We start from the raw sequence: 72,089 nt of genomic DNA on the forward strand, positions 1-72,089 counted from the left end.
ATCGTCTGTCACAGAATCGCTGGTGTTGTGATATATCGTTATCGTGGGCAAAATATCGTGACAGTATCGTATCGTGCATTAATCTGTGATTCCCACCCCTAATAGAAGTATGCCATTTGGGATTCAGCCTAAGATTAGCCCTGTCCAAATACCCATGCACTTGCGGTCTTGGCCACTTGAGAGCGTGTGCACGCGACAGGAAGTAAGTGCGCAAGACTGTCCCATGTCTTAAAAATGCCTAAGTGCAGTGCCCTTAATGCACACTAAACCCACACTATCTTGAATACCGCTTCTGAGCGGTATTCTAGGCTAAGCGTATCCCATCATGCATTATGTTCGGGAACTCACATGCCCCGAAATCGCGAAATGTCAAGGAAAACATTCGACTGTAAGTTAAATTAATTATATATTACATATAATTTGGTAGTAAAATATAAAGTGTTGCACATTTTATTGATGCAAAGATGGGTAGGCTGTGTGTATTTTGTACGTCATTTGCAACTGCATTTTATCAATTAAAGAAGCACCACAATTTTAATATTGTGTCTTCTGTTAGTTGCGACCACTGAACAGATATTTAGAAGTGTATTTTAAAATGCAAAGCACTGAAAATAATAAAAAAAAAAAGAAAAAAAAGAAAAAAAAAAGCTCTATAAACATTTGCATTTTTTGCAAGACTATAAGTGTGTCCTATCGGGTAATCAAAAGTTCTACATACACTTGCAGTCTTCACGCCTACTTCAGCACTTGAGGCAAATACAGGAAATACATCATATAAGTAGGCAAGTGGTCAAGAGCAAAGACCGCAAGTGTGGGTATTTGGACAGGGCTTTTGTTTTGGCCATGTGCTCCTTTCGTCACGCCTCCTTGTTTCCCTGTTACCACGCCCCCTTGTTTAGTCCTTGTTATCTTGATTGTGTTCACCTGATCCTCATGTTCTGCTTCCTTTATATTGTGCTTCTTTCCCGGTCAACATGTGCTTATTGAATGTAGAGGATATGTGGTGGAGAGAAAGAAATTAGCAGAAATTGTAGATAAAGCTAAGCTAAGCTCAAGTTCAAAGTAGAGAATCTCCTTGGGGATAAAGCATGGGAAATATCCCAACATCTTATGAAATATCTGAAAGAGACAGGACTAATAGAGAGAATATAGGTTTGTTTTTTTTGTTGTTTTTTATTTATTATTTTGGTAACGCTTTAGATTACGGCCCGGAAAGTACTGCATAATTACAACGAATTTACAGTGTAACTTTCGATAATTATAGTGTACTTATACAGTAAGTATGTGTAAGTATAGGGGAACAATATGTAAAGTCTTGGGAATAAAGGAGTAACAACCAGGAAAATAACAAATTATTTATACTGTAAGTATTTTAGAACTAAGTGGTACTTATACTGTTATGATAGACAACAATCTTACATTTGGGAGCAATTTTGTCGAGAAAGTGCACTGATTAAGTTGTTCCAAGGCAAGTAGAAAGAACTATAGCAATCTTTTTTAATACATGGGGAAATATGCTTTTGTTTCATTAAGTTACAGGGTAAGTATGACATTACGGGCCGTAAATTAAAGTGGAGCTTGTTACCCTCTTATTTCATGTAGTTACAGGATAATTAAAAAAATAATATAAAAATAAAAAAAACCCACAAACAATCTGATATGACTTGGAAACCTTTATTTGAAAAACAACTTATTTCAAAACAGATTTAAAGTTACAACACTTCTTATTCGTTTCTCTTGCTCGGCTTCCTCCTCCTCTTGTTCCTCTTCTTCTTTTTCTTTCTTTCCACTGATGAATTTTAAGAGGGAATCCCCTTTGCTATTCTGTATTAAAAGAAAATACAGTACACCCGGAAATGTGCTCACCGTTTACTCATCTCTTACCCTCATGCCATTTGAGATGTATACGACTTTACTTCTTAAGATGAACACAAAAAGGTTTTTTCATCTGGGAACGCTTTATAATGCAAGCTCACGTGTTCCTAAAAGCATCAACAGCACATACAGTGATAACTAGAGTAATCCATACGACCCCAATGGATAAATCAATGTCTTCTGAAGTGAAACGATACGTATTTGTCAGAAAAATATCAAATATTTTAACATTTTAAACTTTCGACCAACTGTCTCCTGCGCGTGCATGCGAGGGTTGAGATTTCATGCTTGACGTAAGCGTGCCGAGACCCACTGAGCAAATTACGTCCAGAAGACGTCTTTTTGAGGTCTTGTCTCAGGTTGAAAAGACGTCCACTGAGGGGCCAGAATGAAAGTTTTTATGACGTCTTTTTTTGACGTCTTCTGGACATCCGATATAGACGAACACGTAGAATCACCAAAGGAGAAAAATCACAATTTTTAAGCCACCATCGTGGAGATGAGTGTTTGCTTTAGTTGGGCTCTTGACCCTTGCCTTATTAATATTAGAGTTTGTTTGGGCTGTTTTAACTGAGTCAAAACAGCCAGACAAGCAAAGAGAAATGATCAGGTGTTGGTTATGGTCTCACATAACCATTATTTGACCTGAATCACTGAACTCATGAAGAGCCCAATCTCTGAGTTAGATTTACATTATTGATTACAGCATCACTGTGATTCTACAGCACAAGATCAGCTTTTACAATATGATTCAAATAATTTCAGAAAAGGTGTGTTGAACAAAAAAAAAAAAGTATTCATTTTAGGCACACACAGACATCAAGAATCAGCCCGTGAATCTCAACAGTGGTGACCATCATAAAGCATGTTGCAGTGCATTCTGGGAGCCACCAATCAAAATTCATCCATGGCTCCCATCATGCATTGCTGCATAATTAAATTATGAGCTTAATTGTCTTAGTAATTTCCTTTATTCTCATATTTTATTTTGTTCTGTTTATGTGACTTTTTAGTAGCTTGTTTTCTAATGTTCAGAGTTGATCTGTTGATCAGAATATGTTGCTTGTCACCGTCGTTGAGATTCACAGGCTGATTCTTGATGTCTGTGTGTGCCTAGAGAAAAAAAATTTTATCATGTGAAATCCTTTATATTATATTGATAAAGCTGATCGTGTGCTGTAGAATCACAGTTCTGCTGTAATCAATAATGTAAATCTAACTCAGAGATTGGGCTTTAAATGAGTTCAGTGATTCAGGTCAAATAATGATCATGCGAAAACATAATCAACACCTGATCATTTCTCTTTATTTGTTTGGCTGTTATGACTCAGTTAACAGCCTAAACAAACTCTAATATTAATAAGGCAAGGGTCAAGAGCCCAACTAAAGCAAACACTCATCTCCACGATGGTGGCTTAAAAATTGTGATTTTTCTCCTTTGGTGATTCTACGTGTTCGTCTATATCGGATGTCCAGAAGACGTCAAAAAAAGACGTCATAAAAACTTTCATTCTGGCCCCTCAGTGGACGTCTTTTCAACCTGAGACAAGACCTCAAAAAGACGTCTTCTGGACGTAATTTGCTCAGTGGGTCATTATTACACCGGGTAGATCACAACAGGATTAAAAGAGGTTGAACTTTTTTTTTTTTTCTTTTTTTTTTCAAAGAGCCAGAAACAACAAATAATGTTAGCGTTTGCATGTCGGGCAGGACAGTAGCCTAGATGTCACCACTCACCAGACTGTCGTGTGTGGGTGAAATATCGTCCTCAAGTAGGCCTAGATGATTTTTGGAATATAATATAACAATACACAATCAAAGTGACGCCGATTGTGTTAAGCATTTAGGCTACCGTATCTGAGAGAAATGTAGCAGCGCGTTGATCTGACTGTCTCTTCATAGGAAGATTACAAACGGCGAAAGCCAACTGATGACACATGACGAATCTCTGCTGTTATTTTGGTGGTTTGCTTCACAACGTGAGTACAGAACTCTTTTACTTATGCCCCTTGTTAGTAGACATTATTTTTACTATTTGCCCTAACTTATATGTTTCATATCCTGCTTCTTTAATCTCGCGCCGCCGGAGCTGACTGGAATGCTTTTGGTTGTCATGGCAATGACGTAGTTTAGGGCGGCTATATTCCGCGTTCATTTACACTGAACCAGAACAGTATCAGAGTCGCCTTTGATACTAGGGGCTGAGGTGGGTCAGACCCGGCGTATTTTAGGTCTTCTTTAATGCGGCATTGCGTCTTTACACTGAATTCTGAGCAGATACAGACCCGCTTCAGAGCAGTCATAAATCGGCTTTGTAAAGATGCCTTAATTTCTGTATTCTTATTTCTTATGATAAAACATGTTTTTACATTTTTAATTATATAAATCATTATTTTCATGTGTATTTCATATTAGGGCTGTAAATTAATTTATTGTATTTGACAGATGTGATGATCATTGGAGTTGAGTTTTTACCTTTATTATTAAAGCACGGACTAAAAATCGGATTGAGTTTCCCAGTGAAAGACTGACCAGTGAAAGAGTAGATATGAGAGCTGGACTCCACATCATAAAAGGAGACCAGACCCTCCTCATAATCCACAAACACACCGACCCGCTGCGGCTTCATGCTCAGACAGAGAGAGACGGGAGGATCATCACAGGCCAAATATTCATTCCCATTCCTCAGCCACACAGTCCAGAATCCATTACTGGGACTCAGTGCGATCTGTCCCTTTCTGTTAATGAATTCAATGGCCACTCCTAAAGTCCATTCAGTCTTTCCCTTCACCTGCACCTCAAAATAAAATCTCCCTGAGGAGAATCCCTCCTTTCCCAGGACAAATACACAGTGATCAAATCTCTCTGGGTTGTCTGGGAGTTTCTGACTAATGTCTCCATGTCTCACTTGTTTTCCATCATCAGACAGGATGAGTTGAGGATGAGCCATATCAGGATCCAGAGTCACATCCACTGAGAAAACAGAATATGAATCACAACTTAATACAGACATTTTGTGATGATGTTTTTAATATTTAATCAGTGTTTAATCATCCTGTAGGTCAGTAATGAAGCTGTGAGTATATGAATGTAATCTAGTGTAGTTCAGACACACACTGTACCTTCATACTGCTGCATCCTCTTCAGATCTGTAGAGACACAAGACAATAAAACATCATCAGATCTTTGAGTTGATTTATAAGTGGATTATAGACAAGATTTAAGGTTATATTTAAAGAATTGTACAACATCATGTTTTATCTGATCAATGTGTGTTTATATGCTGATATTTGGAGAATCAAGCAGATTTGAGCTTAAGATCTTAATATTCCTCTTTTTTTAAAACAACTTTGTGAATGTTTTGTACAAATTGCTCTTTGTGTACAAATTATTTTTGTCTAATGTTACTCATCTCAATTTTGGAGTGTATTATTGCTGTGTTTATTCAGCAAATATTAAACTTTAATAAAAAAAATGAAATGAAAGCCCAGCACTGCAATGCTATTTAGTGTCTGAAATTCTTCTAGAAGAACAAATTTGCATCCTTAATTTATGATGTATGTAATTTTCACTTTCTTCTCTTTAATCTACTAATCTAACTAATAATCTAATTTTATCTGATACATATTCACACAGTTTAGATGGGACAGTTGAAAAGGCCAATGCAAATTTATAGGAAATTATTGTTTCTCTCTGTTGTATCTTGTATCTCATCTAAACATTTTCACAGATGTACTAAAGCCTCATGGTTGTGGTTACAGAGATGAAGCTTCTAGTACAAGATGAATTTACTGCATGTTTTCTGAAATTATGAAAATGACCTGCTCTCTTCAAGAAGGACTGTGAGCTGATGATAATGAGACACAAACACATGATCTCACAGGGGTGGCATGAACAGTTTTGAGGTTTTTTGTTTTTTTTTGACCTTTCATAAGAAATTTATATATTTATATATTATTTGAGAAATTAGATTAGTACAGTTAAACTAAATAGAAATGAGAAATGTTACTTTTTAAACTAGTTCAGTTAAAGTTTTATTTTGTTTCAACTAAAGAAAATGTTTTTATAATTTTAACTATAGTTTCAGTTTTACTTTTTTAGTTAACTGTAATTGCCCTGCTTTCAAATGCACAAGCTGACGTCTCACTTTCTATTGACAGATTTTAATGATATTTTACTACAGTGCTTTTAGTTAACAGGTCTGGACTGAGGATAAAACAAATCCAGACCATCCGGCCCATGAATGTTTTGCTGGTGTTAAAGCATTAAATTTGAGTAAATAATTGAATAAATAAAGTAGGACAGAAACAAATAATTACAGATATTATTGAATTTACTGCAAATACAGTTAACAAAATTACTATTGCATTTATAGAAATGCACTTGACAGTAAAGCACTGATTTTGAGCAAGGATGCATTAAAGTAAATTTACTGCTATTAAATTTTTGTCATCATTTAACAGTTTATGTAAAACACTGATATTTATATTTCACCACACTCTCATTGAATTAACATTTTATTTCAATTAAAATTTAAACAATTATAAAGTTCAACTTTTAGTAAGGTCAAGGTAGTCACAAGTAAAAGCATGCTCCTCATTACTATGGTTTCTGAAATAAATAAATAATCATAAACTATGGAATTTGTAATAAAAAAAAAGTGTAAACACATGTAGAAACTACTATGAAAGTGTTACGATTATCGCCTGTCCCTATCACGCCCCGGACTACATTTCCCACGATCCTCTCTGCCAGTCACTTGTTCTCTCTTCGTTAATCACCACACCCAGCTGCAGCTCATTACACGGACTATAAAAGACTCATACACTAGGGGTGTGACGAGACGGGTATCTCACGAGACGAGACGAGACTCGAGATTGAGTTCACGAGACGAGACGAGACAAGATTTTTACACACTATTTTTACGAAATCCTCAATGGCGAAATACATGACTAGAAAAAATATTCTGCAGGTGTATTTGAAATGTTTTAACTAATCATCTTATAATGAATGTCATTCAGTTCTACTTTCTGAGTATGAATTACCATATGCAGTAAAAGACAACAATACTCAAGTACTGTAAAAGGTTTTGCCACTAACTTAACTGACTGACTTCTCTTCTGTAAGATTTCAATCTCTTCAGACATTACTGTACATGATTAATGAGCTTCTACAACCTTTGACCTCCTAACTGAACTCCTTTCCACAAACTGATCATAGAAATAAAAACAGTATAAATAAAAATGGTAACACTTTACAATAAGGTCTCATTTATTAACATTAATGTATTAACCAACATCAACTAACAAGGAGCAATATATTTGCTACAGTATTTATTAATCTTTGTTTATGTTAGTTAATAAAAATAGTCATTCATTGTTAGTTGATGACAGTTCACAGTGCATTAACTAATGTTAACAAATGAAACCTTATTGTTTGTGCTTAATAAGATTAAGAGAAAACTGTTATTCATTTTTATGGTAACACTTTACAAGTTGAAACCATAATCACACTCTCTCAATATTCAAAGTGCAAATAAGACCAACTTTTTCTTTGATACAGAGCTAAGAGATGGTTACAGCTACACTTCCCAGCCTAAAATAGCTTTCATATTGAGAGATATTTGCATTAATCAAGGAGCCGCTTTCAAAATGCGAGGTATTGAAATCGCGTTTGAATGCGCGCGCGCGTTTACTTTCACTTTCAGCGATCGCGCGTAACTCTTTAAATATGGAGCGGCGGCGACCGTTATCCAATTGAATTAAATGTTTTTTATTTAAACACAAAGCAAAAGGACAGTGGAGGCGTAACGTAAACGTAGCGGTGGCATATTCTTTCCTAATCATCCTAACACTCTGTCATGGCAACATCACGAGACTACTTTTCGCCTCGACGAGAAATCTCGTGACACTTTAGTCTCGCGAGATCTCGTGACACGAGATCTCGTCACACCCCTATCATACACACATCACCTCACGGTGAGGTCTTGTTTTCCCCAGTGTTACATTTCCAAGCGTTTATCCTGTCTGTCTCCCTCCCTCCCTCCCTGTTCCGGTTCCGGTTCCTGTTCCCGATCCCTGTCTGGTTCTCTTGTTCTGTGATTGATTGCTGCCTGCCTTTTGACCACTGCCTGTACTTTGACTACGATCCTGCCTGTCTCTGATGTTCCTGTTCGCCCAGTTTGACCATGCCTGTACGACCACGCTCAACATTTAATAAAGCCTTGCATGTGGATCTTACTCTGACTCCCTCATCGTTACAGAAAGTGATCCATATTGCACTATATTTACTGTTAGTACTAACAGCAACATTTTTACATTTTTCAGCTTGAACCATACTCATTCTTCATTATACTGATAATAAAAGATGATAAATATATGTACCTGTATTCATAGGCGCCGATCCCCCCACTGAGCAAAGGGACGTCCAAAAGACGTAATTTCGACGTCTTTGTCGGACGTTGAAAAGACGTCCCCAGAAGAGCCAGAATGAAAGTTTTTATGACGTCTTTTTTCGACGTCGTTTGGACGTCTTTTTTCGACGTCGTTTGGACGTCATTGTTGCACGTTGAACAGACGTCCCATGAGGAGCCAGAATGAAAGTTTTTATGACGTCTTTTTACGACGTCGTTTGGACGTCCAATATTGACATCTATAGGATGTCTCAAGAAGGTTAAAATTTAGTTAAAATGTGTTACAAAATCAACTGTAGACTCACTTTAGACATCATTTATACTGCTTCTGCGTCAAATAAACAGTTACACTTTGCATTCAATCAAAACATTTATTTCAATGTGAAGTCCATATGTGATTGTGTGTATACCCAGAAATAACAAAAACATATAATAGTGGGTTAAAAAAACATATTTTATGAGCAATTCCATGCAAATATCAATCTTACTGAAACATTTTTTGTGCATTTAGTTCTGTATTTTACAGCATTAGCTGTGTTTTAATAGAAATTTGAAGGAAATCGCTATTATCCACCACATGTGAGGGGTACACTTAGCAAAATTACATCTTTATCCAATATTGCATTTTTAGATAAATATTTGTACCTTAATTATATAATAAATAAATTAATGATCAGTTGTTTTTTTTTATGACAGCATATGTTTACATGATCTTGATCAATAACACATATGATCAACAACGAAATAGATGTGTCGGTCAGTTAGATCATTTTAAAACTTCGATAGCCACAACTTATAGGTTGCAAGTGCGTCTGTCTCTGATATGAAGATTTATTTTAATATGGATCGCACACTTTAACGTTGACCTAGATAAATGTGCACGTTTTTATGCTAAGTATTAATGCACTTACATGACATGGAGGCACCGGCGAGATCACTTGCATTTTATTCCTGACATTTCCCCGACACAATAATTATTAGGCTATTTTTGTCGGTGATTTGCAGCAAGCTTTCTGCATGCGCTTGAGCGCGTATTAAATTATGCCTAAATATATCAAAGGCTCATTATGGTTTATTATATTAATGTAATGTATAGTCAACTAGAAAATTTTTATAGTCAGATAAATTCCGCTTTCAAAACCATCACGTCTGTAACATTGATCTTTACTAAATGCGAAAACGCAAATCAAAATAAAATAGATATTTTATGTTCTGTGAAGAGTCAACCATTCTCCATTTGGTAGATACTGTTGCTTTAGGTTTGTGCATTGTAATGCACATTAAGTCAAACAAAATATGTTGTCTGTTTTTTGTCATGTCCGCAAAGCAAGTGTATTTCCCTCATCTAAAATATAAAACACAGTTATAGGCTGAAATTTTTCTGATGTCTAGACTCTATTTTCAGGGGTTTAGAAAAATATAAACAGATGATTCAATATATTGGTAATGAATACATTCTATAAATATTTATATTTCAAGTTATGCCTGCAAATGTCTCATCCATAATGCTGGAATTGCTCGTACATAACATTTAGAAACAACATAAATAACAAATAACAAACAACAATCCATAACATTCTTATGAAGTCTTTTTAAAAATATTTTTGTGTGCGTCCCACTCCTTCCTTTCTTGTTGTGCATGAAGGTGCTCAGAAGCATGTTCATCTCAGCATTATCATCTCCTCTCAGTTGCATCTTGACTCCATTTCATTACTGCATCTGTATAGGATTGGAAAGACAGAAATTATAAATTTGCAAAAGCAGCCTGTTGTCATACACCAAGTACACATTTATATATTAAGAAAATGGCAAGGTTTGAAATCACTTCATAAATTCATAGCTTTTGCAGCACTGCACCAACTGTACTCTATTTTCCTTTGCCTCATGATTTTTATTTACAATAATGACATCCGATGTACAGAAGCCAATGGCACGTCTTAGTGGCACATCCAGTCTGTATTGGCAGTGTCAGTGGCTATTAAGGGTGTAACGGTTAGAATTGCTCACGGTTCGGTTTGTATCGTGGTTTCAGTACAGTTCTGTATGTGCTATTCAGGGAAAAAAGGATTACCATCAAATAAAGAAAATAAGAACAAAGAATCTACAATCTACTACAAGCAACAGCACAAATAAATTCAATAGAGCAAAAGATACAAACTTTCCTTTTGGTATCTTCACTTAAAAGGCCCTCAATGGTTCAACCCCAGAGATATGGAGATCTTAATGTGGCTCCATGAGTAAATTGGTAAAATGTACACATTTTCAGTGGTCAAAAACCAAATGTGGGTCACTTTCCATACAGCTGATACTTTTTTTTGTTTTAAAGAGCAATGTCTGAAGAACAAATAATGTTGAAACTAGAAATGTATCTTGTGATTTTCTATTATCTCAGTTGCATATAACATACCTGAGTGCCCTAAATACACTTTTTTCCAAAGTTTGCATGCCTGCAAATTATTGAAGATATCTTAATATCCTTCTTAATATCCTTCTAGATTCTCATTCTTAATAAACTTTACTTTGCGAAAGAGACAAAGAGAAAGTAAGTAGACAAGGAAGACCCCTACAAACTATCCCTGCATCTCAATCAGCTCCCTAGCTTCCTAGATCGTGTATCAGTATACCGTGTAAATGAATGTGGCCGACTCCCTGATCAGTGCCCTAACTACTGAACTAGGGAGCTGATTGAGACACACGCTATGGGTGCTCTGCCAGCTCTTGGCCACACCAATAGTGTATTATTTCTGTATTTTTACTGTTTGTTTTTTTCTTTTACATTCAAAAAAAAATGTTGAGAACGTTTATTTAATGTCTATTCACTACCGTTCACTTGCACTACTGTCATTGTGACTTATTTGCACTACCGTTTCTGACTACCATCTCTCATATGTTATATATATGCCAGTTTATATCTGCATTTTTATCTTATTTAACTTTATTAAAGGTGCTATAGAGGATGTTTTGTTTCATACATTTTTGCAATATTACTTGAAACTGTCTTTACTAACTGATAAAAGACTATTTATTAGGTGCACTGAAAGGATTAATATCAATATACATCATCTGTGCATGAGGTAGGGCCTTAAAAACATCAGCCAATTGTTTACGCGTTCATCGCATAAACGATTGGCCCTCTGGCTTGTCAATCACTGCCATTATATTCCTTGTGAGAGACGTGCGCGGATTGGCCCTCTTGGCCAATCATGCAGTGTATAAAACAAAACATCCTCTATAGCACCTTTAATATCATAAATATTTTATTTGCACTAACGTTAAAGGAACACTCCACTTTTTTTGAAAATAGGCTCATTTTCCAACCCCCCTAGAGTTAAACAGTTGAGTTTTACCGTTTTCGAATCCATTCAGCCGATCTCCGGTTCTGGCGGTACCACTTTTAGCATAGCTTAGCATAGTTCATTGAATCTGATTAGACCGTTAGCATCGCGCTTAAAAATCACCAAAGAGTTTCAATATTTTTCCTATTTAAAACTTGACTCTTCTGTAGTTACATTGTGTACTAAGACCGACGGAAAATGAAAAGTTGCGATTTTCTAGGCTGATATGGCTAGGAACTATACTCTCATTGTGGCGTAATAATCAAGGAACTTTTCTGCCGTATCATGGCTGCAGCAGTGCAATGATATTACGCAGCGTCTCTTACAAACGTCTCCATGGTTGCAAGGCACGTTCCCTGTGCAAGCAGGGGCTCACGGGCGCTGCGTAATATCATTGCACTGCTGCAGCCATGGAACGGCAGCAAAGTTCCTTAATTATTATGCCAGAATGAGAGTATAGTTCCTAGCCATATCAGCCTAGAAAATCACAACTTTTTATTTTCCGTCGGTCTTAGTACACGATTTAACTACAGAAGAGTCAAGTTTTAAATAGGAAAAATATCGAAACTCTTTGGTGATTTTTAAGTGCGATGCTAACGGTCTAATCAGATTCAATGAACTATGCTAAGCTATGCTAAAAGTGGTACCGCCAGAACCGGAGATCGGCTGAATGGATTCGAAAACGGTAAAACTCAACTGTTTAACTCTAGGGGTGTTGGAAAATGAGCCTATTTTCAAAAAAAGTGGAGTGTTCCTTTAAGCACAAGTGCCACATAATGTCAAATCGCTTGGGTATCACACAAAACGTCTCGAAAAATGCTGGCGATAAGCGTGTGCGATATTCGTCCCGGTGTGTACAGGCCTTAAGAATCTAGAAGGATATTAAGATATCTTGAATACTCTTAGGATGCTTTCACTCTGGCAGTTTAGTTCGAAATGGGGCACGGTTCACATGAAAAGTTGAGGCAAAAAACACAAGAAGTGCTTTTTACCATTGTAGAAATTGTCACTGTTGGCATATAATGAAACAAAGATTGCTGAAGTCAAATTGTTATTTTGACCCCCTCTACAAAGTAGTGGATTACTCAGTAAATGAGTAATGAGTTCATGGTCAGGGACTATTTTTTCCATCGGAAGGAATGCTTTAGTGAACGTTTACTTCATAAAAGTTGCATTGATACATATTTTTGGCTTTAATATTTGTATTGTGTGGTATCCGTTTTATAAAAGCAATAAGGTACTCAAGGCTAGTGCTGTATCATGAATAAGTCACGGTTGAAGGGGTTACTTTACTTCACGGCGTGCCTAACAAATGCCCTTCAGCTGTGACTTAGTCATGATACAGCACAGCCTCGAGTACCTTATTGCTTATTTTCATCACTATTTATATTTGTCTTTCTACAATAAAAAAATTAACAAAATCAAAATTTTGAGCTGGGGACCTCTAATTGATTTGACACAGAATGACAGTGTAAGTTTGAGATTTTACTTACTAGCCATATTGTTCATAACTTTGAGATGTTATCTGACAGGAGGTCCATTCAACTCTGCTGGCATCAGCATGGAAGAATCTAGGAACATAAGTGATTTGTCAACAATATTATTATATAATGTTAGGTTTGTTAGAAATACAGTACCATGCGAAAGTTTAGGGAACCCCTTGCAGAATCTTTGAAAATGTGAATAATTTTAACAAAATAAGAGAGATCAAAGATATTTACATATAGTCCACAAGACAAAAAAATTGCTGAATTTATTAAAATAACCTGATTCAAAAGTTTGGGAACCCTTGGTTTGTCACAGTCACCAGCACCGGCACTACGTTTCCCAGCATCCCTCCTGTTCCTCACCTGCACATGATCATCAATCACCTGCACCTGATTCCACCATCATTACCACTCATCAGCACTCCCTTCATAAGCAGTCACCATTCTCACCACAGTGTCTGGTCTCGTATGTTCCTTGTGTTGTGTTGCGTTTTACCTGTTCCTGTATTATCTCCTGTTGGATTACTAAGTAAAGACTTGTTTAAAAATCATTTTCTTCGTCGTGTGTTCCTGCGCAAGCAACCCGTTACAGAAGACCGGACCTCCCAAATGGATGAATGGGAAAAATTCATCACCGTGACACAGGAGAGCCACAATTTCCTGTCTTTTTCGTCTGCGTTTTCTCACCTTGCCATCAACCGGCCTCCTGGAGGATGAAACCCTGAAGACCTTGTTCTGGATCAGGGCAAACTTCCACGGCTCCAGCAACCTCCCAGATACCACCGGCTTTAACTGGAGGGAAACCTTGTTGAAGTGTCTGGAGAGCAAACAGCCCCGATCCAGAAACGTGCCCAGCCCAGTTCCCAGTCAGAGACCCACCGCAGATGGAGTGAACGACTCCGCCGTGACGTCAGAGCCCACATCAGGAGGAGCGGCCGAGCATGACCCCATTAGTGATGGGAAGTTCGGTTCTTTTCCGCGAACCGGTTCTTTCGGACAGTTCGATTCAATAAACTGGTTGAAAAAAACGGTTCACCGGTTCTTTTACACTCCGACGTAATGACGTCATCCGTGATGACGTCGTCTATTGCGGGCCGGGATGAAAAAAACGTAACACATTCAAATAAAGTCAGTAATCATAACATCAGTCAACTAAAACATTATAATCTGAAGCGTTTCTTACAATTTAGTTTTGCATCTAAAGCATCCAAACACATAGGCAGTGATGTGCAAACAAAGTTTTACAGTTATAAAGTGAATAAATTTGTCTTCATCAGAGCAGAAACCATGATCCTCTTACATTACGATTTATTTGTAATTAAATAAACTTACGTTTCGCCAGAATTGGCCCCTCATCCGAGTCCTCTCATAGCATCAGTTGTCCTAGTTAACCGGTGCTGTGATGTTACTGTTCGGTAGCTTCAGATCACACGCTGAATCACCGGTTCTCAAATCGGACACGTCCGAAAGAAGCGGTTCTCACGCATGCGCAGATTGAGATTCGAGAACCGCGAGAGCGATCAAGTCGCTTGTTTGCTCTTGCAGCTCTTGTTTAGAAATTTAATAAACCGGAATCTTTAAAAAAAATAACTTGAAAGCACAGCTTCTCTTTTTAAATAATATAGAAAAATAAATTTGTAGAAATCGGACACGTCCGAAAGAAGCGGTTCTCGGTTGTGTACTGGTGATTTGAAAACCGTTGCAACCGATTCTACTCGAGAACGAGAACGGTGACAGGCCGTGTATGTTCGTTCGTGTACGCCACGCATGCTCACTCATATCAGCTGCTCTGCTGCTCGTGCCCATCATCATCAGTTCTCTCTTTATAACAGGTTATGTCAGTGTACTGTTGGAGTAACCGAATAACTCCGGGATGTTGGTTTATTTCGAGAGGTAGTGTCAGGCAGTCAAAAAGTGAATAACTTTAGTAATTTGTGGATTCGTGTTTGCTAACTGGATATGCGAACTGTTTGGAACGATTCAGACCGATTTGGTGAACTGGTTCAACCGGTTCACTGAAAAGAACCGGTTAAAAAAGAACGATTCGTTCGCAAACCGGACATCACTAGACCCCATAGCCTGAGGGGTTTCCATCTGAGGACAGGTCTGAGTCGGCAGTCCCATTCAGCGGCGAGCCCTTGCTCTCCGGCCCTCCACCCCTACTGCTCCAGCAAGCTCCGCCCTCCCTCAGGCTCCGCCTCTGCCCTCGGTATCCCTGCATCCATCTCAGGGGGGGGGTCGTCGCTGCGGCTCTGTCGCGGTCGTCTGGGTCATTGCCGTCGATCCACTCCATCAGCCCTCCATCTGCGCCGTGGGTTCCTCCTCCGTCATCGCTCGTCCCCAAGGTGGCACTGAAGCTGTCAACACCATGGCTCCTCCCTCCAGTGCTGCCGCTGTGGTCCACCATCCTGACTGGGGACTGGGCCACCACCTGGCTCATCCTCCAGCTCGACCGTCCTTCTCTGTACTGTCACAGTCACCTGCACCGGCATTACATTTCCCAGCATCCCTCCTGTTCCTCACCTGCACACGATCATCAATCACCCGCACCTGAAGACCATCACCATCATTACCACTCTTCAGCACTCCCTTCATAAGCAGTCACCATCCTCACCATAGTGTCCGGTCTCGTGTGTTCCTTGTGTTGTTGCGTTTTACCTGTTCCTGTATTATCTCCTGTTGGATTACTAAGTAAAGACTTGTTTAAAAATCAACTTTGTTTGTGTGTTCCTGTGCAAGCAACCTGTTTGATGGTTCTTAATACTGTGTGTGGTTACCTGGACGATCTACGACTGTTTTTGTTAATTTGAACCCTTTCCAGCAGTGACTGTATGATTTTGAGATCCTTTTTTTTTTTTTTTTCACACTGAGGACAATTGAGGGACTCAAACACAACTATTAAAAAGGTTCAAACATTCTCTGATGCTCCAGAAAGAAAACACGAACGGGATGATGTCCAAATTTTTCTTTTGAGGTTTTTTCTTTTTTCATTTAGTACTGCCACAGAATTCAGTACAATATTCCTTGATCTTCAAATTCAAAATGTTTTCACCCCCTGACTCTTAGTGCATCGTGTTTTCTTCTGGAGCATCAGTGAATGTTTGAACCTTTTTTAATAGTTGTGTTTGAGTCATAGGTTTGAGTCCCTCAGTTGTCCTCAGTGTGAAAATACGGATCTCAAAATCATTCAGTCACTGCTGGAAAGGGTTCAAATATGCCAAAAATGCTTAAACTGTAGAATCTGCAGGAGCTGGAGGACTTTTCTGAAGAACAGAGCTCAGTTTAAATGCTCAGAACAAACAGACTCAAAAACAACCATCACAAAACAAAAAAAAAACAGTCTTGGATCATCCAGATAACCACACACAGTATTGAGAACCAATGGTTGAATGGGGTTATTTTAATAAATTCAGCAATTTTCTTTTGTCTTGTGGACTAAATGTAAACATTTTGTGTAAAATATCTTACTCTGGACAGTACTAAATAAGAATAACATGCATTTTGTATAATCCCTGTTATTTTGTTAATTTTTGTTTCCCAAACTTTTGCCTGGCACTGTAAACAAGCTTGAGCATATGTGAAATGCAGAAAAGAGAAAGAAGAATATACAGATATATATATATATATATATATATATATATATATATATATATATATATATTCTGTATATTCTTATATATATATATATATATATATATATATATATATATATATTAAAAAAAAAAGATAATTTTTTTTTAGGTTAACTTACTTAGTATTGCTCATACAGTGTCACTTACATTTGGATGTCACAGCCTTCTTAAAACTAATACATAGAAATATATAATTGAAAAAAGCACATATACATGGTGATATAGGTGAAGTATATCGTGAAAAATTGCATATGAAGTTATTTAATGAGCTTTCTCAATTCACCTGTTTCCTTCAGGTCAGCAGCAAGGGTGGAGCTTAATCACCCTTTGTTGTAGATGTTTTTTTCTGTCGCTCCTAAAACCACAAAACAATTTGTATTAATAGTTTACCATGAGAGATTAAACATGTTTGAACGAGTCTTTTCGCGCTTCATCTAAGTGACGTCACCGATTAACAGTACAGAGTACAGCGCATTCTTTTGTCATATAAATTAGCATACTTCCAATCACCCATTGACAAATTACCAGCAAAACCTTAACAAAACTTTCAAAACATCTAATCTACACATAAGATGTGATATAATGGCCGAATATTAATAAACAAGAGCTCAATCGATAGCTTTAGCATACCTTCTCTGAAAATGGTTGAGATGCTAACGGACTTTTTTCGAAGACACTAATGTTAAACCATTTCTATAAAAAGAAAATATTCAACAGAAGCGTATCAATTACAGGTAAGAAAAGTGTCAGGAACAGCTGTATGTATTATTTGTGTGATTTTATGGACTAAACTCACCTGAAAGCAGTGAAAACAACAGCGAGAGACGGAGGAGTTTTTGCTGCTTGCTTGTCCGTTGTTGTTTCCCCGTTTCCATGGCAACTCCGAGCTCCGCTTAACGCGCACGCGCATTAAATCACGCCAAAGTCATGCAGCATTTACATAAATAAATACATATAGGATTAAAACATATAACTTAAAATCTTTAAATAATTATAAGCCGCTGATTTTGTGCCACCCAAAAAACTCTGGCAGGCTGATATTTTACTGTTAGCTGAAATAACCCAATGTACCTATAAAACAATATTAGAAAATAATTCAACACAGTGACCCAATACGTGTAACTCAGCACTTGGGGTTAAAAAAAAGTTTTTTAGTGGATTGAATCAAGTGTTAACTTGTATGTACAAGTTATACATGAAATGAGAATATGACAGCAGTATTGAATGTAAATCAATGACGTCAGCTTAATATTATATAATGTTAGCTATGTAATATACTATGATATTATAATAATATTGCATAGTATACTTATAATAATATAATGTAGAGTGTGTCACAACGTTATACTGCCAAGTTTCTGTACCAGTCTTGCACGTCCACTGACGTCCAATAAACCTCCAATCTGGACGTAAATATTGAACTTAATATCTACGTCCGAGAGACGTCGCAAAAAGACGTCCGGATACCGCACCGGATTTGCGCGTCGTGTAGACGTACAGATATGGTCCCGACCGACCGACGCAATATAGACTTGATCTGCACGTCGGGCGGACGTCTCATGTTTGTTGTAACAGCAACATTTTTACATTTTTCAGCTTGAACCATACTCATTCTTCATTATACTGATAATAAAAGATGATAAATATATGTACCTGTATTCATAGGCGCCGATCCCGTGGGTGCACCCACGGAAATGGTCGAGCACCCACGGAAAAATACGAGATATTCTCCACTGATTTTATCCAAAATAAAAAATCGATTGGATCTTTTAGACACGATCCCTGTTTTATAGTTTATTTAAGGCCGTTTCTACGCCGATATTTTAATGGCAAACGTCGAGAGAGCATCCAAGTGATGCGCGAGCACAAATGGTCTTGATCAGATACATGCGCGCGCTCAAACTCAAACTCTTCTTGCATCAGAAATCAGCGAGCACAAGATGGCGATCCCTGCCATGCCTTGGCTTGCGGCTCTTCCACATTGTTTGATTGTTTCTATCGATATATATCTTAATTGTTAAGTTAAATTAATAGTTATTTTGGTATCTAGAGGCTATAATGCCTCCAAAGAAGGTAATGATGGAAGAAACAATAAAAGAAATGAATGAAACACTGAAGAAACTGACGCAAGATATAAGAGATGTCGTAGCAAAGCAAACAGAGATAACGAACCTTTTGGCAGAAATCAGAGAACTCAGAGAAAGTGTGGCCGCAAAAGATCTGAGGATTGTCGCACTTGAAAATAAAGTGTTGAAGATGGATGAAATGGAACGTAGAATCCAAGATATGGAACTGTTTACTCGAAAAGAAGATGTAATTATAAGCGGCCTTGATGTTAAACCGAGGACGTACGCTGCCGCGGTGACTAAGAGAGATGATGAGAAAAGCCTAAATTCAAAAGATCAGGAATCCCTTGAAACGCAGGTAATCTCCTTTCTTCAAAGTAGGAACATCCATCTGGACAAGAGTAACATCACAGCTTGTCACGTTCTACCAAGAAAGGACCGCGCAACCAAGCCCAGAATCTTGATGCGTTTTGTGAATCGTAAACGCAAAACGGAACTTTTGGTGCAGGGGAAAAAGCTCAAAGGCACGGCGGTGTACATCAATGAACACCTAACATCTAAAAATGCCGAGATTGCCCGAGTTGCTCGGCAGCTATGGAAGGAACGTAAAATAAAAGCCACCTGGACTAGAGATTGTAAGGTGTTGATAAGATTGAATGGCCCTTCGATTGAAGCGGAGAAAGTGTTGATGATTAGGGAGCTGAAAGATCTGGACTGCTACAAATGAAGATGACGGTAAATATGCTTCTTGGGAATATAGGAACTTTGGGCCAGGTGAAGATCAAAGGATTAGTTACGTTTTTGGCCGGATATGTAATTTATTTTTTATTTTTCTTGAGGGGTATTCGAAAAGTTTCTATCCTTGACCGATGTTTAATTAGTTTTGAAGGGAGTTCGGTGAACCTATGGGAACAAGGATTCACAATGTTTTCCTGGAGACGCAGGCTCAAATTTTATAAACTGTCAATACTACACTGCCTTTTCTACTGCCGCTTTTTTGTAAACCTACTTTTCCTTTTCTTCATTTTTTGCCACTGGGACTTCCTATTGCAGCGACTTTTTATTTTTATTTTGGACTTATTGTGGACTAAATCATTTATTTCTCCATGTGGCGGCACTTGTTGGTTAAACACAGCATTTGTAAAAATAATATTTGTAGGGTATTATTATTTGTTTATTTGTTTGCTTATAGAAAATGATGACTGATACTGATTTCTCTGGGCCTACAAGGGGCTATACATTGTTAAGAGCTAAATATATAGACTACAAGTTGTATGATTTTGAATGCAGTATTGATCCAGAAAATCACTGCTTTAACACAATTAATTCCATGTGTGATTACTATACAGAAGAAAAGTTTAATGATATAGTTAGCCTGGACAGTAATTTTTCAGTAATACATTTTAATTGTAGGAGTTTGTATGCAAACTTTACCAAGATCCAGGAATACTTAAGGTCTTTAAAACATAAATTTTCTGTCATAGCATTGTCAGAAACATGGGTTAATGAAGCTCGAGGTGTAGAATTTTGTATGGAAGGTTATGAATTGCATCATTGCAGTAGAAGAGATAAGAGGGGAGGCGGTGTTGCCTTATTTGTGACCACAGATTTGAAATGCAGAATTGTAGAATGTATGACAACAGCCATTAATGATTTATTTGAATGTATTACAGTGGAGATTGATATGGAAAAGAAGAGGAATGTTGTTGTTACATGCATTTACAGAACACCTGGGTCAAAAATTGAAATATTCAATGAACAGCTAGAAAAAGTGTTATGTCAGCTGAATGAAAAGAAAGATTATATTCTGTGTGGGGATACAAACATTGATGTGTTGAGTGTGAATAGACAAGTTGCAGCTAATGATTATTTGGAGATGCTATATAGTAGAGGGTTGTTTCCATTGATCACCGAGCCAACTCGGATAACTACAACATGTTCGACATTGATCGACCATATTTTTACAAATGTTTTTGAAAGTAAAACTAAGAGTGGATTGGTGATCAATGATATAAGCGACCATTTACCTGTTTTTTGTATTTTGGATTGTCAAATATCCAATGAGAAAGAAGCTGGCTGTAGGACTAAATATGTTAGAAAAAGGACAGATGAAGCAATTTTTAGATTTAGAAATGATTTGAGTGAACAAGACTGGAAAGAGGTGTATGTCGGGGAAGTAAATGCAGCATATGAAGCTTTTTTAGATAAATATCTTATATTATATGAAAGGCATTGTCCATATGTGCAATATAGATATAAGGATAGTTATAGCAAAAACCCTTGGATTACTAGGGGACTACAGAATGCATGCAAAAAGAAGAATAAACTTTATAGAGATTTTATCAAATTTAGGTCAAAAGAAGCAGAAATGAAGTATAAGCTGTATAAAAATAAATTAACAACAATAATGAGACAAGCGAAAAAAGATTATTTTGGAAGTTTATTAGAAAAAAACAAAACTGATATTAAAGGAACATGGAATATTTTGAATAAGCTGATTGGGAAAAGTACATCAGGTCAGGACAGTACACCACACCATTTCGTAAACGAGGATAACAAGAAATTTGAAAACTTAAACGAAGTAGTAAATTAATTTAATTCCGTTTTTGTAAATGTGGGACCCAAGTTAGCAGAGAATATTGAAAAACATAATTTAGGGTCACAGAATGGAGGGACAAGGGGGAGTAGAGTACTCCAATCAATGTTTATTGGAGATGTTAGTGAAAATAAAATTTTATCTATAGTAAATGCATTAAAAAACAAGACATCTACAGATACGGATGGGTTAGATATGATTATTGTGAAAAAAACCATTGATTGTATTGTTAAACCTTTAAGTTACATATTTAATCTTTCATTTCAAACAGGGATTTTCCCTAATAGGATGAAGGTAGCAAAGGTGGTCCCACTATATAAAGATGGTGATAAGCATATGTTTACAAATTATAGACCAATTTCGTTATTATCTCAATTTTCTAAAGTCCTTGAAAAAATTTTTGTGCAAAAACTAGATGAATTTGTTGAAAAAAACCAGTTGTTAAATGAGGGTCAGTATGGATTCCGTTCAGGTAGATCTACAGCTTCTGCGACTATGAACATAGCTGAGGACATAATAAATGCAACTGATAATAAGAAACATACAATAGGTGTGTTTATTGACTTAAAGAAAGCATTTGATACAGTTGATCATTCAATCTTGTTATCAAAGCTACAATTATATGGTGTGAGAGGAATAGTATTGGATTGGTTAAGTAGTTATTTGAACAAAAGACAACAGTATGTTCAGTATAGTAATACCAAATCCAATAATATGCAAATTAAATGTGGTATACCGCAAGGTTCAGTTTTAGGACCGAAATTATTTATACTTTACATTAATGACATTTGCGATGTATCTAAGTTATTGAATTTTGTTCTATTTGCAGATGACACAAACATTTACCTCTCAGGAAATGACTTAAATGAATTGGTAATTAGTATGGAACAAGAAATGGTTAGAGTGAAGGAATGGTTTGATGTTAATAGGTTGTCATTAAATCTAAAGAAAACAAAGTTTATGATTTTTGGTAATAAAAAAAAAGATGATAGTATTATACTATCAATAGCAGGAACAAAAATAATGAAAGTTAGGGAAATTAGGTTTTTGGGTGTGTTATTAGATGAAGGGTTGACTTGGAAACCACATATATCATACATACAAAAAAAGATATCCAAGAGTATTTTTGTATTAAATAAGGTAAAATATGTGTTAGATTATAAGGCATTGAGAACTTTGTATTGTGCACTGGTGTTGCCCTACATCAGCTACTGTGTGGAGGTGTGGGGAAACACATATCAAAGCAATACAGAGTCACTCTTTCTATTACAAAAGAGAGTCATACGAATTATATTTAAAACAGATTATAGAGAGCACACAAATGCCTTATTTTTTGGCTCTAAATTGTTAAAATTTAAAGAATTGGTGGAACTACGGACACTTATTGTTATGTTTAAAGCAAAAAATAGAGTACTGCCCACAAACCTTCAACATTTATTTGTCCTTATAGAAAATGAAGGAAGAAGAAAGGGACATTTTAGGTATCAAACTGTAAGGACAACAGCAAAACAAATGTGTACTTCAGTGGTGGGAGTGAAAGTTTGGAATTCACTACAAAATGAATTAAAGCAATGTAAGAATATATTTCAGTTTAAAAAAAGATTTAAAGAGAAAACAATGGATTTGTATGAACACTTATAGAAATTGATGATGATGATGATGATGATGATGATGGTTGTGATCATGGTTTGCTTTTGTTTTGGATGAATACTCATAGAAATTGATGATGATGATGATGATGATGATGATGGTTGTGATCATGGTTTGCTTTTGCTTTGAAATCTGTTTTAGGTTGATGTTTTGGTTTCTAGTTTGTTTCATTTGTTATTGTCATGCATTGACGGGGATTTGATATGTTGAATTTTTTTTTTTTTATTGTTGAGGGGGCAGGAAATATAAGACATTCTTCACCCTGCCTCCTTTTCATCATGGTTTTATAAATTATATATATGAAGATGATGAAGTAAGATTTGTTGGGGAAAAAAAAAAAAATCCATGAATGAAAAAAAAAATAAACATTTATCATTTATCATTTACATGACTCGCGACAACACTCGTGAAAAGAATGTGCTTTTGGGTCGAAATTGTCATCTTGCTGCACGTATATAATGCAAATAAAACATCCAGTTTATGTTGATTTGAGTTAAATAAGAAGCGAACTGGCGCTGAAACAAGTTGTTTTTGAAATCATGCCGAGGAATGTTATGGCTCGTGTAAGTTAGTCTTCAGACATCGCTTGACTGTTCTTTCTAGGCATCACTAGCAAAATGCACACAAACATTTTGGTATACAAACATTAATGAACTTATTTTAACTTAAAGAGGAAAAAAACTAAATGAGGACAGATTCGAACCACTGATTATTCGACCTCTCACTCTAATGACAAATATTCTACCACGAGACCATTAGGAAATACGAAAATTGAGCGTATTTATCTAAAGATTCATCTAAGATGTAATTGGGGGGATGGGGGTTCTGCGGTCTGGGCACCCACCGGCAGAAACATAAATCGGCGCCTATGTCTGTATTTGATATTGTCATACCAGTTTGTGTGAGTTTCTCCTGTAGAGTGTCCTGCAGTTGAGTCAGAGCTCTCCTCAGAGTCTCCAGACTCTCATCAGTCTTCACACTGATCTCAGACCAGTTCCTGGTGTTTCTAGAGCTGTACAGGGATGAGTAAATCTACAGCAGGAGAGAGGAGAAATCCTTCATCATGGGGAGTGCTATGGTGTCATATACTGCATTATCATTGATCAGAGAGATGTTGACTGACCTGTAGGAGGTGGAGGAGATCTTCAGTGTGTGAGAGCTGCTCCAGCTCAGTGTTTCTCATCTTTAATTCAGTGATCTCCTGCTTCAGCTCTTCAATGAGCTCTTCCTCCTGTTTCTCTGCTGCTTTCTGCTGCTCCTCCATCATCTCCAGCAGTTCAGTCTGACATCTCTCAATGGAGCGGATGTGTAATATATAACGAATGTAGCGGTTCGTACAGTTATTAATTAATTTATGGATGAAATATGAATATAATAATTCATAAGGTTATGAATAAATTATGATTCATATATCAACCCAACGGGGAATTAAACATATATTGTGAATCAATTACAACGAATTATAATCAATTACATATATGATTAGTTCTGGTTTAATAATTATCTAGAGAAACTGTTCGTTTGTCCAGCAAACTAAGTCTCTCACAGAATATTATAAACAGAGTTATTTTCTGGCCATGAAAATAACTAAAGCATAAAGCGATCGAAAAACGTTAAAGTGACTTGGTTTTCAGCTGAAAGAACAAACAGAACAATCGAGCGTGAATAACGTTTTAATAAATGCAAACTACGAATACAGAGGTTATACATCTAAATATATATACAAGAATACACACCTATGTACAAGAGTGGAAGTAGAGAAGGAAAGAGAGAAGGCAAGTAGCAAACTCACAACCAGTCCTAGGCCAGCACGGAAATCAGTTTCATCATCTAAGATTGAGAAACGGCAGTATACTTGCATTGGTTGCGTGTGTCGAATTTCAGGTTAGCGCTGGTGCAGTTCGTTGGCTTCCTCCGTTCCGCGGGAAGGTTCGAACTGAGGACTTGAGAGTGAGTTTCGCTGGAAGATGGCGGTCCCGAAGCTGAGCGCGATGGCAGCGCGTGGTCACCGGAGATGTCCGGGAAAAACGTGCACGAGAGGCTCGTGAGACAATCGGGGGAGAGCCGGGAGAGAGAGCCGGAATTGTGCGTCTTTGCTTTTATGACAGATAAGCCGACACACCTCCTTGAGGTGGGGTAGCCAATAACATGGGTGCAAAGTTGGCGGGAAAGCTTTTCCTTTGCTTGGCCTCACGACTTAATCTGCATGATTTATGACTATCAGTTCAGATCTCCAAATGGAGTGTGTTCTTCACAGTATCATTAAACACATAGAAAAATGCATTTGTCAGCGGTGTGACATATCTCAGTAAATAGCTCGTGTCCGGAGCTTTACGGAGAGACCAAACTCGACAGATCATAAAGGCATAGACAAGAAGTTATGGTTTACAGACAGAATTCCACTATTAAAATGCACACTAGCACAAATACACTCATTTAAACACTAGGAAACATGCATAGGCCCTAAAATATATGAAATATATATTTCAGCATAGTGGTAGTTTACAAATACAGTTCAAAATGTATGATTGTGTGTTTCTGTGTGTGTCTGTGTGTGTGTTTTTGTGTGTCCCTGTGCGTGTGGGGTGTTGGAATGTGGATCTGGTCAGTCTCTGGGGGGGGGGGGTGCTCCTTTTGAAGTCACCAAAGAGAGGAAGTTGGACTGTTTACCATCGCTTGTCCACAAAAGTCTCAAGTGGGCTCATCTTATGGCAGACTATTCAGAGTCAAGATGGTTTTACAACCCAGTCCAGCATGCTAAAAGCGTTCTGAACATTCCCAAGTTTATTGATTATCCTGATACGTGTGCATATGCTATAGATGAGATCAGTGAAGAGCTCGACACGGGCTGCTTTCTCCTTCTCTGTGTTTCTGCTCAACCAGGACAATAAACACATTATTAGTGGTGTTTGATAAGACAAGAATCAGTGTTACTATTTCTTGTACTTCAGTGTTTTTAAGGGTTTTTCATAATCCTGCCCTGTTTGCACTGAATGATTCTTCAAATCATGTGTATTGTTGAGGAGAGATGTGTTATTACTTTACAACCTGAATTCCGGAAATGTTGGGACGTTTTTTAAATTTGAATAAAATGAAAACTAAAAGACTTTCAAATCGCATGAGCCAATATTTTATTCACAATAGAACATTAAATAACATAACAAATGTTTAAACTGAGAAATTTTACCATTTTATGCAAAAAATGAGCTCATTTCAAATTTGATGCCTGCTACAGTCTCAAAATAGTTGGGACGGGGGCATGTTTACCATAGTGTAGCATCTCCTCTTCTTTTCAAAACAGTGTGAAGACATCTGGGCATCGAGGTTATGAGTTTCTGGAGTTTTGGTGTTTAAATTTGGTCCCATTCTTGCCTGATATAGGTTTCCAGCTGCTGAAGAGTTTGTGGTCATCTTTGACGTATTTTTCTCTATAGGTGAAAGATCTGGACTGCAGGTAGGCCAATTCAGCACCCAGACTCTTCTACGACGATGCTGTTGTAATAGCTGCAGTATGTTGTTTCGCATTGTCCTGCTGAAATCCACAAGGCCTTCCTTGAAATAGACATCGTCTAGAGGGGAGCATATGTTGCTCTAAAACCTTTATATACCTTTCAGCATTCATAGTGCCTTCCAAAACATGAATCATATGAACTTATGCACCCCCATACCATCAGAGATGCTGGCTTTTATACTGAACGCTGATGACACGCTGGAAGGTCTCCCTCTTCTTTAGCCCGGAGGACATGGTGTCCATGATTTCCAACAAGAATGTCAAATTTGGACTCGTCTGACCATATAACATTTATCCACTTTGAAACAGTCCATTTTAAATGAGCCTTGGCCCACAGGACACGATGGCGCTTCTGGACAATGTTCACACATGGCTTCCTTTTTGCATGATAGAGCTTTAGTTGGCATTTGCAGATGGCACGGCGGATTGTGTTTACCGACAGTGGTTTCTGGAAATATTCCTGCGCCCATTTAGTAATGTCATTGACACAATCATGCCGATGAGTGATGCAGTGTCGTCTGAGGGCCTGAAGACCACAGGCATCCAATAAAGGTCTTCGGCCTTGTCCCTTAAGCACAGAGAGGGACAGTATCCCTGAATCTTTTGATGATGTTATGCACTGTAGATGATGGGATTTGCAAAGCCTTTGCAATTTGATGTTAAGGAACATTGATTTCCACAATCTTTTTGCACACTCTTTCACAGATTGGAGAGCCTCTGCCCATCTTTACTTCTGAGAGACTCTGTCTCTCTAAGACATCCCTTTTTTAGCTAATCATGTTACAGACCTGATATCAATTCACTTAATTAGTTGCTAGATGTTCTCCCAGCTGAATCTTTTCAAAATGTCTTGCTTTTTTGCAGACCTGTAGCAGACATCAAATTTTATATGAGCTCATTTAGTAGATAAAAGTGTAAAATTTCTCCATTTAAACATTTGTTATGTTCTATTGTGAATAAAATATTGGCTCATGTGATTTGAAAGTCTTTTAGTTTTCATTTTATTCAAATTTAAAAAACGTCCCAACATTTCCGGAATTGTGATCAGGTAGTCACAGTCGTGTTGCTATTCAGAGCAACAGCGTGACAGTGAGTGTGATATTGTTTTTTTATACAACAATTCAATAAAGAAAATACTATAAAGTAACTGACATTTTAGACAATCTATCGTCAGTTACCTTGTCTGTATTTGCTCCGACCACCAAAATGAGTTTCAAACAACTCAAACAGTGGAAAGTCCCAGTGCTGTTGGACTGTATATCAGGACTCTTGGAGAACCAGAACTAAATGATGAGTAAAAAATATTTAAATTAATTTAATTATTTTAAACTTACTTTTCTGACTTTTGCTGAGTGTTTGATGTCTTGAATCTTCTTGATTCTGTCCTGGATCATCTGCTGTGTGTCTTTCTGTGTCTTTATCAGTTGAGTCTAAAGGCAGAAAACAACATGAAATGTTTAATTTTTTTATAAAATCAAAGAATATGATTCCCCTTGATATGAGCCCTTTAAAATTGGTTTTGTCAGTAACTTCTACCTTCTTCTCTTCACTCTCCTCTTCTATAGAAACAGTGTTGTGGTTCTTGTGAAGTCCTTCAGTGCAGAACAGACACACAATCGTCTGATCATCTCTACAGAACAGCTCCAGAGGTCTCTCATGTTTCTGACATATATAGTCCTTCAGATTCCTCACAGGATTGATCAGTTTGTGTTTCTTTAAACCTGCCACTCTCAAATGAGGCTCCAGGTGAGTTTCACAGTAAGAGCTCTGACACACCAGACACGACTTCAGGGCTTTCAGCTTTCTTTCCTTACAGACGTCACACAGAACTTCAGGTTTTTTCTCAGGACTTTTCTTTTTATAGTGATCTACGAGCTCTCTGAGTGTGGTATTAATCTTGAGATCAGGTCTGTGCTTAAATGTTTCTTTACAATATGGACAGTTGCAGGTCCAGCTGTTGTCCCAGCACTTATTCAGACAGGTCTTGCAGAAGTTGTGTCCACATGGAGTGCTGACTGGATCAGTGAACACGTCCAGACATATAGAGCACTGAAGCTCCTCCGTCAGTGGACCGCTGGAGGATAACATCCCTATAAAGAGAAATGAAAATCACTTACATTAGTAGTCTGAAATTTGGACAAACTTGAAGTTTCTTATGACCTTAAAATACTTTTCTGATCTAATGGCATCTGCTTATTAAGGACTTGAATTGAAGAACTTCAATTCTGTTTATAAACAATCTCATGATGCACCTCTTGAAGCTGGTTGAATATAAAGAGCAACTTTGAAGAAACTCAAATATGTAAGAGATCATGTCTAGTCAGCAGGTCATTACTGCAAAATGACCCCAGAGAAAGTGATCAGTACCCTGATGTGAAGATCCTTACACCACCACTTTCGAAATAAGGAGCAATATTGAATATTTGAAAGATTTATTGTATTATGTGCTACTGTACATTCCTGAGCTTTACATATTAATATTATATGAAAAAAGTGAAAGACATTCATGCAATAATTCATTCTTCATTTTTTGTTTTTTTTGTTTTTTTGTTTTTTTTAGTTGACTTACATGGACGTTTATCCTTAATACTCCATCTCCTGGTTTTTCTTGCTGTTGTTGATGTTGGTGAAAATTCTGCCATTGTTCTTCACCTCTTCATTTTCAAGAAAAGAAATTATAAGATATGATCAATGGACTAATAAGAAACATCTCAGCCAATTTGCTTCTATAATGAGTGTGTATTTTGTCACTGAGGTTTAAATGAAATCTTACCTCAAGAGTAAGATTTCATTTAAACATACTGAATATTATTTCACATGTTTATTTTAAAAGAGCACACAGTTCATTCACTCTTGTAAACAGCTCTTCAAAGTTAAAAACCTCTGAATGAGAGTGATGTTCAAGTTATTTAAATAATTTATTTTCTCTCTTTTTTTTACTTAAAACCAAATTGGACCATGAATATTCATATTAAATTGGTTAAATCTCATGTATGAATTGATAAAACAATAATTCCTTTGAAACACAGTGAGAGACTCATAAACTCACTGAACAATCTGAACTTTGACCTGCTGTTTAGATTAATGAAAGAACAAATTACAAGTAATGTATTTTCCAACAACAAATGTATCTCTTTAAAAGTATACATCTCTCCACAAAATATATTATATATATTATAGTCAAGTGTAGTTTTAATCTTGTTTAAAGAAAAATGTGATTTTCAGCTGCAGTTCAGCAGGTTTGTGTTCAGTCTGTCTGCAGCTCATTTACTTCCTGTTTCTTTAATCTTTCTGTTAAGGGACAAAATGACAGAAAAAACAAACTTTGCTTTACAATCAACTTAAACACTTTTAATACAATTCTGATATCATTTCAGTGCAGTAAACACCTAAAGTAGTTGAGTATTTGAAAGGCTTAAACCTGATTCAGTTCAACTCATTCCAGTTCAACATAAACTCTACTAAACCAGATCACTTCCATTAGAAACCTGTTCAGCTCAATCTCTCGTATATTTCTATCATTACCTGTGAGTATCAGATGTGTTCACAAGACTCTTTGAATGGCTCAATAAATATTCTGTTGTTTAAAGAGGTTGATCGTTTCAGGCGTCCATATTGTTGTTGATCAAGTTACTTTCACTTTCTCTGAATCTCTCTGAACTACAGTGATGTCAGAGCTCCTCCTGTATTTACACATTTACATTTGTCTCTGTATTCAGTGTGTTGAGTTCATGTGTGTCTGTTTGTATTGGGACTGATGTTTCTATCAGATTAATATCAGTGTTTGTAATACAGCCTACAAGAACCAAAGAAGAAATTGAAATTGTATGAATTTCTAAACTTCTTTTGTGATCCACAGAAGAAAGTCACTCAGGTTCAGAACGATATGATGAGTAAATGATGACACTCACTTTCGATACATTCACTCATACTGCGTATGGGGAAAAGCCTTTTTCAATAGCGCAGTGTAACTGCACGTCTATTGGTTCAAAGAAAGAAACTTTTTGAACCAATGACGGCGCGGCGTAGTCGCGCGAGCCTATGGCGAAACAGCGCGCCAACGAGCCCGCCAAACGGGCGTGGCTATAGTTATATAAGCAGGCGTTTCGCTATAGAACTCAGTTTTCTTTCCTTCAGCGACGACTGTATATTTTTTCGCTGTATCCCGCTGAATGCTTTTGCAGCCTGGAACGAATTCTCTCCGCCGTCGAAGAGGCACCGCAGAAGGACCAGCTGAGACCGCCAACTGCAGCAGCGCCGGCGCCCTCGTAGACTGCCGCTCTCGAGCCGCCCGCTTTCCGCTACCGGCAGTCTCTCTGCAAGTCTCCTGCCGCCATCAGGCGAACAATTTAAAAAGCTATATCCAGTGTTTTTAGCCGCCTGAAAGAGCAATTTCTCCGCCGTTTTCACGCCGTTCTCTCTCGCTCTGTGGATCTTCGTTCTCTAGCTGTTCACCGCGCCGCCCTCGTGCCGCCTTCAGTATCTGAGAGCAGCTCGTCCCCTGCCGTCTCCGCCGGTTGAGTACGAGCTTATCTTTCTATTCTTGCTGGTGTTTGCTTCAAATGCCACTTCTCCAAACACGTTGTTTGCCGGGTCCGCCCCCGCAAACCGCGTTTGTCAAGGCTCTCACTTGGGCACACGAGAGCGAGCTCTCACTCTCAGCTGAATTTGACATGATGCTCTCCCGTCTTAGGCGAGACTTATGATACACTTTCAATCTGATTGAGTGTATTCTCCATATCTCTGTGCGCATCCCTTGCCGGTTCTGGTCAAGTTGCGTTCATTGAGAAATATGACATGACTTTCTTCCCCGACTCGGGCGAGAAACATGTTGTATACTAATTTTATGGAGTTTGTCTCAACGCGTTGCTTGCCGGTTCGCCCCGTATGCCGCCTCCATTGAGAAATGACATGATATTCTTCTCCGACTTGGGCAAGAAACATGTTATATGCTTAATGATGCATATTTCTGCTGTGTTGCTGAGAAAATATAACATGCTGTTGTCCCTCCTCTCGAGTGAGACCTGAGATAGATAGATAGATAGATAGATAGATAGATAGATAGATAGATAGATAGATAGATAGATAGATAGATAGATAGATAGATAGATAGATAGATAGATAGATATCACCCTTCTCGGGTGAGACCTATTATATACATTCAGCTGAAATAGCATATCTTTCTCTTGTTCACTTGCCGGCCCAGTAAGCTACATTGAGAACATATGCACTCACTGAAAAGCGAGCTCTATGCTCACTAAAGCTCGGCGGAACTATCATATGCTTATGCCCTCTGTTCACGTTACTTGCTGGCTCCGCCCCGCAAGCCGTGTTCATTGAGGTGGAGCGGTCTCAAACACTGCTCGCCTGAATATGACATGTCGCCCCCCCCCTTCCTGGTGTTTTTATAAATGCCAAATCTCTCGACGTGCGTCTTGCCGGCCCAGCCCCTACTACATACCATTTCTCAGGCTAGAATCCCGTCTACGAGATGCCTCTATGCCCAGAAATGGTTGGTCTTCATTGACTGGTGCTCAGCATGCAATGTTGACCCTGTGGAGAGTGATGTATCTCTGATACTGTCTTTTCTCCAAGAGCGGTTGGATAAGGGTCTCATGCCTGCCACGCTTAAGGTGTATGTAGCAGCCATTGGAGCGTTCCACGCTCCCAGTGCTGGCCAGACAGTGGGAAGAAACAGTCTTATTATGCGTTTCCTGAGAGGTGCTAGGCGGATGAATCCCCCTCGACCACTCACCGTTCCCACCTGGGACCTTTCTGCGGTCCTTGCAGCCCTCAAAGGTCGTCCTTTGAACCGCTGTGGTCAGCTGACCTTCGGCCCTTGATGCTCAAACTGCTCTGCTACTAGCGTTAGCATCGGTGAAGCGTGTTGGTGACCTGCAGGCCCTCTCCGTGAGCCCTGCATGCCTTGAGTTCGGGCCCAACGACTCCAAAGTCATTCTCCGTTCAGAGCACAGGTCATTTCCCTCTCGGCGCTACCGCCTTCCTCGGACGAGCGAGAGATGGGATTGCTCTGCCCCGTCAGGGCGTTGAGGACCTATGTTGAGCTGTCTGAGCCGTTTAGGCAGTCTGACCAGCTGTCTCAAAGCAATGCCTCTCGTGTTGGATAGTTGACGCGATCACTCTGTTACTCCTCTATGGGCCTGGATTGCCCCATAAGAGTAAAACACACTCCACTAGAGGTATGGCCTCTTCGTGGGCATGGTCTAGTGGTGTTTCACTCAAAGACATTTGTGAGGTGGCCGGCTGGTCCTCGCCGTCCACTTTTGTCAGGTTCTACAACTTGGATGTCCCGACCTTGCATGCTCGGGTCCTCTCGGTGTGACACGACGGCCTCGCTCGAGCTCCGTCATCGCATCTCTGTCAGGGAATTCTTTCCCTCTCCAGTGTAACATAAGGGTTCGACGGCCCCTGGCCCCTCACGTATCCGCTGGGCCCCTAGGCACCCAAGATATGTTTTTGTCGTTCCCTGCCGTGGCACGGCGTGATTGTATTCGTTCCCCATACGCAGAGTGAATGAATCGAAAGGGAACGTACTCGGTTACGAACGTAACCTCGGTTCCCTGAGATACAGGAACAAGTACTGCGTTTTATGCCATGCCACGACATATGCGGCTCAGTGTCGTCGCTTCAGTTGAAGTTAACTGAGTTCTATAGTGAAACACTTGCTTATATAGCTATAGCCACGCCCGTTGGCGCGCTGTTTCGCCATAGGCTCGCGTGACTACGCCGTGCCGTCATTGGTTCAAAAAGTTTCTTTCTTTGAACCAATGGACGTGCAGTTACACTGCGCTATTGAAAAAGGCTTCAGTGAGGAGGAAAAAGGAGCTTTTCCCCATACGCAGTACTAGTTCCTGTATCTCAGGGAACCAAGGTTACGTTCGTAACCGAGTACGATTTCTGCTCTTCCTTTAAAACATCTTCAGTCTTTTTAGACATGAGGTAATTGAGGTTGAATGTCTGTGTTTGTCAGAATGATTTCTCTGTTCTTCTGTGAGATCCTCTTCGGATCCCCCAAATGAGACCAGGCCACTTCCACCAGAAGTGGGGCGCTGGTCTCCGCACAGCAGAGCTGCACGAACCATTGACTCACTGCGTGATTCTATAAGGCTTCAGTAAATCAGAGAAAAAGGAGTTTTCCCAATGTGTCAAGCGACACAGTATGAGTGAACTATAATGATAGGGAACACATTAATAATCACATTATTAATTTGCAAATAAATGGAAACATAAATATGTATCTTTAAAAGAAAAAACGTACAAATGAAAAAGATCAAATAAACTAGTTTCAAACTAGTATTCCTACTTTGTTTCAGCACCATGGGATATTAAACAGTCTTATATTTTATTTGATAAAATGCTAATTGTATCACTTTTAAAAAATGAGTATTTGAATGAAACTGATGTGTGCTATGGTAAAATTGTTTTACCATGGTGTTAACATGCAACATGGTACCTTGATAATACCATGTTTTTTCATTACCATGATTATAATATCAAGATTTTTTTTTTACCTTGAAGTACCATATATACTGTACATTATGTAAGTGAGATGGTAGAAACAGCCTTGATACAAGAACTTTTAAGCTTTATTTTTTTAGTTTTTGTCTTTAGTATAGTTGGAGTGAAGTGTGTGAGCGAGAGGAGTTGGATTAGGAAAAGACCAGGAGCCAGGACTCAAACTTGAGTTGCCTGAAGCACAATTGCTTCTTTAGTTTACTGTATTTTGATGTAAACATTTTAGAGGAAATTTCTCTTTGTCAGGTGGAGATGGGAGAAAAAAATGGCATGAATTATGAAATATTGAGGAAAAAAATCATTAATTGAACAAGCATTACATTAAAATATGCAACTATAGATGATTTTAGAAACTGAATAACAAATGGCAAAAACAATTCATCCTTTGAGGAGCAGCACATTCATTGTTTCATCCTGTATTTTACATTAGGGCTGTAAATGACAGGTGTGATGATCAGTGGAGTTGAGTTTTTTCCTCCGTCGTTAAAGCATGGGCAAAAATAAGGATAGAGTTTGCCAGTGAAAGACTGACCAGTGAAAGAGTAGATATGAGAGCTGGACTCCACATCATAAAAAGAGACCAGACCCTCCTCATAATCCACAAACACACCGACCCGCTGCGGCTTCACTCTCAGACACAGAGAGACAGGAGGACAAGCACAAGCTTTATATTCATTCCCATTTCTCAAAATCTCAGTTCAGTAACCATTACTGGCATTCAGTGTGATCTGTCCCTTCCTGTTACTGGATTCTCTGGCCACTCCTAAAGTCCATTTAGTTTTTCCTTCCACCTACACCTCAAAATAAAATCTCTCTGAGGAGAATCCCTCCTTTCCAAGAACATTAGGACATGAATCAAATCTCTCTGGTTTGTCTGGGAGTTTCTGCTCAATGTCTCCATGTCTCACTTGTTTTCCATCATCAGATAGGATGAGATATGAATTAGCTGTATCAGGATCCAGAGTCACAGAATATGAGAAAACAGAGAATATGAATCACAACTTAAAGGGATAGTTCACCCAAAAATGAAAATTTTATGTTTATCTGTTTGGTTTCTCGCACAAAATGATCGTTTCATGTCTTAGGACATCAATGTGTTGTCACGAGCCACAGGGTTTAATTTGGATTTGTCTGTACATGTTTTTTTGACTCTTATAGGTCGTGTTCCCATTGACATGCATTATTTGACTGACAGACATCAACGGTTGGAGTTAAAAATCATCATTTGTGTTCTACTGAAGAAACAAAGTAACCTACATCTTGGATGCCCTGGGGGTAAGCAGATAAACATCAAATTTTCATTTTTGGGTGAACTATCCCTTTAATACCAACATTTTGTGATGATGTTTTTAAATTTTGATATTATAAAATTTGTAATATTTAATATTTATATCAGTGTTTAATCATCCTGTAGGTCAGTAATGAAGCTGTGAGTATATGAATGTAATCTAGTGTAGTTCAGACACACACTGTACCTTCATACTGCTGCATCCTCTTCAACTCTGTAGAGACTAATGACAATAAAACATCATCAGATCTTTGACATGATTTGTGTGGAATTATAGACACTGTAAGGTTTCCTTTATAAAACAGATATAAATAACAGATATACATATAATATATTATACATATAAAGATATATATATATATATATATATATATATATATATATATATATATATAGATTATTTTGTAGAAACCATGTAAACATGTCACAGACACGCCAGGCTCTTCACTCACCCAATCACAATGCACTCCCTCTCCTGAGTATTAACAAGCAACACCTGACACTCATCAGCACTCATCACCACCGCAGCATAAAAGACACTCCAGAGCACACAGTCACTGTCTGGTCTTGTTAATGCATACCTATCTGTTATGCTTACCTCAAGGACTCTTCTGATGCCTGCTTACCTGTCTCCAGCATTCTCCATGACTCCTAGTGTCTCTGTGAGTGTCATCGTGTCTTGTCTGCTCCACGTTCCCTGGGAAAGATAAGAAACAACATCAGATCCAGTCACAGCTACAGTCACGAACTTATCCTGCCTTTACTCACCTGCATTCTGCCTATCATCCTCTGGTTGTTTAATAAACAAGATCTTAACCTTTCCTGTGTCTCTGTCCCCTTCTGTATGTAACAAAACACCAAAGATGTTTTAATATAGTACATGTTTTATTAGACAAGTGAACAACTGTTTGGTTACATTTATAGACAGAAAACTAATTATTGTAATATAGCTCAACATGTTTAGTCTTATTGTTTAAATCTAATTTTCTTGATTTTCCGAGAGTACCATTTTTTTTTTTTTTTTTTTTACCATGCCTCAGAGAAAAACTATTTTAAGTAGCTAATACAGCATTTTCTCCATCATACAATATGTTTTAAAATGAACTGCATGCCATTTATCACCATAAGCCATCCAGCATTTATTAATGATATTCTAAAATTGATCTAGCTTACTGCAGTGTGCAACAAGAGTCTCACAGGATTTGCTGAGCGAATGCACAGAGTAACGTTATAACATAATTTTCAACGTCTCAAGTTTTCGACACACTAGTGCTTCGAAACAGTGTTACGGAGCACTGCTTAAAATGAGGCTGTCACGTGACCTGTGGAAATGAAGCTTCGTTACCTCACTGACACATCACCGGGCTCAAATTAACAAATATTTTCTAAAGCTGGTGACATTATTAGTAAAAAAGGAGCAGCTTAAGCTCCAGCACAGTGAAACAAATAATATTCTTAAATTTGTATTTGTGCATTTGTTTTTGTTTTTTTAACAATGTGCATGCTTGTGGTGTTTTGTAAGCAACACACAAAAAATGGTGCAATGAAAAAATCACAGACCTAATTTATTGGCGTATTAAACAATCTATTTAAAAGGTGAAAAGATACAAGTTTGATGCGAGTAAAAACAGAAAGAACAGAAAGTCTTTATTGTCATTGTATTGTGCAAAATGCAATAAAATTTTGCTGCAAACACAAACACACACGCCACTATCTTTCTAATGACATATATGGTTAATAAATATACAAATAAACCTTACAATGACAATCCCAACTAACAAAACTGAATGACACCGGTAGTGTAGGAATTTTTATTGACCACCAGATGGCGAAGTAGAGCACTGTTTCAAAAGCTTTGAAGCACCGATGCCGTTTGATGTAAAAGCCTCACTGCTTCAAAAGCTTTGTTCGGCACATCCCTATTTTCAACACAGTCGAATGTATATAATGATAAACAGCACTGTGTTACTTCATACGCTTGACCAGAAAAAGCAGAAGCGACGACTGTGGCATAATAAGAGCTCCATTGCTCTCGAAGCGTGTCCATTAATGTCTCTCATTAGCAACTGCTCCAGCAGCCTCCTTCAGCTCCAATATCACTCGGCCTTGCGCTGCTTCATACCACAGTAACGTTAATAATCTCATCCATGAACATGATTTCTGCTCGAGCCCTATCCCGATTCTTTTCCACCGGCTGTGAGGTGAAGACAACATCTCCCAAGAATCCGCACTCAAACTCGACGTCATCAAGCTACGCCTTTGTTTTGAATAGGTGACCTCTAGCGGAGAAAAATCTACATATTGTAGCTTCAGTCTTTAATTTCATGATAGATATCTAAATTAATTTATTAGTACCTCAAGGATTCCGCAATTTCAGAATTTAAAGCAAAATTAAGCAAACTCCACAATATTCAGTATTTATTATTCAATATTCATTGCAATTTTTCTAAATTGCCATAGATTTTGGGCCTAGACACATCGTGTGACATCATCTCAATGCACATTCAGCCAAAGTCTACTTTGAAGTAAGCTACGTGCTTTGAAGTTGAATTGATCTCTAAACTTCTGTTTGCACCATTGCTTCGGCAATGCCTGCATCTGTCACTATTAGTCAGTCAACCACCGTAACCTCGCTCCCGCTGTAAGCTGAATAACATAGTTTCCATCTGTCGGTTCTTTTTTATCAACAGTGCCTGTATGATGCATAAAAGAGGCTTGCACATTCTGTAAACAACCCTAAAATGGACGAGGAGCAAGGCAGAACAAGTGAAGAAGACGCTGAATGAAAATGTAAATTCACTCTCTGACAGGTGGCGCTATACAGAACAGGGGTAATATAGGATTACTCTTGTAAACACAGAAAGCTTCTACTTTACATTTCTGGCACCACTTGTCATGAAAAAGAAAGTAAAATACAAAACCAAAACACAATGCAATGCAATAGGCTTACAATGATGATTGAGAAATCCCTTAAACATTACTCAAAAGCCTGTTATATCATATGTGATACATAATATATACAAAATTGATTGATACCTTTATTATTTATAACAATCTCAAACAAACAATATTATTTAAAACAATTTTTTATTTTTTTATTTTTGGTGTTACATTTGAAATTAAATGTTGAAATTACATTTTTAAATTATAGTGTTCTCCTTTTAGGAACTACAGAGCCCAATGGTTCTTGAGGTCTGAAAAGTAATACAAATGTTTGAAGAATGTTGACTGCGGTGTATTTTCACTGAAAAACTACACAAGAGCCGCAAAGCTCTTTAGGCCGCAAAAATCAGAATAAAGTCCCGCGAAATCCTGGAGGGACTGATTTATTGTAATGAACAGGTGTGATGATCAGTGGACTTGAGTTTTTACCTCCATCATTAAAGCATGGGCATAAAAATGGATAGAGATTGCCAGTGAAAGACTGACCAGTGTAAGAGTAGATATGAGAGCTGGACTCCACATCATAAAAGGAGACCAGACCCTCCTCATAATCCACAAACACACCGACCCGCTGCGGCTTCACTCTCAGAGACAGAGAAACAGGAGGACCAGCAAAGGCTTTATATTCATTCTCATTCCTCAGCCACACAGTCCAGCATCCATTACTGGGACTCAACGTGATCTCTCCCTTCCTGTTAATGAATTCACTGGCCACTCCTAAATCCCATTTAGTCTTTCCCTTCACCTGCACCTCAAAATAAAATCTTCCCGAGGAGAATCCATCTTTTCCTAGGACACATACACAGTAATCGAATCTCTTTGGGTTCTCTGCACGTTTCTGCTCTATGTCTCCTTCTCTCACTTGTTTTCCATCATCAGACAGAATGAGATTAGGATGAGCTGTATCAGGATCCAGAGTCACATCCACTGAGAAAACAGAGAATATGAATCATAACTTTACAATGCAAAGATGATTGTGATGAAGATGTTTGAAATATTTAATCGGTTCATCATCTGTAGGTCAGTAATGAAGCTGTGAATGTAATCTAGTGTAGTTCAGACACACACTGTACCTTCATACTGCTGTATCCTCTTCAGCTCTGTAGAGACACATGACAATAAAACATCATCAGATCTTTGAGACGTTTTATGTGTGGAATTATAAACAAGCTTTAAAGGGATAATTCACCCAAAGATTAACATTTGCTGTTAATTTACTCACCCTCAGGTCATCCAAGGTGTAGGTGACATTTTTTTCTTCAAAAGAACAGTAAAGAAGATTTTTAGCTGAAACCATGGTCCTTGGTGCAGTCTGACATACGTTATTTAATAACGTATATTACATATTACATATTACAAAACCAACTGTGACAACGTCATTATGTGACAGGGAGCTTGTGCTCCAGACTCTCATGAATGCACTCAGGACCGTTTGCTGAGGCTGAGGATTACAGGTAATGAATGATGTTGTAAATAACGTTCAGTTTCTTGCAGAGACTAATCATTTCACTTTTTTAACATAAGACCTCAATGTAACATCAAATGACACTGGTATTAATTTTGTTTTGCCTGTGTATATATATATATATATATATATATATATATATATATATTTTTTTTTTTTTATTTATTTTTTTTTTTTTTTTTTTGGCTCTCAGAGTGATGGTAGCGGTTGACTTATTGACAATATGAATGACCAAGGAGCACGGTTTCAGCTAAAAATCTTCTTTGTTCTGCTGGGGAAAAAAGATCTCACAGAGATCACTGAGGGTGAGTAAATGATAGCAAATGTTATTTTTTTGGGTGAACTATCCCTTAAAGCTTGTCTATAATTCCATACACAAATATTTCCATTATAACACATGAACAATCACATAAACAATCACAGTTAATAAAAAAAATGAATGTTTCTCACGGTTGTGGTTATAGTAATAAAGCCTCCAGTACAAGATGAACAGCTCAGAAATTAGAGCTAAAAAATACATGCTCTCTTCAAGAAGAGCTGTGAGGTGATGATGAGACACAAACACATGATCACATACTTCTCTTATTTCAGTTCAGACCAGACTCATTCTTCATTAGTGATATTAAAGGTAGGGTAGGCATTTTTTCATAAACACTTTTTGTTATACTATACTAAAACTCTCTTCACATCCTGATAGCATTCAATAATACATGTGGTCCGGATGCAATGATACGATGATACCTACCTGCCTGTTAAACAACGAGCTTATGCTGCGTCCATGCCATGTCATAACCGTAATTATGAGATGGCAACCTGTGATGTTCTAGAGCTGTTCATATCCTCGGACTCAGATTTATACGTTTCTATATGTCAGCACTATCAATGCCAAAATGAATCTGCAGCACTCAGGTGGTACAAGTGAGAGCTCTGTAAGTTGTTTACGTTCATTATTATTGTAATGTTATGTGGTTTGAGACATGAGGTAATTTAACAATGTCTCTTGTCTCATGACGCTTTGCAGACTCTGCTGTGTGCGTTCATGTGTTTTGAATGAGGGGTGGTTCTGGAGATGCTCTGAAAGCTAGCTTGCTAGCTTGCTTTTGCTAGCCTCTCCAAAATGGCCTACCTTCCCTTTAAAAGATCATAAATACCATAATGATAAATACCAATAACCGTACCAGTTTGTGTGAGTTTCTCCTGTAGAGTGTTCTGCAGTTGAGTCAGAGCTCTCCTCAGAGTCTCTAGACTCTCATCAGTCTTCACACTGATCTCAGACCAGTTCCTGGTGTTTCTAGAGCTGCACAGGAACGAGTAAATCTACAGCAGGAGAGAGGAGAAATCCTTCAGCATGGGGAGTGTTATGGTGTCATATACTGCATTATCATTGATCAGAGAGATGTTGACTGACCTGTAGGAGGTGGAGGTGATCTTCAGTGTGTGAGAGCTGCTCCAGCTCAGTGTTTCTCATCTTTAGCTCAGTGATCTCCTGCTCCAGCTCTTCAATGAGCTCTTCCTCCTGTTTCTCTGCTGCTTTCTGCTGCTCCTCCATCATCTCCAGCAGTTCAGTCTGACATCTCTCAATGGAGCGGATGAGATCAGTGAAGAGCTCGACACGGGCTGCTTTCTTCTCCTCTGTGTTTCTCTGCTCAACCAAGTAAATCAACAAATTATTATCTGTGTTACTAAGGTAAGAGTCGGTGTTTCTTTTGCACATACTTCTGTGTTTCTGTGGTTTTCAAAATCCGAGATCTGAACTAAATTTTGTATATGAAAAAATATATAAATAAATTGAATATAAATTAAATTATTTTAAACACACTTTTCTGACTTCTGCTGAATGTTTGATGTCTTGAATCTTCTTGATTCTTTCCTTGATCATCTGCTGCACATCTTTCTGTGTCTTTATCAGTTGAGTCTTTAGACAGAGAACAACACAATATGTTTTTATAATTATTTATTTAATAAAATCAAACTTCATTGTCACAGCTTGGCTAAAAATGATGAGCGTTTTAAAATCAGTTTGTTAGTGACTTCTATTACCTTCTTCTCTTTACTCTCCTCCTCTATAGGAACAGTGTTGTGTTTCTTGTGGTCTGTTACGGCACAGATCGGACAAACACATGTCTGATCATCTCTACAGAACAGCTCCAGAGGTCTCTCATGTTTCTGACATATATAGTCCTCCAGATTCCTCACAGGTTCCATCAGTTTGTGTTTCTTTAAACCTGCCACTCTCAAATGACGCTCCAGGTGAGTTTCACAGTAAGAGCTCTGACACACTAGACACGATTTTATAGCTTTCAGCTTTCTTTCCTCACAGATGTCACACAGAACTTCAAGTTCTGTGTGATTTTTTTTCACATGTTTTTTCTCAGGACGTTTCTTTTTATAGTGATCTACAACTTCTCTGAGTGTGGTATTAATCTTGAGATCAGGTCTTCGCTTGAATGTTTCTTTACAGTATGGACAGTTGCAGGTCTGGCTGGTGTCCCAGCACTTATTCAGACAGGTCTTGCAGAAGTTGTGTCCACATGGAGTGCTGACTGGATCAGTGAACACGTCCAGACATATCGAGCACTGAAGCTCCTCAGTCAGTCGGCTGCTGGAGGATGACATTGCTGGAAATCACACATTTTATTTAATCTAAAGTCTTTTGCTTAAATGACTAAAATAATAAGAAATATTGCTGCAAGCAGCAATTAGGGGGCCAAGCACAACAGAAGCAAACAAGGAAGTTAGAAGCAGACCAACAATGTCATAATGGACTGTGATAGCAACTAAGACAAAGACACTGCATGTCAATTTTAAAATCAATCAGACCAAAAGTACTGTAGTTAGAGCCATTTTCATGTTCTGTTCAATTATAGCATCACCAAGTGGCCATCCCACCATTTTTTTGTATGTCCTCAGAGTGCCCCCATACATAAGCGTGTCAAATTTAATGAAATATCTCATTTTGTTTAGGATATCTCATTTGGCCATCAGCATGTAGTCAATGATCTGTTTCCAAATTTCCTACAGTGGTTTCGTCTCGATCAGACTAACGGTTTCTAAGATATTCGTGAATGTTGTTTAAATGCTAATCACAACGTTGTACCAACCATAAGGCAAAACCTAGCATTTTTGGTATCGTTGGACTTGGCATGGATTCAGGAATCCCATGAAAATAAGTCAAAGTTCTAAGCATGTAAATAATTTTTTCACCACTAGGCGGCGCTGGTCCGAAACTTCTCAGTCTCCTTATGATACTTTCTTGCGTTCGTAAAATACAGCAATTTACTACAAAATTCAAAATGGCCTACGCCCAAAATGGCAGATATGGGAAAATTGGATATCATTGTCATGACTTGGCATGATGCCCCGAATCTAACAAGACCACTTTTATGATTTTTGGACAAACTGTTCAGAAGTTATAAGCAAAAATAGCCATTTTTGTGTCTAGGTGGCGCTGTGCTGAAACGCAGAATACTTGTGATGACATAGACCAAGTTTGGTCTGAATACGATAAAGCATTGAGGAGATAGAGCCTAACATCTATTTTCGCAAGCGCTATAAAATTTACATATTAACATATTCATTTGCACATTTTTCAGAAACGTTTTGACAAATCAATTTGAATTCCATAACTTTTTGTCTGCATGGTCTGAAGATGATCTGGATCAATTTTCATGAAAATCGGAGCAACGGCCTAGGAAGGGTTACAAAAAGTAGGGTTTTTTTCTGGAAAATTCTAATTGTTATGATCGAATCAGCTTGAGCCAAGGAATCAGAGGAAAAAGTTTTTTTGTTTCTAACCCTTATGGTTCAAAAGTTATTAGCATAAATGCAAGTGAAACTTTGGACAGTTGGTGGCACTAAAAAAATTGAGTTAGAGACAGCAGAATCTGTGTTTCTAATGTTGGGACTGACCTCTATCTGTGCACCAAATTTCACAACTTTCCCGTAAGCCGTTCTATGGGCTGCTATAGACTTCCAGAGCGAAAGTAGATTCTGAAGAAGAAGAAGAAGACGAAGAACGCCAGCAGATAAAATCTGTGCTTGGCCCCTAATAATAATGAGTATAGGAAAGACTAACTTACATGGAGGTCTACGCTCTATACTCTGTCTACTGATTATTCTTGCTTTTGTTAATCTTGGTAAAGATTCTGCCATTGTTCTTTCCCTCTTCAAGCCTTTTCAAGAAAAAGAAAAAAGAAAGATATTGTGTTTCGTAAAATATGACCAATGGACTGAAGAAACATCTTCCTGTTCCTTGTGATAATGAGCATATTTTTGGTCACTGAGGTTTAAATATTACCTCAAGAGTCTGAGTTTGGGTTACTTATTATTTCATACATAAGTTCATTTCAAAGAGCAAACAAACCATTCACTGTTATTATAACCTCTGAAAGAGAGTGATGTTGAAGTTATGTAAATGCATTACTTTTTCATTTAAAACCATAATGGATCATTCATGACAATTTAATGATTCAATTTAATCAAATATTTCTATTAAACTGGTTAAATCTCATGCAAGATTTAATAATGACAGAAATACAATCATTCTTTGAAGCACAGTGAGAGACTCATAAACTCTGAGCAATTTAAACTTTGACCTGCTGTTTAAATTAAAGAAAGAACAAAGTACAAGTGATATATCTTTCAACTAAAAATATATATTCCTTTATAGAGAATTAGATACATCGCTCCACAAAATATATGTATGGTCAGAAGTAATTTTCATCTTGTTTATTGTAAATGTGACTTTCAGCTGCAGTGTAGCAGGTTTGTGTTCAGTCTGTCTGCTGGTCATTTAATTCTGGTTTCTTTAGTCTTAATGCCCTTTGACAAAATTACAGAAACACCAAACTTTGCTTTACAACTAATCAAATGGCATACTTTTAATATGATTCTGATACCATTTCAGTGCAGTAAACAATTAAAGTAGTTTAGTATTTGACCCTAACTCTTCCATAACTCATCCAACCTGTTCAGGACAATCTCTTTTATATTTCTATCACTTACCTTTGAGTATCAGATGCGTCCACAAGACTCTTTGAAAAGCAGATAAATAGATAGACAGACAAATAAATAAACAGATAAATAACAGATAAATATTGTTGTTTAAAGAGGTTGATCGTTTCAGGCGTCCATATTGTTGTTGATGAAGTCAGCTTCACTTTCTCTGAATCTCTCTGAACTACAGTGATGTCAGAGCTCCTCCTGTATTTACACACTTACATTTGTCCCTGTACTGGGTGTGTTGAGTTCATGTGTGTCTGATTGTATTGGGACTGATGTTTCTTCAGATTAATCTCAACCTTTCTACTGTATAGCCTAAGTAAACTAAAGAAGAAATATTTGCATAAGTTTCTAAATGTCTTTTGTGATTCACAGAAGAAATTCATTCAGGTTCATTCAAGTCTTGCTGTTCTGGTTGGGATTCTCTGCAAGTGGTGCAATTTATTTGTTTAGGATACTCCATACATCAAGTATAAACAGGTGTCATGCAACAGAAGAGGAGGCTCATGACGATAATGCAACAGGCTTTATTGAAAAAAAAAGGTGCAAAGGCAAACTTGAGCAGGTGAGTAGATCAGTGATACTGGTGTGCTGACACTTAACATGAAAATAGTTTTGTGAGAGGTATCTTTGCTGGGCAAAGGATCAGGCTCAGGACTGAAGAAGATGAGGACCCGAAGACAAAGAATCACCGTAGTTAGTTTTGTTTGTAGAAAGGCAGTCAGGCAGTAGTCCTCAGCCATCCAGTCATCACCATCTCCCATCAGTCCCACTGTACCACCTCTGCCTCCTCTCAGTAGTGTGGCACCATCTCGGACCTGCTGGGAGCCATCTCCTCCTATGAAGGGCCCGAGGCTCCACTTCCAGCGTTGGTGCGCTACGATTTCTCCTGACCCATTGCACTAGCTCCTGCGCCTGCGCTCCTTCCACCCTTGACCTCAGTGTGAACCATCAGCCATTCAGTCTCGCCAGACTCCCTCGGCACATCAGCTCTACCTGGGTCGGACATCGCTTCACCTGCATTGCAGACTTGTGGACCATCCTTTGCTCTCTGGTCCTCCACCCCTTTGGCTTGCTTTGCCCTCCCTCAGGCTCCACCAGGCTCGTTCCAGTTCACCCTCTGACCTCCGGATTGCCACTTCACCATCTCTCCACCACCTCGGCTCTTTGGCTACATGTTGGTTTCCATCCATGCCGTCCTTGCCTTCTGTTATCCCCCTGGCGGTTCCCATTAGTGCTCCTCCGTGGCTCCTCCTTCCAGCAACGGCGCCATGGGGCACTTCCCTGGCTGTAGCCTGGGTAAACATCCAGCATCCCCTGCTCAAAGTCATCCAATGGCTCTCTCAACCTCCATCACCAGCTTAGACTTTTTGTTCATCCTCCTCCCAGTCATCCGTCCACCTCCAGAGCCTCCTCCTGCCTGTTTGTGCCATCCCTTCACCAGCCCTGTTTCCCGTCCCTTCGCCATCCATCTCCTCATCCTCGCCTTCCGGGAGGGGTATTCTGTCATGGTTTTGTTTGGACTTTTTGTGTTTTGCCACCTTCTGCCTCAGTTAATCGTTTGTTATCATGGTTATTCATTTGATTTCGTCATTTGGCTCAGCTGTGTTCACCTCATTACCCTGTGTATATAAGTTGTAGTATTCTGATTTGAGTTTGCTTACAATTTATCAATTTATGTCCTATTCTACTTTACTAAATGGTGTTTTTCCAATTGTCCCGAAATTGGTTTGTATTGACTGACATCTCACTTATTATCAGTTGTTTTTTGGTACATTGTTTTTTGTTGTTGTTGTTGTTGCTGTTCTAAGTGCATGTTTGTATTGTTTTGGTGTTTCACATTATCTTATCAGTTTTCTTAAAAAAATTAAAAAGTGTTCTAGAAATAATTAAAATGATTGATGGTACACAGATGTTTTAATATATCAAACATGTTTATTTGTCCACTTTCCTTGTATATGTGTTACAAACGATTAAATTTATTAAAGTTAAAATACAGTTGTACTTTTTCTAAACCAACTCTAAACTAATTTAAATCTACTGTAAAATATATTCTAGTCTGAACCTTCTGTCCCCATATATCTCTCCAGACTATGTGAAAATGATCTTTTCAAACAGAAACCTAACATTTCACATAAGGTTTGCAACTTTTTAAGCATAACTTTTGGGCAGAGTTTGTTTAGGCCTTCAGCTGTCCTTCCTGTAGCCTTTCTCTCCTCATCTACAGCATCTGAAATTATAGTCTGAATAGGTTCTACATTTGAGAACTTCATGACAGTTCAAAAAGTAAGCATGTGTATAGTATAGTGGCAAGCAGGACAAGGCCGAGGGCCATGAGAACAGGGCAATCTCAGGGAGCATAAAAGGAGGAGCGACAACAGTGAAGGACAAGAGAGGACCAGGCCTGGACTTTACATGTTTTGTTTATATGTGTGCAGTCATCCATGAGGGGCTGCTGCTTTTACTTTCATTTTGTATTTGTTTGTTAAGGTTTGTTGAATGTTTGCCAGTTCCGACCTCCTTCTTCCACACTCCGAACCTCATTGCAAGTATGAATAAAGTATTATCAAGCATAAATGTGTGTAGTATAAATGCAATCTGAATGTACTACAGCCACTGCCATGTTAGCATTGTCATGTGAGCTATAGAGTTACTTGTGTCATTCATAACTCTCCTCCCATGGTATGTGGATAGTAAAGTGTTCATTGGATGTGAACTTCAGAATCTTGGCAGAAGAAGTAGGACACTTTTTTATTACCTATATGTTGTATGAATACTGTGAATTTAGGGCTGGAGCCTATCCCAGTTTCTTGGGCCAGAGGTGGGGGAAAGCACTCTGGACAGATGACCAGTCCCAGGGCTCTAACACATGGGCAATTTTGACTGTCCAATTCACCTAACTTGCATGTCTTTAGACTGTGAGTAGGAGGAATGTTGCTCCCTGACACAGAGCTCCTCCCTGCATAATAAAACATTCCTCCAGGTATTCCACTTTCTCTGAATCTCTCACTGAGTGATGTCAGAACTCCTCCTGTAGTTATACATTTACATTTGTCACTGTATTCAGTGTTTTGGGACTGATGTTTCTATCAGAATAATAGCCTGGGGACCTTCTTGCTGTGAGGCAACAGCTCTAACCACTGAGCCATCATGCTGCTGTGTACATAAACAATAAAATAAACCATTAAGCATATGCATATTGTTTTCATATTTTTAATTACATACACACACACACACAAAATACATTGTAAAAATACAAAAGAAAGTACATTTTTATATCATACTTATCAGGACATGCTCGTTTATTTTAATTGACAGGTGTGATGATCAGTGGGGTAGAATTTGTTCCATAATAGTTGAAGGATGGGCTAAAATATGGATAGAGTTTGTCAGTGAAAGACTGACCCGTGAAAGAGTAGATATGAGAGCTGGACTCCACATCATAAAAGGAGACCAGACCCTCCTCATAATCCACAAACACACCGACCCGCTGCGGCTTCACTCTCAGAGACAGAGGGACAGGGGGATTAGAGAAAGCTGCATATTTGTTTGAGAAAGACACATTTTTATTCCAATTGAACAGCCACACAGTCCAGTATCCTTTACTGGGACTCAATGTGATCTCTCCCTTCCTGTTAATGGATTCTCTGGCAACTCCTAAAGCCCAGGCGGTCTTTCCCTTCACCTGCACCTCAAAATAAAATCTCCCTGAGGAGAATCCCTCCTTTCCCAGGACACTTACATAGTAATCAAATCTCTTTGGGTTGTCTGGAAGTTTCTGTCTAATGTCTCCACAGCTCACTTGTTTTCTATTATCAGACAGGATGAGTTGAGGATGAGCTGTATCATTGAATTTTAAAGGTCCCATTTTTTGTGGTTTTTTTGAAGCTTTGATTGTGTTTATAGTGTGCAATATAACATGTGTTCATGTTTCGCGTGTAAAAAAACATAGTATTTTTCACATAATTTACTTATCTGTATACCGCTGTTTCCACTGTCATAAAAACGGGCTGATGACTTCCTTGTTCTATGAAGTCCCTCCTTCAGAAATACGTAACGAGTTCTGATTGTGCCAGCGGTTCCTGTGTTGTGATTCGACAGCAGCTTAGCGAACCTTACCCAGAAAGGTCACGCCTCTTACCATAACGTGGAGATGCATGCGCTCAGTGTTATTGTAAACGTCTTTAATTTTACCCTATCAATTTGAGCCGGAATCAGACCCGGTGATTGGACTGTGGGATGAAAATAACAGCGTTTCGACGACATGGCGACAAACACACTCTACAAACGCAACTCTTGTGTATTCCTGTGGGCGGAGGTTAGTCAAAAAACTGTTTTAGTGACGTCATTAAAGAAGGAAGTAGAGGGATGTAGTCCAAACTGGCCGTTTGATGTAGGCGACTTCTGTTAAATAAAATATCTCGCTTGGCATTGAACTTTGAGCTTTAAAATTCTACAGATTTTATTTATACTCTAATAACAACATTACACACTAACTAAAGTTTGAAACATGGGATCACGAAGAACGGGACCTTTAATATTGAATTTTGAATCATCCTGTAGGTCAGTGATGAAGCTGTGAGTATATGAATGTAATCTAGTGTAGTTCAGACACACACTGTACCTTCATACTGCTGCATCCTCTTCAGCTCTGTAGAGACACATGACAATAAAACATCATCAGATCTTTGACATGTTTTATGTGTGGAATTACAAGCTTTAGGGTTTTGTTAAATATTGTATATTAAATATATTAAACTATATTATATGTTATATTAAATATTTGGTAACACTTTAGAATACTGTATCGTACTTACTGCATAACTAATAAGGAATTACTGCAGAATTAATCGGTAGTTCTTCATTAACACTCAAGTAACTACTATTAACTACTAAGGAATATGTGTTAACTAATCAGTATGTCATAGCGTTTTTTAATTGTGTTAAGTAACTATTAGTTAATCAGTAACTAATCAATTCAGTCATGCCTCCTGAAGAACTACGATTAAGTAACTACTAATTCAGCTTCAGGAGGAATAACTATTAAGTAACTATTAATGAACTGTGAAACTCAGTATCAGGTTATGGCCCTTTCTTCTTTACTACTAATGTTAGCTGATTTACTTAGATTTATGCCTACTGTACTGATATATATATATATATATATATATATATATATATATATATATATATATATATATATATATATCAGTATATATATATGCTCTGCAAATATTGTTAAACATTCGTTCATTTGCGCCACTGTATGTTTCTGTCGGTGGGTGCTATAATGTTGCACGTCTTGCATCACATGCAGGTCAAAGTTTGAGCGCACACATGTAATATCTGTGAGTTTTGTAATATCTCCCGTTTTGCAAGAGAAAAGGGACTGGGATTCCAACTGTCAGCGGAGAGGTACATCGCTCTCGCATTATAACAATAATGCGCTGGCGACACTTACACTAAACACTGTAGATACCACATTAATGAACTGTAGAATTAGAAGAAAGTTGTTTATTCATTTATGTTTTTTAAACGAATGGTGAATTCTTCGTGTTTTTCCTCGTGCTCGACCATTTCCGTGGATGGCGCTTGAGAGTGTTAATTTTTTTATTCAAGTGTTGTCTGCAACCAGAAAATCAGGATGGATCCATGACCTGCCAATACCTCAGGTATGTTTATGGCCTTATATATATTTTGTGTCTGTTTTTACTCAAGATATTTCACATTACTATTATAAAGTGATGCCAAATGAGTTCTGTATTTAAGGCAATGATCATTACCACATCATGCTCAAAGAATTACTTCAAACCCACTGATAATTAATAAAGAATTACCACATCATTCTCAAGGAATTACTAAGAACCTGGAACAGTATTCTAAAGTGAAAACAATGGGAACCCATTGATAATTAATGAAGAATTACCACATCATTCTCAAGGAATTACTAAGAACCTGGAACAGTATTCTAAAGTGAAAACAATGGGAACCCATTGATAATTAATGAAGAATTACCACATCATTCTCAAGGAACTACTAAGAACCTGGAACAGTATTCTAAAGTGAAAACAATGGGAACCCATTGATAATTAATAAATAATTACCACAACATTCTCAAGGAATTATTAAGAACCTGGAACAGTATTCTAAAGTGAAAATATCCTTGTGCATAAGTAATAAAGCCTAAAGTAGTACTAACATAAAAAATGTAATTTTACTTTAAAAGATGACACATTTTAAGAACATTTACATTTATTGCAGTGTTAATAACATTTTCAAAAAAAAAAAAATAAATAAATAAATATTTCCATACTACAAAACAATGAAAAAAGTGAACACTAAAACAAGAAAACAATACCAAAATTTTACATCAGATTACTAGGAACTTACCAAATATAACAACAGAAGACAGCAAATATGTGTATGCCTAAACTTCAACTTTCAGCCAATGGTTCTCTAATACATCTAATTCATGTTATTTTTTTTCTGGCAAAGTCAATAAGCATGCCATTCTTCTTTTTTTCCTCGATGATGCTTCGAAGTGGCTCCCTTGTGCACATTTCTTTGCACTGTTTGGCAAACTCTGACAGTTTCTGGCCTCTGTGGAACTTTTCACGCAATGTCTTGTAGGCTTCAGCATCACAATACTCCAGCTCTGCTATCGCTGCCGTATCCACAACCGTTTTTCGATCCACCCCACACTTGTATTACGACACATTGATGTCCTAAGACACGAAACGATCGGTTTTTGTGAGAAACCGAACGGTATTTATATCATTTTTTAACTCTAATACACCACTATGTCCAACTGCCTTCATCCTCCATGTTAATAAGGTCAAATTGCATTCTGGACGGAAGTGATGTCGCGCGCGTAGACTTCAACGTGTGCTAGAGATCACTTCCGTCATGGAAGGATGAAGGCAGTTGGACATAGTGGTGTATTAGAGTTAAAAATTGATATAAATACCGTTCGGTTTCTCACAAAAACCGATCGTTTCGTGTCTTAGGACATCAATGTGTCGTACCACAAGTGTGGGGTGGATCGAAAAACGGTTGTGGATACGGCAGCGATAGCAGAGCTGGAGTATTGTGATGCTGAAGCCTACAAGACATTGCGTGAAAAGTTCCACAGAGGCCAGAAACTGTCAGAGTTTGCCAAACAGTGCAAAGAAATGTGCACAAGGGAGCCACTTCGAAGCATCATCGAGGAAAAAAAGAAGAATGGCATGCTTATTGACCTTTGCCAGAAAAATATAACATGAATTAGATGTATTAGAGAACCATTGGCTGAAAGTTGAAGTTATACACATATTTGCTGTCTTCTGTTGTTATATTTGGTAAGTTCCTAGTAATCTGATGTAAAATTTTGGTATTGTTTTCTTGTTTTAGTGTTCACTTTTTTCATTGTTTTGTTGTATGGAAATCTCTATATATTTTTTTTGAAAATGTTATTAACACTGCAATAAATGTAAATGTTCTTAAAATGTGTCATCTTTTAAAGTAAAATTACATTTTTTATGTTAGTACTACTTTAGGCTTTATTACTTATGCACAAGGATATTTTCACTCTAGAATACTGTTCCAGGTTCTTAGTAGTTCCTTGAGAATGATGTGGTAATTCTTCATTAATTATCAATGGGTTCCCATTGTTTTCACTTTAGAATACTGTTCCAGGTTCTTAGTAATTCCTTGAGAATGATGTGGTAATTCTTCATTAATTATCAATGGGTTCCCATTGTTTTCACTTTAGAATACTGTTCCAGGTTCTTAGTAATTCCTTGAGAATGATGTGGTAATTCTTCATTAATTATCAATGGGTTCCCATTGTTTTCACTTTAGAATACTGTTCCAGGTTCTTAGTAGTTCCTTGAGAATGATGTGGTAATTCTTCATTAATTATCAATGGGTTCCCATTGTTTTCACTTTAGAATACTGTTCCAGGTTCTTAGTAATTCTTTGAGAATGATGTGGTAATTCTTTATTAATTATCAGTGGGTTTGAAGTAATTCTTTGAGCATGATGTGGTAATGATCATTGCCTTAAATACAGAACTCATTTGGCATCACTTTATAATAGTAATGTGAAATATCTTGAGTAAAAACAGACACAAAATATATATAAGGCCATAAACATACCTGAGGTATTGGCAGGTCACGGATCCATCCTGATTTTCTGGTTGCAGACAACACTTGAATAAAAAAATTAACACTCTCAAGCGCCATCCACGGAAATGGTCGAGCACGAGGAAAAACACGAAGAATTCACCATTCGTTTAAAAAACATAAATGAATAAACAACTTTCTTCTAATTCTACAGTTCATTAATGTGGTATCTACAGTGTTTAGTGTAAGTGTCGCCAGCGCATTGTTATAATGCGAGAGCGATGTACCTCTCCGCTGACAGTTGGAATCCCAGTCCCTTTTCTCTTGCAAAACGGGAGATATTACAAAACTCACAGATATTACATGTGTGCGCTCAAACTTTGACCTGCATGTGATGCAAGACGTGCAACATTATAGCACCCACCGACAGAAACATACAGTGGCGCAAATGAACGAATGTTTAACAATATTTGCAGAGCATATATATATATACTGATATATATATATATATATATATATATATATATATATATATATATATATATATATATATATATCAGTACAGTAGGCATAAATCTAAGTAAATCAACTAACATTAGTAGTAAAGAAGAAAGGGCCATAACCTGATACTGAGTTTCACAGTTCATTAATAGTTACTTAATAGTTATTCCTCCTGAAGCTGAATTAGTAGTTACTTAATCGTAGTTCTTCAGGAGGCATGACTGAATTGATTAGTTACTGATTAACTAATAGTTACTTAACACAATTAAAAAACGCTATGACATACTGATTAGTTAACACATATTCCTTAGTAGTTAATAGTAGTTACTTGAGTGTTAATGACGAACTACCGATTAATTCTGCAGTAATTCCTTATTAGTTATGCAGTAAGTACGATACAGTATTCTAAAGTGTTACCAAATATTTATGTGTGCTCATGCCCCCTTTCAAGCACATGCAGTTTAAGTTTAGACTATTTAAGTTATATTAGGTTGACTTTCATTTTTTTTATATTACAGACAGAATTCCTCTGTCTTGACTTTTGGAAAAACAATTGTATGATTACAAACAACATTCCACATATGTAACTGTGTTAACAATATATCAATATCAATAATGTGGTTCTTAAATAACAAATATTACACTTTTAAAGAATAGCATGAAATGTGTCATTCTTGTTCTGTACCTTTCATTTTAAAATAATCTACAACTTCTCTGAATGTGGTATTAATCTTGAGATCAGGTCTTCGCTCACTCAAAAAAATATTTCAGGCTAAACATAAGTTTTATGTAATTGAATTACATATAAAATTTCCATCCATTTGGATTACATAGTTTTTACATAAACAAAATAATAAACTTAATGTGATTCATATTTGTAAGTCATATGTAAATGAAATAGGTAAGATTTATCTAATAGTATGCCCAGTCTATATAACACTGCTTAGTGTTCACGTGTTTGCGCACTACTGAGTTAAAGTACCATTGAAGCATGTGTCAGAGTTAATGAGATAATTAAGTGATTAATTGAGTGATGATTGAGCATTATTGAAGACACCTGATGATAACAAGCAGAATCACCAAAGGAGAAAATCACAATTTTTAAGCCACCATCGTGGAGATGAGGGTTTGCTTTAGTTGGGCTCTTGACCTTTGACCATTTAATCTTAGTTTTTGTTTGGGCTGTTGTAACAGCTAATCAAGCAAAGAAAAAAGATGATCAGGTGGTGTTGGTTATATTTTCACGTAATCATTATTTGTGTGAATAACTGAACTAATTTAGAGCTCAATCTCTGAGATAAATTAACATGATTGATTGCAGCAGCACTGTGATTCAATATATCCAAAGTTATTCTCAAAAGTTGTTCAGAATAAAAGAAAAGTCTGTCTTTTAGGCACACACAGACATCAAGAATCAGCCTGTGAATCTCAATGACGGTGACAAGCAACATATTCTGATCAACAGATCAACTCTGAACATTAGAAAACAAGCTACTAAAAAGTCACAGAAAAACAGAAAAAAAAATAGTGACAATAAAGGAAATTACTAAGACAATTCAGCTCATAATTTATTCATGCAGCAATGCATGATGGGAGCCATGGATGGATTTTGATTGGTGGCTCCCAGAATGCATTGCAACATGCTTTTTGATGGTCACCATTGTTGAGATTCACAGGCTGATTCTTGATGTCTGTGTCTCTAAACACGTAACTTTTTTTTTTTGATCAGAACTTTTGAGAGACTTTTCAGATTATGTTGTTGTATAAAGTTGATCTTGTGCTGTAGAATCACAGTGCTGCTGCAATCAATAACGTAAATCTAATTCAGAGATTGATCTCTAAATGAGTTCAATGATTCAGATCAAATAATGATTATGTGAAAACATAACCAACACCACCTGATCATCTTTTTTCTTTGCTTGACTAGCTGTTACAACAGCCCAAACAAAAACTAATATTAAAGAGTGAAGGGTCAAGAGCCCAACTAAAGCAAACCCTCATCTCCACGATGGTGGCTTAAAAATTGTGATTTTCTCCTTTGGTGATTCTGCTTGTTATCATCAGGTGTCTTCAATAATGCTCAATCATCACTCAATTAATCACTTATTTATCTCATTAACTCTGACACATGCTTCAATGGTACTTTAACTCAGTAGTGCGCAAACACGTGAACACTAAGCAGTGTTATATAGACTGGGCATACTATTAGATAAATCTTACCTATTTCATTTACATATGACTTACAAATATGAATCACATTAAGTTTATTATTTTGTTTATGTAAAAACTATGTAATCCAAATGGATGGAAATTTTATATGTAATTCAATTACATAAAACTTATGTTTAGCCTGAAATATTTTTTTGAGTGCTTGAATGTTTCTTTACAATATGGACAGTTGCAGGTCTGGCTGTTGTCCCAGCACTTATTCAGACAGGTCTTGCAGAAGTTGTGTCCACATGGAGTGCTGACTGGATCAGTGAACACGTCCAGACATATCGAGCACTGAAGCTCCTCAGTCAGTGGGCTGCTAAAGGATGGCATCACTGGAAAGAGAAATGATAAAGATAAATCACCTAATCTTAAATTTGGATACACTTGAAATACAGAAGTTTCTCACAGTCTTTAAGACTTTGTGATTTAATTTCTACTGTTTATAAAGAATCTCATGATGCACCTCATGAAGCTTGTCAAGAGTTTCTAGAGTAGAGACAAAGAGTGGCGACTTTGAACTCAAATATGTAAGAGATCATGTACAGTCAGCTGATCATTACTGCAAAATGAACCTAGAGAAAGTGATCAGAACTCTAATGTGAAGCTCATTACATGAACACTTACCAAATAAATAAATACATAAAAGAAATGATTTAAATTATTTAAAATGATTTAATTATCTGCGAGTGAGGTCTCGCGCATACTTCAACGAGTGTGAGACATCACTGCCGTTGTCAGAGCGCGATCAGACATCACCGAGCGAATGCTGAACGCAGTTGGACATAGTGGTGTTTTAGAGGTAAAAAATTATATAAATACTGTTCGGTTTAAATACTGTTCACAAACCGATCGTTTCGTGTCTTAAGACATCAATGTGTCGTCATGAGCCGCAGGGTTTAGTTTGGATTTGTCTGTCGTGTTTTATTTACTCTTATAGTAAAAGTTCCCGCTGACTTGCATTATACCACTGACAGACGGCAGTGGTTGGAGTTAAAAATCATCATTTGTGTTCTACTGAAGAAACAAAGTCACCTACATCTTGGATGCGCTGGGGGTAAGCAGATAAACATCAAATTTTCATTTTTGGGTGAACTATCCCTTTAAATGGAGGTATATCCTCAATACTATTTCTCCTGGTTTTTCTTGCTTTTGTTGATGTTGGTGAAGATTCTGCAATTTGTTCCTATAATAATTCTTGTTTATTTAGTCACTGAGGTTTAAATGAAATCTTACATCAAGTCAGATTTAGTTCATTCTTTATAATATTATTTCACATTAGATCATTTCAAACAGCACACGGTTCATTCACTTTTGTAAAGGGCTCTTCAGACACCTGAAAGTATGGAAGCCCGTTTCCGCCACTAAAAAAAAAAAAAAAAACGCCACTAAAAAAACAAAAAAAGCAACTAAAAAAAAAAAAAAAAAAAAAGATTAATTGCGACTTTTTATCTCAGAATTCTGACTTTTTAACTCGCAATTGTGTGTTTATATCTCACAATTGCGTGATATAAAGTCAGAATTCTGAGATATAAAGTCGCAATTGCGTGATAAAAAGTCAGAATTCTGAGCTATAAAGTCGCAATTGCGTGATAAAAAGTCAGAATTCTGAGCTATAAAGTCGCAATTGCGTGATAAAAAGTCAGAATTCTGAGCTATAAAGTCGCAATTGCGTGATAAAAAGTCAGAATTCTGAGATATAAAGTCGCAATTGCGTGATAAAAAGTCAGAATTCTGAGATATAAAGTCAGAATTCTGAGATATAAAGTCGCAATTGCGTGATATAAAGTCAGAATTCTGAGCTATAAAGTCAGAATTCTGAGCTATAAAGTCAGAATTCTGAGCTATAAAGTCGCAATTGCGTGATAAAAAGTCAGAATTCTGAGATATAAAGTCGCAATTGCGTGATATAAAGTCAGAATTCTGAGCTATAAAGTCAGAATTCTGAGCTATAAAGTCAGAATTCTGAGCTATAAAGTTGCAATTGCGTGATATAAAGTCAGAATTCTGAGCTATAAAGTCAGAATTCTGAGCTATAAAGTCAGAATTCTGAGCTATAAAGTCGCAATTGCGTGATAAAAAGTCAGAATTCTGAGATATAAAGTCAGAATTCTGAGATATAAAGTCGCAATTGCGTGATATAAAGTCAGAATTCTGAGCTATAAAGTCAGAATTCTGAGCTATAAAGTCAGAATTCTGAGCTATAAAGTCGCAATTGCGTGATAAAAAGTCAGAATTCTGAGATATAAAGTCGCAATTGCGTGATATAAAGTCAGAATTCTGAGCTATAAAGTCAGAATTCTGAGCTATAAAGTCAGAATTCTGAGCTAAAAAGTCGCAATTGCGTGATAAAAAGTCATAATTCTGAGATATAAAGTCGCAATTGCGTGATAAAAAGTCATAATTCTGAGATATAAAGTCAGAATTCTGAGATATAAAGTCGCAATTGCGTGATATAAAGTCAGAATTCTGAGCTATAAAGTCGCAATTGCGTGATAAAAAGTCAGAATTCTGAGCTATAAAGTCGCAATTGCGTGATAAAAAGTCATAATTCTGAGATATAAAGTCAGAATTCTGAGATATAAAGTCGCAATTGCGTGATATAAAGTCAGAATTCTGAGCTATAAAGTCGCAATTGCGTGATAAAAAGTCAGAATTCTGAGCTATAAAGTCGCAATTGCGTGATAAAAAGTCAGAATTCTGAGCTATAAAGTCGCAATTGCGTGATAAAAAGTCATAATTCTGAGCTATAAAGTCAGAATTCTGAGCTATAAAGTCGCAATTGCGTGATATAAAGTCAGAATTCTGAGCTATAAAGTCAGAATTCTGAGATATAAAGTCGCAATTGCGTGATATAAAGTCAGAATTCTGAGCTATAAAGTCAGAATTCTGAGCTATAAAGTCAGAATTCTGAGCTATAAAGTCGCAATTGCGTGATAAAAAGTCAGAATTCTGAGATATAAAGTCGCAATTGCGTGATATAAAGTCAGAATTCTGAGCTATAAAGTCAGAATTCTGAGCTATAAAGTCAGAATTCTGAGCTAAAAAGTCGCAATTGCGTGATAAAAAGTCATAATTCTGAGATATAAAGTCGCAATTGCGTGATAAAAAGTCATAATTCTGAGATATAAAGTCAGAATTCTGAGATATAAAGTCGCAATTGCGTGATATAAAGTCAGAATTCTGAGCTATAAAGTCGCAATTGCGTGATAAAAAGTCAGAATTCTGAGCTATAAAGTCGCAATTGCGTGATAAAAAGTCATAATTCTGAGATATAAAGTCAGAATTCTGAGATATAAAGTCGCAATTGCGTGATATAAAGTCAGAATTCTGAGCTATAAAGTCGCAATTGCGTGATAAAAAGTCAGAATTCTGAGCTATAAAGTCGCAATTGCGTGATAAAAAGTCAGAATTCTGAGCTATAAAGTCGCAATTGCGTGATAAAAAGTCATAATTCTGAGATATAAAGTCAGAATTCTGAGATATAAAGTCGCAATTGCGTGATATAAAGTCAGAATTCTGAGCTATAAAGTCGCAATTGCGTGATAAAAAGTCAGAATTCTGAGCTATAAAGTCGCAATTGCGTGATATAAAGTCAGAATTCTGAGCTATAAAGTCGCAATTGCGTGATAAAAAGTCAGAATTCTGAGCTATAAAGTCGCAATTGCGTGATAAAAGTCAGAATTCTGAGCTATAAAGTCGCAATTGCGTGATAAAAAGTTAGAATTCTGAGCTATAAAGTCGCAATTGCGTGATAAAAAGTCAGAATTCTGAGCTATAAAGTCGCAATTGCGTTAGGGCTGGGCGCTAAATCGCCATCACCTGCTTTCAAATGGAGCGCCTTTTAATAGACAGAGCCGTAGTTCACGGACAAGCCACGCAAAATCAGGTTCAGTATCGAAGATGAATCGACTTCGATACAGAACGCGATTTTGCGTGGCTTGTCCTTGAACTACGGCTCTGTCTCTTAAAAGGCGCTCCATTTGAAAGCAGGTGATGGCGATTTAGCGGTAATCAGGGAACCGGCTTTACTGACGAAATGCGCGTGAGAATCGCATGCGATATATCGCCCAGCCCTAAATTGCGTGATAAAAAGTCAGAATTCTGAGCTATAAAGTCGCAATTGCGTGATAAAAAGTCAGAATTCTGAGCTATAAAGTCGCAATTGCGTGATATAAAGTCAGAATTCTGAGATATAAAGTCGCAATTGCGTGATAAAAAGTCAGAATTCTGAGATATAAAGTCGCAATTGCGTGATAAAAAGTCAGACTTTATAGCTCAGAATTCTGACTTTATAACTCGCAATTACGACTTTATATCTCAGAATTCTGACTTTATAACTCGCAATTGCGACTTTATATCTCAGAATTCTGACTTTATATCACGCAATTGCGACTTTATATCTCAGAATTCTGACTTTATAACTCGCAATTGCGACTTTATATCTCAGAATTCTGACTTTATAACTCGCAATTGTGAGATATAAACACGCAATTGCGAGTTAAAAAGTCAGAATTCTGAGATAAAAAGTCGCAATTAATCTTTTTTTTTTTTAGTGGCGTTTTTTTTTTTTTTTTTAGTGCCGGAAACGGACTTCCATATGAAAGAGAGGGATGTTCAAGTTTAAATTATTTTTTTTCTTTTTTTTTCAGACTTAAAACCAATTTGGATCATGACCATTTAATCAAATTTTATATTAAATTAGTTAAATCTCATGTAAGAATTGACAGGGAAACACAATCATTGCTTTGAACAAAACAAAAATTAAATTAACTACAAAAACACTGTAGGGGATTTATGCCTTGTTCCAGGCAACCTGTAACCCGTGTTATTCCAACCTACTACCCGTGAAAGTGCACTGGAACAGCAGTCAAACCCGTGACCTCGTAGATCGATGTACTCCAAGTTACGGGTTCTGTCGTCACATAGCCCGCGAAACAACAATGGCAGCCCCTAGGGATGCGGTGTTTATGCAAGTGCACGGTAAAATAAAAGGTATAACAGCTTCTCTTGCCTTATGCGCCGTTTTCCTCATCTGTTTCGCTCAAATAAGCAAGGAGTAAACACATTTGGCGATAGAAATAATTGTTAATGAGCATAAGCCCCATACAGTCCGCCATGTAGGTTTGTTTACACTTTTACGCAGTTTGGCGTGTCTTTCCTGGAATGCTACAAAGTCGTGAGTCTTGATTTAAAGTCGCGACTTACGCTCTCTAAAACCTGCCTGGAACGCAGCATAATTCAAATTGAAAATAAGGTATTGATTAAGCAAATCAAGTAATTTTCTGGCTTTATATGTTCTCATAATTTTTAAGGCATTAGTATATAGGGTTAGCTCTTTTCTAAATATAATTAAACTAGGGTGCAGTTTTCAAAATTTTGCATTTGTGAATAAAAAAAATTACTATAAGAAATAGAAAGTTAATAGCAAAGTCCACTCTGCGTTTTTGTCCTCCAAATGTATACCAAATTTTATCATGTCCAAATTAATAGATGGAAGAGAGCATATGTTATTCTTTTTCCAATTAAGGACCTCATTCCAGGTTGTATTAAATGTGTCATATGTTCTCTGTGGTTGTCCCTGGACTTTTGTTTTACTTCCTGTTTCCTGTTCTGTCTGCCATCTTTGTAGTCCTTTTGTAGTTTTTCATGTTCCCTGATTGTTCCCAAGTGTGTCTTGTTACTTTTGTTAGCCCTTGTATTTCATTTGTTCCTGGTCAGTCGTTGTTTCATGTTTTCTTGTGGATATCTGTTCTCTGTGCTCCTCGTGTTCCTGATTACTAGTGATTTGTTACTAATAAACTCCTGCACTTAAAGGTGCCCTAGAACGTTCTTTCACAAGATGTAATATAAGTCTAAGGTGTCCCCTGAATGTGTCAGTTATTATTGCTCCATCTGCCATTTTTCGCTATTGTTCTTGCTTGCTTACCTGCATAACGTCTGATGATTCAGCTGTGCACAGATCCAGACGTTAATACTGGCTTGTCTAATGCCTTGATCATGGGCTGGCATATGCAAATATTGGGGGGCATACATATTAATGATCCCGACTGTTGCGTAACAGTCTGTGTTATGTTGAGATTTGCCTGTTTTCTGAGAATGAAGGGGGGAAAGTCACACGTAGTGTTGTCACGGTACCAAAATTCCAGTAGTCGGTACCGATACCATGAAAATTTTACGGTTCTCGGTACCAATTTCGGTACCACAGCAAAATCTATTGGAACTATTTTACTATTTTATATAGCCTATTTTATTAAATATAAGAGTTTAATATAATATAGGATTGTGTGTGTTTGTGTGTATATATAGGCTACTTCAATTAAATACATTTTGAAATATAAAAAATAAATAAATAAATAAATGCTCAAACATCCATCCAAACCTGTATTTTTCCATGCAGGAATGAGAGAGTAGGCCTGATTGTGTGTATACTAATATTGCCTCACACTACTCTGTTTAAGGTATGTTGTTTCTATCTGTGATTAATTTAAATGTTTATTTTGTAATTTTGAATTTATTTGCGAGTTGATTTAGAATGCATATACTTGAGTGTATACTAGACCTTCTATATTAACTGCCTCGTGGTACATTTTCATGCAATGATACAGTGTGTTTGTGCAAAAAAAGAACTTTGTTGTACACATAGTGATTTAACAATCAAATTTTGATGCAATTTAGAGTTTATAGTAAATGTTACATATGCATTTCTATGAGTTTAGAGCATATTTGGATGCTAACTTTTGCAAATGTTATGTATTTTCTATTACGTTATTTATGTTGTCATGTTATGATAATTAAGCACTACATATACTCATGTTAAATATAGTTTCTATATATATCGCTTCTCCTTTAAGCGTTCGTGCTCAGACGCAAAGTGTATGCAGACTGAGAAGCAGGAATGAGAGAGTAGGCCTGATGTGTGTATACTAATATTGCCTCACACTACTCTGTTTAAGGGGATTAAATCCATCTGAACCCATCATCCCATTTGTGGTGTGGTTGTGTTTGCGTGGTGTCTGGAGGTTACCAGAGTTGGGTAATCCAGGGTCCAAAGAGTAAAAGTCCTGCCATATTTTTATTCTACCCACTGAAGCATTAATGAGATAAATAAGTGATTAATTGAGTGATGATTGAGCATTATTGAAGACACCTGATGATAACAAGCAGAATCACCAAAGGAGAAAATCACAATTTTTAAGTTTCCATCATCGAGGTCAGGGTTTGTTTTAGTTGGGCTCTTGACCCTTGACTTTTTAATATAGATTTTGTTTGGGCAATTTTAACTGCATTAAAACCAACCAGACAAGCAAAGTTAAAAGATAATCAGTTGATCTAAATCACTGAACTCATTTAGAGCCTAATCTCTGAGTTAGATTCACATTATTGATTACAGCAGCACTGTGATTCTACAGCAGAAGATCAGCTTTTTCAAAACATTTTTTTTTTTTTTTTTTTTTTAGAGTTCTGATTTAAAAAAAAAACAGAGCTCATTTAAACACGCAGACATCAAGAATCAGCCTGTGAATCTCAACAGTGGTGCCCATCATAAAGCATGTTGCAATGCATTCTGGGTGCCACCAATCAAAATTCATCCATGGCTCCCATCATGCATTGCTGCATGAATAAATTATGAGCTGAATTGTCTTAGTAATTTTCTTTATTCTCACTATTAAAATTTTGCTGTTTTTCTGTGACTTTTTAGTAGCTTGTTTTCTAATGTTCAGAGTTGATCTGTTGATCACAATATGTTGCTTGTCACCGTCATTGAGATTCACAGGCTGATTCTTGATGTCTGTGTGTGTGTGTGCCTAAAATATATATATATTTATTTTTTTTGTGATAAGGACAACTTTTTAAAAAAAATATCTGTATTGTAAAAGCAGATCTTGTGCTGTAGAATCACAGTGCTGCTGTAATCAATAATGTGAATCTAACTCAGAGATTGGGCTCTAAATGAGTTCAGTGATTCAGATCAAATAATGCTTATGTGAAAACATAACCAACATCACCTAATCATCTTTTAACTTTGCTTGTCTGGTTGGTTTTAATGCAGTTAAAACTGCCCAAATAAAACCTAATATTAAAAAGTCAAGGGTCAAGAGCTCAACTAAAACAAACCCTGACCTTGATGATGGTAACTTAAAAATTGTGATTTTCTCCTTTGGTGATTCTGCTTGTTATCATCAGGTGTCTTCAATAATGCTCAATCATCACTCAATTAATCACTTATTTATCTCATTAATGCTTCAGTGGGTGGAATAAAAATATGGCAGGACTTTTACTCTTTGGCCCCTGGATTACCCAACTCTGGAGGTTACCACATGAATTCTGCTACATCTAACTGGTGCCGTGACCCGGACCCACTTGGTCAGCAGCAGCCGATCGCCGGGGTCAAGCAGTATGCTGTGACGTGTAGATGCTGTACCGCGTGGCCAGAGGATCTATGCAGTGGATTTTCAAGTGATATTCAGACATTTGCACGCACACACTTTCATCTATCTACCGTGAAGTTCCACATAATCCCAGACTGAGTTGTACACTTTACACGCATGTGCGTTTTTGACATTTGCACGTATTGGACATTGACATTTACACTTACATTCCTCTGAAGACTGTGGGTTCTCAAATTCTATATTTCATTGAGTGTTTTCCACATCTGTAACCTTTGTATATTTACATATTTTATTAGTTTGTGTTCTTTTATTTGGAATTCAATTTGTTTTACCACACAGTATGGCTGGAAGAGGTCGAGATACTTCTGATATATTCACTCCATTAGCTGGGAGGGGTAGAGGTCTGTATAGTGTAAGAGAGAATACAGGGACCCTACCAAAGCTGTTATTCCCGAATACCTTGTCAGTGACAGAAGTAAATCCTCATCCTGAGTTAGTACAGCCAACATGTTCCACTCCTTCTGATGGTAGCCCCAATGTCACACAGCAGCTGCAAGAATTAATAGGAGAGCTGGGTAGTCAGATTGGCGAGTCAATCATCAGCCATTTGCTAGCTAGTCAGTGAGTAGCCAACCCATTACTCACTAGTCCATCAGAGTTAACAAAGAATGAGCTCCCACCTGAGTCCCCCAAAGTGAACTTTATAGTGAGGTCTGACATCAAAGAACCTCCAATGTTTAAAGGAGATGAGGGTGACAAGTACACAGTCCAAGAGTGGATAGATGTCATGGAACTGTACTTACAGAAAAGCAGCTGCCCCGAAACTGAGAAAGCCGACACAGTCATGAGTCACCTCCTGGGAAGAGCTAAGAATATAATCAAAGTGGGACTAAAAAGCACTGCTCCTTCTACTCCAGCTAGTGTCGAGAAAATTTATGACATGTTAAGACACTACTTTAGTGATCACCCTGTGTCACTTCTGCCATTGGCAGATTTCTACGCAACACAGCCCAAAGCTAAAGAAAGCCCTGTAGACCACTGGGTGAGACTGAACTCTGCAGCTGAACGATCTAATAGCCATTTAGAACGTAGTGGAGGTAATATGGAGAACATGAGTGCAGAAATAGCCATGATGTTCATATGAAACTGCCCTGACCCTGAACTGTCCAGCGTGTTTAAGTGCAAACCTATGAGCAAATGGTCAGTTGAAGAAATACAGGAGGCTATTGATGAACATCAAAGGGAAAGTCAGTCTCGCAGAATTCCCAGTACAGTACCTTTCAAGTATCGACAGCTACCGCAATCCCTAGTGTTGAAGTCATGGAAGGTGAAATCACTGCCATCAATGCTGCCGCATTCACTCCGAGTAGCCATCCTAAGACCGTTGATCCAGTCTCACCAAATTCTGATGCATTAGAACGTGTCCTCAGCATGTTTGAGAGAGTGCTGGAACGTACCAGTCAGCCGGTACACAATCCTTCGAGGCCCTTTCAAACACATGGAGCTCGCATTCAGTCTTGCCGTGTCTGTGGGGACACAACACACTCCACTCGCTCACACTGCATGCGAGAAAGGCGGTGCCTTATCTGCATGAGGGTTGGACATCAGCGTAAAGACTGTCCTAATGTTACAGAACCAGCTTCCCAGCCGAACGTCAAGTCACACTCTCAGGACAACTAACCTGCTCGCATTGGGGATGGGACGATGTGAGCAGGAAGAGTGAAACCCTCAGCAATGAAGATGATCTTTTGTTGTATGAAGAAAGCTGTAAAGCAATTCCTGATAAAAGTGTCTTATATCAAAATGTGATGAAGTTGGAAAGAGCTGACAGCCTATTTTACACTGATGTTGTCATTGCAGGGGCCCAAGTTACATTACGTGCACTGCTTGACAGTGGGTCCATGGCCTGTACCATGAATGGGGAGGCTGAATGCAAGTTGAAGAGTGCTGGAGTTGTGCTCGCACCCAGTGAAACACACCCTGATATCGTCCTTGTTGGTTGCGGTGGTGTCAACATTCAGCCTGAGAGCATTTACCAGCTTGAGATGGAAGTGTACGGACATGCAGTTAGTGTTCCCACTCTAGTTGTTCCTGGTCAGCGAGATGAAATGATCTTGGGCACTAATGTTATCAAGTACATTATCAGCCAGATGAAGGGTACTCACGGGTATTGGCGTGTCCTGAATCGACCTGAAAGTTCAGGTAATCAAGACATTATGCAGTTTTTAGACATGTTGTCTGGTATCCACAAATGGAATGGGACTGAGATGCCCAGCAAGATAGGAACGGCTAAGCTTACCCAAGCCATAGTGCTGTGCCCTCAGCAAGAACATTGTTTGGGGCAGGTTACCTGCTACCATACCTGTTTCCAAGGGAAGTGCCGTCCTCGATGAACCTGCAAAGTGACAGTCACATAAGAACATTGTCATCGGGCGGGTGGTAGCATCCATGAGTGATGACAGATGGGTCCCAGTCAAGGTGCTAAATGCTACTGACAAGCCCATAACTTTGCGGAGGAATACGAAGTTGGCTGATGTATTCCCTTGTGTAGCTCTGGAGGACTTGGACATCAGTCCCCAGCATCCAACTAGTCATGAGCTGAAAGTCATGCACCAAATGACACATGTCTCAGTTGTTGACAGTATGCCCCCTGAGTTAAGCCTCCATAGTAGACTGAGTAAACTCGATCTAAGCGACCTTGACATCGATTCTTGTGAAGTGTCACAGCACTGGAAGGAACAAATTGTGCAGCTGATATGCAAATATGAGGATGTGTTCTCAAAGAATAAACTCGATTGTGGCAAAGCAAAGAATTTCTTCCACCGAATACATCTTGCGGATAGTCGCCCCTTTAGACTGCCTTACCGACATGTGCCACCAGCACATTACCACAAGCTCAGACATGTTCTTTCAGAAATGGAGGAGCTTGAAATAATTCGTAAATCCTCCAGCGAGTGGGCCTCCCCGCTGGTGCTCGTCTGGAAGAAAAGAGATCCGGAGATCTACGCATTTGTGTCGACTATCGGTGGCTGAATGCCCGTACTACTAAAGACGCACATCCCTTGCCACACCAGGCAGATTACCCCCAAGAGTTAAGCAAAAGTGGCCTCAGATGTTACAGACACTGACATTCACCTATAACTGCACCGCTCATGAATCAACAGGTTACGCACCATTTTACCTGATGTATGGAAGGATCCCTCATCTGCCAATAGATGTTATGTTCCACAGTGTTGGAAGGAATGACGACATAACAGACTATGGCAGCTACGTTGCAAAGATGAGAGATGATCTCAAGGAGGCTCTTAAACTTGCTCAAGTTAATGCCAGTGCAAGTCAGCAATGACAGGCTGAATTCTACAATAGGAAGATAAAGGGGTGTGACATCGAGGAAGGAGACAGAGTGCTGCTAGCCAACAAGGGTGAAAGGGGACGGAGAAAACTGGTTGATAAGTGGGAATCTGTGCCCTATGTGGTAGTTTCTAAAGACCCCAGATGCCACACTTACCGTGTCAAGAATACCAGTACAGGTCAAGAGAAGGTAGTACACCGTAACCTTATGTTGCAAGCCAACTTTCTGCTGCTTGAGGAAGGAGAAAATCTTTCCATGATGACTGGTTAAGCAGCAATGAGAAGTCAGGTGAAACCTTGACACAGAGTTCAGAACTGGGGAGCGACCTTCCTGAAACAGAGCGTACTGCTGAATGGGTGGCTTCCTTACCTGACACAGATTCCTTACCTTCCTTACCTGACACACACTCGGTGCAAGGGAGAGGAGATACAGGGGAACAGGAGAGTGTAATGGACCCTGGAAAGCCTGAGAGTAAATTGGATGACCTTGTCCCAGAGTCTGAAAGTAAATGCCCTCATTCAGACTATCGAAACATTCCATCAAATCCAACAGACTTTCAAGCCAGTGTACGTACAGTTGATGCAACGCCCAGTGCTAAAGAGCAGCCAAGATCCACCAGCACCTTGTCCATTTCCAGTGCACCCCCTAATGTGTCTGAAGTAGTGACCCAGGTACGAACACGTGTTGGCAGGTTAGTTAGACCTGTAAATAGACTGATTCAGAATATGACTCAGAGAACAAATCACAACGCAGTCAAAGATGTTACTAAGTCCCTTTTATTTTAAGAGGTTTCAAGTTATATGAGCATAGTAATAAGAATATGAGGCAAGCAGAAAAAAGTCATTTGAGTCAAACTGAGTGGTGTATAAGGCACCTCTTGAGCAAAAGAATATCTGAGAGTCTGATCAACTTTCTTTCATTCTTTGTCCCGTGATGTTCGGGTAACATGTATGTTGCATGACGAAATGATGTGGTCGGTAACAAATGGCTTGCCTTATTTGCTCCCTTATTGAATTGACAGGAGTGTAGTAGCACAAGTTTTGTGAAGTTAAGGGGGGAGTATGTAGCCAGTTGACTGAAGCATCTGTTTAATTTAATAATTTTTTTATTTCCAAGGAGAAATGTTCTGTAAGTTTAGTTAACTTCAGCAAAACTTGTATTAAAATAATTTTTATTAAGTTCTGTATTCAGTGGTTCCGATCGGGAGTTCCTATCAATTGTTGTAGGTGGGGCCTTAATTAGTGAGACACCGAAGGGAAATACTGTATATCGCTTCTCCTTTAAGCGTTCGTGCTCAGACTAGTGATGGGAAGTTCGGATCATTTTACTGACTCAGACTTTTGAGTCTCGTTCAACAAAATGAACGAATCTTTTTTCGAGTCATTTCGTTCATTTCGTTCATTTTAGCAAAATGTAATTAAAATGTTACGTGTTACTTCCCCAACACATCTACTACTTATGCAAACGTTGATCCCACTACAAACAATACAAAACTACAATGCTATAAGATTCAGAAATGATTAATTCATTACCTGGGTCTTCAGTTTATGACAAGCTGATTAAGCTCACCTCACCTCTTGTCTGACAAGTCTTCGGGTTTAAGTCATTCCTTAATGACGTGACAGGCAGTCCCATGCTAAACCAATGCAGTCCGAGCCGCAAAGAGAATTGATTAGTTCATTTCATGAGTCTTTCGGGTTTTTGAGTCGTTCCTTAAACACGTGACAGACCCATACACTAAGCCAATGCATTCTGAGCCGGAAAGAGAATTGATTAGTTCTCTTCATGAGTCTTTCGGGTTTTTGAGTCGTTCCTTAAACACGTGACAGACCCATACACTAAGCCAATGCATTCTGAGCCGGAAAGAGAATTGATTAGTTCTCTTCATGAGTCTTTCGGGTTTTGAGTCGTTCCTTAATCACGTAACAGACCCATACGCTATTTCTGACATTTCTGTCACTGTTTTTGTTACTGAGGATCTGTGGTGTGTTATTATAAATAAATAAAGCCCTGTTATAAATAAAATATTGATTAATTAATCTTTTTGACTGTCTATCTGTAAATAAACACTAGGCTATATAATAATATAATAATCCAAGCCTACAATACAAAGTATTTATAGCCTAGTTTGTTCATTTTTACTCCAATTTTGAGTTTGCTGTTATAATAATTGTTTTTCCTAGGCAGACTTGACATATTGGTCTAATATAAGAAGATTGCTCAAAAAGGACATAATGACATAAATTAAAAGCAAATAACATTTTGAATTTGAATTATTAATGTTAGTTTAAAACATCAAGGTTATGATAACTTCAGCTTTAACAGTTGTAACACAAACTCAAACAAAACTGGAGAGTTAACGTTATTTACTAATAAATATAATGTGCTTGGGTCACACAGCATAGTGTATGGGTCTGTCACGTGATTAAGGAACGACTCAAAAACCCGAAAGACTCATAAAAAGAACTAATCAATTCTCTTTCCGGCTCAGAATGCATTGGTAGCGTATGGGTCTGTCACGTGATTAAGGAACGACTCAAAAACCCGAAAGACTCATAAAAAGAACTAATCAATTCTCTTTCCGGCTCAGAATGCATTGGTAGCGTATGGGTCTGTCACGTGATTAAGGAACGACTCAAAACCCGAAAGACTCATGAAATGAACTAATCAATTGAATCATCAGGTGAACTACTTCTAGCAGTACAGAACCTGTAGAATATTGCACATGTGCGACTGAACGAATCACCCCCCGAGACGACTCGTTCTTCCCGAGTCACATAAAAGATTCGTTCAAAATGAACGAATCGTTCAAGAACGACACATCACTAGCTCAGACGCAAAGTGTGTGCGGACTGAGAAGCAGGTAGTTTTCTCTCTCACATATATCTTGCATTAACTGTCTCTTTACAATGTATTCGCTACTTTTATGATGTTAAAACACCGTTAAGAGTTTCTGTTATAACTTGTATCTGTGTGATAAGCGTATTTTCCTTGAAAGTAGTACTTTTAACCGTATTAAAAGTTTGCACGTGTATTTTTCCATGCAGGAATGAGAGAGTAGGCCTGATTGTGTGTATACTAATATTGCCTCACACTACTCTGTTTAAGGTATGTTGTTTCTATCTGTGATTAATTTAAATGTTTATTTTGTCATTTTGAATTTATTTGCGAGTTGATTTAGAATGCATGTATACTTGAGTGTATACTAGACCTTCTATACTAACTGCCTCGTGGTACATTTTCATGCAATGATACAGTGTGTTTGTGCAAAAAAAGAACTTTGTTGTACACATAGTGATTTAACAAATTTTGATGCAATTTAGAGTTTATAGTAAATGTTACATATGCATTTGCAGTTTACAGCATATTTGGATGCTAACTTTTGCAAATGTTATGTATTTTCTATTACGTTATTTACGTTGTCATGTTATGATAATTAAACACTACATATACTCATGTTAAATATAGTTTCTATATATATCGCTTCTCCTTTAAGCATTCATGCTCAGACGCAAAGTGTATGCGGACTGAGAAGCAGGAATGAGAGAGTAGGCCTGATTGTGTGTATACTAATATTGCCTCACACTACTCTGTTTAAGGGGATTAAATCCATCTGAACCCATCATCCCATTCGTGGTGTGGTTGTGTTTGCATGGTGTCTGGAGGTTACCACTTGAAGTCTGCTACACTAAGCTGGTCCTGGACCAGCATAAACCAGCTCAAACCACCATACCAGCTTCAAAACCTACCTTACCAGCATATGCTTGTTTTTTCAACAGGGGTAACAGACGTGCATGTTCATTTTAGCTATTCCGTCAGTGAAACAACACACTACAGCCTGTAAAACTATGAAATAAATATCGGTAAATAATGGTAACCTAAATAATAAGAAAGTTAAATATTATTTCAAAAAGCATTCATTTTTTATTTCCACACAAAGACGCTTCATATAGCCAAAGTCCCGTTATTAATTTGATATAGCCGCTCTGTGCTTTGAGAGGGATGTGGGACACGAGCAGGAAAGAGACCATTTCTCTTTAATAATATCTTCGTTATCTCCTGATGTTAGCCTAAAAACAACTGACACTTGTTGTAAAAGGTCTGAAGAGCGAGTTTTATCCTCCGCAGGGGCAAGACATTCAGGCTATGTTTGATTTTGCACTGTCAGAGAAAACGGAAGTAAAAATCACCATCGTGTGTGAAACGCGCTATACAAATAAACTTGATGCGCCTTAACAAGTCTAATAACAAGCACAAACTGTGTTAAATAGAAATTGACGTGCAAGCAAAAAGGTTTCTGTCCTAGGGTGTTTTTTCTACTTTACCACAGTAAAGAATGCGTATAGCCTATAATAGGCCTAATGCGAACGAGTACCGGTACCGGTACTTTTGACAACACTAGTCACGTGAGAGGAGGCAATGTCTCTATCGCGCTATGATTGGATGTAATTGGATATGATTGGTTTGCGCGATAAATCCCACCTCTTGTTGACGTGTATGTTCCGCGCACCAGTTTGACTGAACATGATGGCGTCAATGGGAAGACTAACTGAAAACTACATAAACAGATCACCCAGTTAGATATCACCACTTTGTCACGTCAAAATCAAACTTGAAATGGACTGAAAGCTTGATGACTGCGTTTTTTTTTTTTTTTTTTTTTTTTAATTTCAATCAGCTTGGTGAAATTAAAAATACAATTTGTGTCTGTGACAGACGGTCTTTAGGGAGCA

General features: G+C 37.8%; 2 protein-coding genes and 1 long non-coding RNA gene across 5 annotated transcripts; all 3 read right to left on the bottom strand.

The window, feature by feature from the left end:
* Nucleotides 1–3,399: 3,399 nt before the first annotated feature.
* On the bottom strand, nucleotides 3,400–30,349 carry LOC125276109 (E3 ubiquitin-protein ligase TRIM39-like). 2 transcript variants are annotated; one of them, XM_048203577.1, is made up of 10 exons: nucleotides 30,090–30,349; nucleotides 29,134–29,218; nucleotides 28,101–28,654; nucleotides 27,899–27,994; nucleotides 26,364–26,365; nucleotides 25,876–25,924; nucleotides 24,177–24,359; nucleotides 23,947–24,085; nucleotides 4,998–5,024; nucleotides 3,400–4,848 (listed from the first exon to the last, which is right to left on the bottom strand). In XM_048203577.1, exons 2-10 carry the CDS (start codon nucleotides 29,204–29,206, stop codon nucleotides 4,271–4,273), a joined length of 1,701 nt encoding a protein of 566 aa, XP_048059534.1. In that variant the 5' UTR covers nucleotides 29,207–29,218; nucleotides 30,090–30,349; the 3' UTR covers nucleotides 3,400–4,270. The 2 variants fall into 2 exon arrangements, with proteins under 2 accessions (XP_048059534.1, XP_048059533.1); XM_048203576.1 differs by having other exon boundaries at nucleotides 4,998–5,033.
* Nucleotides 8,645–23,873, bottom strand: LOC125276202. 2 transcript variants are annotated; one of them, XR_007186584.1, is made up of 6 exons: nucleotides 17,538–23,873; nucleotides 17,372–17,434; nucleotides 17,025–17,096; nucleotides 16,861–16,914; nucleotides 13,116–13,193; nucleotides 8,645–10,006 (listed from the first exon to the last, which is right to left on the bottom strand). It is a non-coding gene; the product is annotated as an uncharacterized LOC125276202 (long non-coding RNA). The 2 variants fall into 2 exon arrangements; XR_007186585.1 differs by lacking the exon at nucleotides 17,372–17,434 and having other exon boundaries at nucleotides 17,538–23,870.
* Nucleotides 30,350–38,543: 8,194 nt separating the features above from the next.
* On the bottom strand, nucleotides 38,544–42,627 carry LOC125276200 (E3 ubiquitin-protein ligase TRIM39-like). Its single transcript, XM_048203730.1, has 6 exons — nucleotides 41,837–42,627; nucleotides 41,616–41,711; nucleotides 41,205–41,438; nucleotides 40,963–41,113; nucleotides 39,405–39,431; nucleotides 38,544–39,258 (listed from the first exon to the last, which is right to left on the bottom strand). The coding sequence occupies exons 1-6, from the start codon at nucleotides 42,410–42,412 to the stop codon at nucleotides 38,678–38,680; spliced, it is 1,665 nt and encodes a 554-aa protein (XP_048059687.1). The 5' UTR covers nucleotides 42,413–42,627; the 3' UTR covers nucleotides 38,544–38,677.
* Nucleotides 42,628–72,089: the final 29,462 nt, after the last annotated feature.

Source organism: Megalobrama amblycephala, linkage group LG9 (assembly GCF_018812025.1).
Source record: "Megalobrama amblycephala isolate DHTTF-2021 linkage group LG9, ASM1881202v1, whole genome shotgun sequence".
Taxonomy (NCBI): Eukaryota; Metazoa; Chordata; class Actinopteri; order Cypriniformes; family Xenocyprididae; genus Megalobrama; species Megalobrama amblycephala.

What these genes read in the sequence shown, in the direction of transcription:
- LOC125276200 (XM_048203730.1), bottom strand. Translation starts at nt 42,412, where the DNA reads ATGTCATCCTCCAGCAGCCGACTGACTGAGGAGCTTCAGTGCTCGATA. An exon ending in AGGAGAGTAAAGAGAAGAAG is followed by an intron (nt 41,712 to 41,836) that starts GTAATAGAAGTC and finishes CTCTGTCTAAAG; the next exon opens with ACTCAACTGATAAAGACACA. An exon ending in GAGGATACAGCAGTATGAAG is followed by an intron (nt 39,259 to 39,404) that starts GTACAGTGTGTG and finishes CTGTTTTCTCAG; the next exon opens with TGGATGTGACTCTGGATCCT.
- LOC125276109 (XM_048203576.1), bottom strand. Translation starts at nt 29,206, where the DNA reads ATGGCAGAATTTTCACCAACATCAACAACAGCAAGAAAAACCAGGAGA. An exon ending in AGGAGAGTGAAGAGAAGAAG is followed by an intron (nt 27,995 to 28,100) that starts GTAGAAGTTACT and finishes TTCTGCCTTTAG; the next exon opens with ACTCAACTGATAAAGACACA. An exon ending in GAGGATGCAGCAGTATGAAG is followed by an intron (nt 4,849 to 4,997) that starts GTACAGTGTGTG and finishes CTGTTTTCTCAG; the next exon opens with TGGATGTGACTCTGGATCCT.